General features: G+C 36.2%; 3 protein-coding genes across 3 annotated transcripts; 2 read left to right on the top strand and 1 right to left on the bottom strand.

The window, feature by feature from the left end:
• The first annotated feature begins 43,489 nt into the window (after positions 1–43,489).
• On the top strand, positions 43,490–47,702 carry LOC133310723 (bifunctional riboflavin kinase/FMN phosphatase). Its single transcript, XM_061511697.1, has 11 exons — positions 43,490–43,663; positions 43,744–43,839; positions 43,987–44,173; positions 44,723–44,853; positions 44,962–45,031; positions 45,142–45,207; positions 46,397–46,551; positions 46,641–46,736; positions 46,966–47,117; positions 47,192–47,275; positions 47,376–47,702. Exons 2-11 carry the CDS (start codon positions 43,752–43,754, stop codon positions 47,499–47,501), a joined length of 1,155 nt encoding a protein of 384 aa, XP_061367681.1. The 5' UTR covers positions 43,490–43,663; positions 43,744–43,751; the 3' UTR covers positions 47,502–47,702.
• Positions 47,703–51,223: 3,521 nt separating this feature from the next.
• On the top strand, positions 51,224–56,142 carry LOC133310727 (uncharacterized). The gene is made up of 14 exons (XM_061511703.1): positions 51,224–51,525; positions 51,634–51,696; positions 51,782–51,828; positions 51,909–51,989; positions 52,124–52,197; positions 52,530–52,612; positions 53,019–53,125; positions 53,257–53,396; positions 53,474–53,521; positions 53,718–53,770; positions 54,420–54,504; positions 54,609–54,675; positions 55,477–55,587; positions 55,841–56,142. Exons 1-14 carry the CDS (start codon positions 51,347–51,349, stop codon positions 55,951–55,953), a joined length of 1,251 nt encoding a protein of 416 aa, XP_061367687.1. The 5' UTR covers positions 51,224–51,346; the 3' UTR covers positions 55,954–56,142.
• A 6,939-nt stretch (positions 56,143–63,081) lies between these two features.
• Positions 63,082–63,419, bottom strand: LOC133310729 (defensin-like protein 19). Its single transcript, XM_061511705.1, has 2 exons — positions 63,344–63,419; positions 63,082–63,248 (listed from the first exon to the last, which is right to left on the bottom strand). The coding sequence occupies exons 1-2, from the start codon at positions 63,417–63,419 to the stop codon at positions 63,082–63,084; spliced, it is 243 nt and encodes an 80-aa protein (XP_061367689.1).
• Between the last annotated feature and the right edge of the window lie 8,670 nt (positions 63,420–72,089).

Below are 72,089 nucleotides of genomic sequence, written 5' to 3'. Positions count from 1 at the left end.
TAATTTTCGCAGCACTTTGTCGGTATGCGTTTTTACGTAGCCGGTATAAGTCCTGACGTCAGTCCTCATTATTTCGACTCCAAACTTCCTATACTAGTTATAAATATTATTTTAGAAATATTCATTCACTTATTATAATTTTTTAAAATACTTCATGGGTACGCAATTATACCGTGAAACAGAATCGGTATTTGCACTTTTCGTCAGAAAAGCGACTTTCAGCGTTATTAAACCCTTATATTAATTATTTAAGTCCTCTCATAATTATTCAAGGTTAATTATGGAATTATTCCTTAAACTCAATATTAAATTATTTAAATTCCTAATTTAACGGTGCGGGTTCTTACATTCACCCCACCTTTTAAGAATTATGTCCGCAAAATTAGAGACATACATGTCCCTAAACTCGGGTTATTGTCGGAAAAGCTCGTCCTCCCGCTCCCAAGTACACTCCTCTGGAGTTCTTCCTTCCCATTGCACTTTGACCATGGAAATAACCTTACTTCTCAGTTTCTTCTCGCCACGATCAAGTATCTTGAGTGGTCCGACGGGAGTCTTTAAGTTCTCCCGAACTTTCACATCATCAGGTTGCACCATGTGCGAAGGATCCCCTATGTACCTCTAAAGCTGTGACACGTGAAACACGTCATGGATGTTTGCCAAGTTCGGAGGCAAGGCAAGCCGGTAGGCAACATGTCCTACCTTACCAAGTATCTGGTATGGACCAATGAATCTTGGGCTAAGCTTCCTCACTCCGAGGGCCCGACCAATACCGGTGACAGGTGAAAGTCTCACAAACGCGTGCTCACCCTCACTGAACTCCAACGGCCGATGCTTGTTATCATAGTAGCTCTTCTGACGATTTTGCGTTTGCTTCAGCTTCTCTCTGATCATCTGGATCTGCTGAGTGGTCTCTTAAACAAAGTCCAAGCCAAATAACTCTCTATCTCCAACCTCAGACCAACAGGTAGGAGTTCGACACCTCCTACCATACAGTGCCTTGTAGGGTGCCATGCCCAGGCTAACATGAAAGTTGTTGTTATACGAAGACTCCACCAACGATAGGTACCGATCCCATGCTGAGCCCTGCTCCAAAGTGCAAGGCCTCAACATGTCCTCCAATGTCTGGATGGTCCAATCAGTCTGAGGGTGATAGGTTGTACTCAATCTCAACCGAGTACCAAAAGCTCCCTACAGCGCCTCCCTAAATCGAGGATTGAACTTCGGGTCCCTATCACTAATGATACTCTCGGGCACCCCGTGAAGCCTCATAATTTCACGAACATATAGTTTGGCCAACTACTTTGTAATGAAGCTCACCTTTACCGGAAGAAAATGGACAGACTTACCCAATCTGTCCACAATGACCCAAATAGAGTCATATCCATCCTGAGTCTTAGGCAGTCCCACCACGAAGTCCATGGAATTGCTCTCCCACTTCCACTGCGGTATCTCAAGAGGTTGAAGCTTACCAGACGGTTTCTGGTGTTCAATCTTCACCTTCTGACAAATCAAACACTTTGACACATAGACTGTTATGTCCTTCTTCTTGCCCGGATACCAGAAATTCCTCTTCAATTCTTGGTACATTTTTGTAGCCTCAGGATGGACAGTAAATTGGCTTTTATGAGCCTTTGTCATCACCTCCTTAGTTAATGGACCTCTAGGAATTTCAATCCTTTTCTGGAACATCAACAAACCATCTTCATTCCAAGACACACCATCTTCGTTCTTCACATAATCAAGGCACTCTCTTTGCACTTGCGCCTCTTTGATCTTCTCTATCAGCTCATTTTCAACTCTCACAGTTTTCATCTCGAGAAGTGCTCCCATAAACAAAGAGGTCACTGTCAAATCTCGAAACTTCTCAATCACATCAAAGTCACCCATCATCAAACTGGATATACTCACGGATTTATGACTCAAAGCATCAGCTTCCACATTGGCCTTTCCAAGATGGTACTTCAACTCAAAGTCGTAGTCCTTCAGAAATTCTATCCATCTTCTCTGTCTTATGTTCAGCTCCTTCTGATCAAGCAGGTACTTTAGACTCTTGTGATCGCTGAACATGACAAACTTCATGCCATAAAGGTAATGCCTCCAAATCTTAAAGGCAAAAACAATCGCAGCCAACTCAAAATCATGAGGCGGGTAGTTTTCCTCATGAGGCTTCAACTGCCTCGAAGCATACACAATCACTCTACCAGTCTACATCAACATACAACTCAGCCTCTTCCCGGAGGCGTCACGATAAAGCTCAATCTGCTCCGCAGGATCAGGAAGGACCAACACTGGTGCAGTGGTCAGTCTCTCCTTTAACTCCTGAAAGCATTCCTCACATTCGTGAGTCTACACAAATGGAGTCTCCTTCCGGGTAAGGCAAGTCAATGGTAAAACCATCTTGGAGAACCCCTCGATGAACCTCCTATAGTAACCTGCCAAACCCAATAAGCTCCTCACTTCAGTAACTGTTTTGGGTCTATCCCAATCCAACACAGCCTCAATCTTGTTCGGATCTATTGCAACTCCTTCTGCAGAAATCACATGCCAAAGGAATTTCACCGACTTTAGCCAAAACTCACACTTCGAAGGCTTTACATAAAGATTATTCTCCGCATGTTCCTCTTCACTCTTGGAGTAGATCAAGATATCATCAATGAAGACTATCACAAAACGATCCAAGTATCGCTGGAAGATACGGTTCATGTAATCCATGAAAACCGCCGGTGCATTGGTGAGTTCGAACGGAATCACCAAATACTCATAATGACCGTATCTCGAACGAAACACGATTTTTGGGACATCTTCCGACTTAACCCGGATCTGATGGTATCTGTAAGAACCTGCACCGTTAATTAAGGAATTTAATTAATAAATTATGAGAAAATAGAAAATGATTCCATAATTGACCCTAATAATTATTATGAGGCTTTAATAATTATAGTAAGTGATTAAGAATGCTGAAAGTTGCTTTTCGGAAGAAAAGTGCAGATACCGGTTCTGCTAGTCGGTATAAATGCGTACCAAAAAAGTATCCCGGAAAATTATAATAAGTGCATGAAAATTACTAGAATAATATGTAGGACTTGTAAAACGAGTTTCAAGTCCAAATAATGAGAACTGGTGCTAGAAACCGGTACTGGCTTTGAAAAGCGCGTACCAGAAAGGTGCTCTGAAAATTATAAGAAAAATATGATAATTCTTGTAAAATTGAGTAGGTTAATAATCTAGAGTTTGGGATTAAAATGCTAAGCGTAGAAATTAAAGTTAATACTGTATGTTTTAATTGAAAGTGGCTATATATATACTCTAATCATTGGGCACCAAACCCTAGACCAGATTTCCTACGTGCCTCCATTTTTTGAAACACCTCCAGCCACCCTTTGCCACCTTCTCCTCCATTGTGGTGAGCCAAGGAGCTTCCTTTCTCCTTGGTTTCTTCTCCAAATACCATGGGGCTTGTGAGAGCTTGCTTGGTGTGGGAGTGTGAGGGCTTTTCTGAGTTCTTTTCACTGTGAGTGAGGTGGAGAGGTTCTGAGTTTGTGAGTTGAGTGTTGTGAGCCTTGGTTATGGCACTTTGAGGTCCAAGTGGTGACCTTTGGTGAGAAAGAACCAACCTTTGTGAAGTCATTTTCGTGTGCCTTGAAGGTCAGACCTGTAGAGGCAGATTTGAGAGCTCCAAGAGCCTTTCTTCCTCTGTTTTGAGCTTTGGTGAGTTGTACCAACCTTGATCATGTGTTTTTGTTGAATAAAAGAAGTGTCTTTGCATGTTTAAAGAGTTAAACAAGTAACCAACAGTGGTATGACCCTTAAACAGTATAAAGATGCATGCTTTAACGTTTGAAAGTGTTAAAAATGGAACCTTGAAAGGATATCTTCAAGAAATGCAGTTTCTGCATTCTGTCGTGAAATATCCAGATATGTGCCCGAGAAATATCCGGATATGTGATATCCGTATATGAGATTTGGATATCCGGATATTGCATATCCGGATATGCCCCGTGGAATATCCGGATATTCTGGGATTTCGTAGAACAGTAGCTGTGCTGTGTGTACAGTAGGCTATTGGGGGTTTGTGGACCCTAGATTGATGAAGTTGAACTTCTGTAATTAATGAACTAAGTCAGAATCAAGTGATTAAGGGCTTATGGCTTGGTATGGAGCCTTAAGACGTAAAACGTAATGGAAATGCGTTGTCTTAATATTGTATGCTTGCGGTGCATGTTATTGATATATTGTTGGTCCATAACAGATTGTGAATCTACTGTGTTTGGACTTTGAGCTGTGGACTCTTGGCCTTGGGTGTTAGCTTGCAAGGTAAGCTTTCGTGTCCTCGGTTTAGCCATGTTGTGGTTCCACCATGTCCCATGGGGGTGTGGTTATATGCATGCTGTGTTACATGCTTTGAATATTTAAAATGCTGTTGAGCTTTATGTGTAATGGATTTTAATATGCATGTGTTGTTTCATCTTGACGGTAAGCCTGAGTATGTGGCGTCATATGATATGGTGATCCGGGATGAATGCAAGTGGCGTCTTGCACTATGTGTGGGTATTTATTTGGCGTATATAAATCCTGCATTTCTCTGGCCAGTAGAATAGAATCGACACACATGACATGATTATCTGCTGCATTGCACTGTTTTAGAAATGATATTGATGAACTGCTTTTAAACTTATATTGCACATGTAAGTGAGCTTGGGGTGGAAGATCCTTGAGGATCCCTTGTCTTACTGAGATTTCTTGTTTAGAGATCTCACCCTGCGTTTAGGGAATGCTTATTTCAGGTTCAGGTAGTATGGTGACTGATGCCTTTGGCGGCAGGAGGCCAGAGCTTAGCTGATTATGATATTATGCTGTATTGCTGCCATGACTGGATTTGGATGCTGTTTATGTTTCCCGCTATTTATGATTATGTTGTTGCTGAGACTGATGTTGGGCTTGTTGCCTTATTTGAGTGAGCATGGGGATTGTCCATGACACTTTATGTTAGTACTTTTAGATTGGAGTTGTATAACCAGCTAGTTGGTCCGGCCTACTTGTGGTAGTTCCATCATTTCTAGAGACACACTTTTATTATCTATGTTATGAGGTATTTCAGTTAGCTGTTTTATTGCAATTACATACAGGCGATGTTTTATTAATTGATTAATAAGCAAGTTGGTAATGATAATGACATCATAATTGAAAAGAAAAAGATATTCTGCATTTTTAATTAAGCGCTGCTTAATACGATAATATGATAACATTACCGGATATATACGGGGTGTTACAGTATCTGGACCGAAGATCAATCTTGGAATATACACAAGCACCCCTAAGTTGATCTAACGGATCATCAAAACGAGGGAGGAGATACTTGTTTTTGATTGTCACCTTTTTCAACTGTCTGTAATCGGTGCACAATCGCATCGTCCTATCTTTCTTCTTAACAAAGATGACCGATGCTCCCCATGGAGACACACTCGGTCGAATGAAATTCTTCGCAGACAGATCCTCAATATGCTTCTTTAATTCCGCTAACTCCGGTGGAGACATCCGGTATGGAGCTAATGAAATGGGCCCCACACTAGGCAATAGATCAATGGAGAACTCTTTCTCCCGCTGTAGCAAAAACTCAGGAATCTTCTCAGGAAACACCTCGAGGAATTCCCTCACCACAGGAATGCCGGTAATATCCTCCTGTGTCCCACCCACCAAACCTCCCAACAGGACATAACCAAATGCCCCTGCTCTCAAGGCTCTCCTAACCTGCAGCACTGAAATATAAGGAGAAGAACTGGCAGTGGAATCACACAGAGACATCACCACTTTCTTAGCATAACGTCAATCATCACACAATTCTTGGACAACCAGTCCATGCCAATGATGATCTCCAAATTAGCCATTGACAATCCAATCAGATCTACCGAGTACTCACGGCCATCCTACTGAAAAACGACATCACGATGTACAGAGGAAGTATCTCAATCCCACTGAAAAATGACATCACGATGTACAGAGGAAGTATCTCACTTTTCTCCGGTGGCGGTAGTAACCCGTAACGGTGGAGAAAGCACATAAATAGGCAACTCAAGCCCCACAACAATCGGGGTCGCGATAAAAGAATGCGTAGCCCCAGAGTCAAACAGTACATCTACAGCACGACTACCAATAGAAACGGTACCTCTCATAAGGTTCGGAGCTCCGTCCGATTGCTGCCGATCCAAGGTGTAAACTCGGCCAGTGGCTGGTGACACAACAGGTGTCGCTGTAGGTGGAGTAAGAATCATCTGAAGAGGAACCGCCTGAACTGCCGCAGCCCTAGCAGCTGACGAAGGACAATCTCTGGCATAATGGCCCTCCTTGCCACAATGAAAACAAATAATATGCACAGCCCAACATGTGATCTCCCACATCTGGTACACCATGGAGTACTAGGAGGTCGAGCTGCACTCCCCTGAGTCGAAGTCCTCTTAAACTGGTTCGACGTCTGTCTAGCAGATAACTGCTTCCCTTTTCCTTTTCCTCCAAACTTCTTGTCTCTCCAAGAAGTGTAACTACCAGCTCCCTTCACCTCAGATACTTTGGCCTTTTTGGCCTTGCTCACCACACAAACATCCTCAATATCACGACATTGCTGAACTAAGATGCCAAAGTCTCGGGATGCCGCTCCCGCTATCCTGTCTGCTATGTCCTCATTAAGTCCCATACAGAACTTAGAAGCCAAAAATGCTGGTGTAGGCATAGCAATCCTGAAGTGTGCAAATTTGGCCAGTTCATTGAACTTAGCCAAGTATTCATCAACCGACATCGAGCCCTGCATCATACCCAACTGACTTAGTATTTTCTCATAATTAATTTGTCTATATATTCATCTTAGTTGGAATACTTAGTGCCTGTTTGGATCCTCTTTTTTTTAAGCTACAAGCTACTTATAAGCATAAGCTAGGCCAAACAGGTTTTGGAAAAAGCTCTTATAACGAAAAGCTCTTTTTTTTATAATGAAGAAAAAAGCTGAAAATTAAAAGCTCCTAGGAGGAGCTTTTTTTTAAGCTCTTATCTGTTTTTCTTGAATTGTGTGCTTTTTTTTAAAATAAAGAGTGATAAAGATAGAAAGAGATAATTTTCTTGAAATATGTGCTTTTAAGTAATTTTTAAGCTAAAACTTTTATGTAATTTCCAAACAGCTTTTAGCTTATTTTTTTAAGCTCTTTTTTTTAGCTTTAGCTTATAAGTAGCTTCTAGCTTAAAAATAAGAGGATCCAAACAGGCAGACTGTATAATAATAATCCGGCTTATCTAAATTGAGGGATGGTCAACCTTATATAATCTGTCTTTGTCTCCCTAGAGTTTGTTGTGTATAAAACACAAAAACAATTTTGTGACTTATAAATAAATAGATCTTAATATTCCATCTTAGTTGTAATACTTAGATGCGCAATTTTGTAATTTACATGAAGTAGACTCCTATACAGTTAGCTTCTTGTATAATATACTAACACAAGGTTACAAGAGGGGAGGGAAGAGGCATCAACGTATGGTATTTAGATACGATCGGTAAAGAAAATGCACAAAGACCCCACCAATGGCAAAATTATATCCAATTATTATAGGGAAAAATAAATCTTATGTTATAGGAAAATCTTAATCTCATGTCATAGACACATCAAGTGTGGGATCCACCTATTTAAAAAAAAAAAAAAAAGAGTGACACACCTTTTCATGGTATGTGTAGGAAATGTTTATTTTATCATATAACATGAGAAAAACAAGCCCTATTACTATATGCTGACTATATAGAGAATTAAGGTGTAGCCGGCTTCCATTTTAACAAATGACATACCTCGAAAACTAGTTGTCTCTATGCACATTGGCTTTCCCCTATATAAACTACAACCACAATGTCTAAAACCACAACATTAACATCAGAGAGCAATAATTAAAAAGGAAATTAGAAGAGGAAGAATGGCGAAGTCTTCTAACATCCGCTTTGCTTTCATTTTCTCATGTCTTGTCGTGATGATTTTTATTGCCGAAAGTCGACCAAATGCTGGTAAATCTGCAATTGCCTTTTTAAATCAGAAATATATATTTTGAGTGCTACTTGCAACTCTGGTTTATAGCTTTTAATTTAGTGGATTTTATTGGGGGCAATATATAGTTATGATTACAGACACATTTTAGTCATAACTATGGTGTATTAGTTGTGACTCATCCGAATAATTTAGAATAAATGTAAACAATTTATAATTGTTATCTTGTGATTGGGAAAGGTTGTCTGGAGAAGTGTGAGTTTAAAATGTAATGGGTGATATGAATATAAATTCTAAATGATAATAATAAACCACTGTCTAACATTTATATATATTTTGCAGTGGGAGTTGCAATTGCAGATACAATATGTAAAGTAGTTCATAATGTGGATGAAGGTGAAACTTGCTTCAGCATTAGTGAAACGTTTAATCTACATGAGGATCACTTCCTTGAAATCAATCCCAATATCAACTGTGTCGATCTCTTTGTGGGTCAATGGGTTTGTATTGATGGACAAGTGGTTTGAGTTGTGCCAATGATCCAACTTAGATAAACGTCCAACAGAATAAATTTACAATAAGGAGAAACTAAGTTTTTCTCCATACTTGTATTATCCCATCATAATCCAAAGTGATTTGTTGTAATGTATGAAAGGAATGAAATAATTATGTCACTCTTCTCATCATTAAGTATTGTTTCACATTACGCATTTGGCATATCAACATCCCAATACTAGGACTAGTAAAAGTAAAATACTTCAATATCCCGGCCGGATGTCAAAGTTATACGTGATACATAATATTATATTTAACCATATAATATACGTAAATTTCAAGACCTACATTTCTAGATATCCCATTAAAATATTAAATATGTTTTAGCTAATTATATATATAAATATAAAACAAGGATGCGTACTTTAATGTGGAAGATTAATTAGTTACGCTTATATTTTTTAGTTTTTTTATGTAATAATATCATAATGATTATATAAATCAAAGTTACAATCAATGGCATTCATAAATATTGAATATATGGATGCCTTTTTTATATTTTAAAAATACATTATGCTCTAATTGGAGCTAGTGACATACCTAATTTTTGAATATTAAGAGATAATTTATTTTTCCGTAATCTTTGAATTATCCTAAGATACATAATTTAATCAGGAGTCTGGTCTATTTTGTACAAAATTTTTAATCTAACGATTGCTTGCGGTTATGTTAATTAAAATTGTGTTCATGGTTTGTTTGATATCATCAAAGGACATGAAAAGAAAAAACTGTGATTTTGTGGCTACTAAAAAATCTTCCCTTCCCGTATTTGACAAAAATACTTTTTTTGTATTCGATTTTAACTAAAAAATGGAAATATATTTAAATAAATTTTAAATTACTTTGTTACATTATATAACAAAGTTTTTTGTTTAGAAAAATTATATAATTAGTATGTAAAACAGACCAAAAAAAAAAAGATATGTATCTAGCTCGCTCAAATAATTTTTTTCCCTCGATCCTAACCATCCCTACAAGATGCAAAATATGTAAATTCCATAAAATATGCATCTATACTAATCTCTTCCTCCTTATATATCAAATAAATGTCGAAGGAAAAACATTTTTTTTCTTTTTCTTTTATGGAAAAAAATACCACATAAAACAGACTTTCACATTAACCAGAGCCGAGCTGATGGAATGGCAAAAAAAAAAAAAGAAGAGCATGTCAAGTTTAACGGCTTTTTCATCCTTTTGCCCCTCATTAATTATTTAATAACTATTTTTCCCCTTATTGCAAACGATCTACTAATCTGCCCCTCTTTAATCGATTAAATTGAATATTTAATCGATTAAATGGTCAAATGAAGATTTAATCGATTAAATCTTCAACTTAATCGATTAAATCTCCCTCTTTATCAGAAGAACAATCTTATGCATGGGAGATTTAATCGATTAAATAGGGAGATTTAATCGACTAAATCTTCAAGTCAACGATTTTTGTCTATTTTGACTGTTTAATCGATTAAATTTTTGGCTTAATCGATTAAAGAGGGGCAGATTGGTAGATAGTTCTGAATAAGGGGCAAAATGATTATTATATAATTAATGAGGGGCAAAAGGGTGAAAAAGTCCAAGTTTAACGCTAAACTTAATGTATTGAGTTACCAGTTACATAAAAGATATGTACTATCTTTCACAAATATATTTAAGGGTTCAGTGGGTGTCATTTAAAAGGACACAAATTGTGTCTTTTTAGTGACTTATGTAACACCCCGTGTATACCCACCCGGTTTGTTAACATTACATCGTATTAAGCTGCGCTTAATAAAAATTGCGGAATATCTTTTTCTTTTCCAATTATGACGTCATATACTTAGCCAAGTTGATTACTTAATCAATTTCATAGAATATTGCCTGTATGTAAATTGCAATAAGACGTCTACTGAAATACCTCAATATATAAATAAAGTGTGTATCTAAAATCACGGATCTACAACTCGTAGTCCGGACCATAATCCTGATACATTATTACAACTCCAAATAAATCAAGACATAAACAAGACTATGTGTCATGGACAATCCCTATGCTCACCAAATCAACAACGTCTCAACAAGATGATATACAATCATAAACTGAAGCTAAAAACATAAAGCAGCATGCATAACAGCATCCAACAAGTCAGCATAAAATAACAACAACTCTAACTCAGCTCCGGCCTCCTACAGCCTGAGGTCTCAACCCCAACATTTACCTGAACCTGAAATAAGCGCCCCAAACGTGGGGTGAGATCTCTAACAGAAATCTCAGTAAGACAAGGGGTCCTCAAGGATCTTCCACCCCAAGCTCACTTACATGTGCAATATAAGTTCAAAAGCAATTTAACAATATAATTTCCAAAATAGTGCAATGCAGCAGATAATCATGTCATGTGGGTTATAACTATTCTACTGATCAGAGAAATGCAGGAATACGTCTATTACCCACACAGTACCGTTCCATGTTGTATCAGCCCATGCTGTACCCACCCCCAAAGGGCCACCCCATGGTTTCCCTTTAAGGCAAACACCACATAAATATCATACAACAATTGCACTTATCAGCTCCATAGCATTTCAATAAAACAGTACATGAAGACAACATCATGCATATAACCATACCCCCATGGGACATGGTGGAACCAACAATGGCTAAACCGAGAACACGAAAGCTTACCTCTAAGCTAGCTATCCAAAGCCACAAGCTCAAAGTCCAACACACAGCTGATCACAATCTGATTTAGGACCAGCAAGTATATCAACATTCATAGCTCAAAAGCGTAAACATAAAGACTACGTTTTCATATTACGAATTATGTCTTAAGGCTTCTCACAAGCCATAAGCCCTTAATCACATGATTCAGACTTAGTTCAATTAAAACAGAAGTTCAACTTTATCAATCTAGGGTCCATAAACCCCCAATAACCTACTGTACACACAGCACAGCTACTGTTCTACGAAATCCCAGAATATTTGGATATTCCACGGGTACATCCGGATATCTCACTGTCCATATCCGGATATGCAATATCCGGATATCCAAATCGCCATATCCGGATATCCAATATTCGGATATTTCACGGGCAGATATCCGGATATTTCACGACAGAATGCAGAAACTGCATTTCGTGAAGATATCCTTCCAAGGTTGGGTTTTTACCGATTAAAGACACATAAACATGCATTTCTAGGTGTGTTTGACCAACCCCAACGTTAAGTTATCATCTTAAAGCCTTTACATGCATCAAAGTTCCATTTTTAAGCAAAAGAACTCAAGTTCAAGGTTCAACCACTTACCCTTAGCACCAAAACAGAAGGGGTGATGCTCTTGGAGCTCTCAATGAAGCTCCTAGGTTCAGACTAGAAAGGTACACGAAAATGCCACACCAAGAAGGGTCATTTCTTCACAAAGAAGGCTTCTTGAAGCCTATAGTGCCAAGACCAAGGCCTCACCCAAACACAAACCCCAAACTCAGCTTAAAACTCAACAAAACAGAAGCTTGCCTTCTCAAGATAAGGTCTTCCTCACACTCCCAAGGTTAATCTCAAGTGTCTAGAGGCTTAGAGGTGAAGAATCCCTCATAAAAATGGTAGCTTGAGTGGTGTCTATGAAAGAAAGGCAATGGAATAGAGCAAGGAAGGGTGGCAGTCGCTCAAAAGGTCAGAACTCACGTATAGGCAGAAGGTTTATGACCTAGGGCATTGTGCCCAAGGCTATTTATAGCCAAAACAAACTTAAACACACAATATTAACTTTAATTGCTACGCTTAGCATTTTAATCCCAAATTTTGGATTCTTAACCTACTCAATTTTATAAGAATTATCATATTTTTATAATATTTTTTCGAGCACCTTTTCGGTACGCGCTTTTCATAGCCAATACCAGTTTCCGGCACCAGTTCTCATCATTTGGACTTGAAACTCGTTTTACAAGTCCTACATATTATTCTAGTAATTATCATGCACTTACTTTAATTTTTGGGGATACTTTTTCGATACGCATTTATACCGACTAGTAGAACCGGTATCTGCACTTTTCTTCCGAAAAGCGACTTTCAGCATTCTTAATCACTTACCATAATTATTCAAGCCTCATAATAATTATTAGGGTCAATTATAGAATTATCCCATAATTATCTAATTAATTTCCTTAATTAGCGGTGCGGGTTCTTACATTCACCCCACCTTTTTAGGATTTTTGTCCTCAAAATCAGACATACCTGTCCCGAGGCGCGGGATACTCTCGGAGAAGCTTGTCCTCTCGCTTCCAGAATTACCCTTTAGGAATTCCTCCCGTTCAACGTACTCTGACCATCGAAATGATCTTATTCCTCAGCTGTTTCTCGCCACGATCGAGAAACTTGAGTGGTCCGACGGGAGTTTTCAAGTTCTCCTGAACCTCCACAACATCCGGTTGCACCACGTGCGAAGGATCCGCTACAAACTTGTAAAGTCAAGACATGTAATACACGTCGTGGGTGTTGGTCAAGTTCAGAGACAAGGCAAACCGATAGGCAACAGGTCCTACTCTACCACGTAACTGGTATGGCCCAATGAATCGCAGACTCAGTTTCCTTGCTCTGAGTTCCTGAACAACACCGGTGACAGTGAAAGTTTCACAAACACGTGCTCACCCTTACTGAAAGAAAGTGGGCAGACTTTGACAATCTGTCCACAAAGACCCAAAAAGAGTCACAGCCAGTCTGAGTCTTCGGCAAACCCACAACGAAGTCCATGGAAATACTTTTCCACTTCCACAACGGTACCTCAAGAGGTTGAAGCTTACCAACGACTTCTGGTGTTCAATCTCTACCTTCAGGAAAATCAAACACTTGGACACATATACCGCTATGTCCTTCTTCAATCCACGACACACCATCTTGGTTATTCTCCAAAAGCTCATTCTTGACTCTCAAAGTCTCAAATTCGAGAAGTGCATCCTCAAACAAAGAGGTCACTGTCAGAACTCGAAGTTTCACAATGACGTCACGACGTCATCCAATTCTCTGGGATCATCAGTCATTCCCTCAATAGGGGTGACCTAACCCCACAAACTCTAATCTACACAACACTCGAGTGAGTTGGGTCCTATTCCATGACTCTAACTTCAACAAGACTAGCAATTTATAATCCATATCCTCAAAATAAATTCATATTCATTTCAAAGTACTAAATCATAATCATGTTCAATTCCACCAATACATGTTAGTTAACCAACTCATTTACATAGTAACGTACCTTAGTTCATGTACATAATAGTACCTTAATTTTTAATAACATAATAGCTAAAAACTGTATGTAACGGTATACCTCACTCTCCATGGTATCTGCAAAATTGAGAGTTAGTCAAAGGTGAAATAACATTGATATATATTACCACAGTTCATTGTACTTATTTCATGCTTAACACTATCCATGGTGTTAACATGCCAACTACTCATGACGCATATCAATGATCAACATAAAAACCTAGAGTCATGGAGACCACTCAACTCACAAACTACTAGTACATGCACTGCCTCGCATATACAAGACACACGTGGCCCTTGCCACCAATTCCAAGTGTTACACACTCAGTTTCCCTGAAGAGAATTTCACACTCTCAAACAGAGCACCATCATGATTAAGTAATGGCGTAAGGCATCTGGCCTCATTAATAAAATGACCGGTGCTTCCCATGAAGACACGCTCGGTCGGAAGAAGTCTTTCGCCGAAAGACCCTCAGAACACTACTTCAACTCAGCCAACTCTGGTGGCGACATCTGGTATGGAGCTAATAACAAGGCCCCACACCAGGCAATAATTCAATGGAGAACTCTATCTCCCGCTATGGTGGAAACTCAGGAAACACCTCAAGGAATTCCTTCACCACAGGAAAGCTAGTGAGATCCTCCCGTGTCCCACTCACCAAACCTCCCGACCATGAAATAACTGAATGCCCTTGCACTCAGGGCCCCCCATAGCCAGCAATAATGATATAGGTAAGGCGAGGAAATGGCTGTGGAATCACGCGGAGACATCACCACTTGCTAGGCACAATAGTCAACAATCAATTAATCAATCGTCACACAACTATTGGACAAACCATCCATGCCAAGTATGATTTCCAAATTAGCCATCGGCAATCCAATCAGATCTACCGAGTAAACACGGTCATCCCACTGAAACACAACATCTCGATGTACAGTGGAGGTAACACACTTTTCTCCGGTGGCGGGAGTCACCCGCAATGGTGGAGAAGCACAAACATGGGCAACTCAAGCCCCAAAGCAATCGGGGTTGCCACAAACGAATGCGTAGCCCCGGAATCAAACAAAACAACAACCACAATTCCACCAATGGAAACAGTACCTCTAACAAGGTTTGGAGCTCGGTCCTACAACTGACGATCCACAGTGTAAACTCGCCCCGTGGCAGGTGGCACATCTGGTGCCGCTGTAGATGCCATAGGAATCATCTGAAGTGGAACTACCTTAACTGCTGCAGCTCTTGCCGTCGACGACGAACAATCTCCGGAGTAGTGACCCTCCTGGCCACAGCAAAACAGATTAACTGACCGGTTGCACATCGTCCAGCATGCTCCTTTCCGCACCCCGTACATCTCGGAGTAGAAGGAGGCCTAGCAAAGCTCCCCTGCTGTGAAGCAGTCCTCTTGAACTGACCAGGCGCCTGCCTAGTCACCAACGGTTTACCTTTTCCCTTCCCAGCAAACCTCCTGTCTCTCCAAGAAGTGGAACAACCTGTTCCCTTGGCCTCATCAATCTTGACCCTCTTAGCCTTGCTCGTAACACAGACATCCTTTATGTCCTTACACTGCTGAACTAGTGTACCAAAATCCCTCGAAGCAGCTCCAGCAATGTGCTCTGCAATCACCTCACTAAGTCCCCTGCGGAACTTAGCAGCCAAAAACATCGGAGTAGGCACCGCCATCCGAAAGTGTGCGAACTTCGCAAGCTCATTGAACTTGGCCAGGTACTCGTCAACAGACATCGAGCCCTGAACCGATCTATCAAATTCCCCTTGCTTCCTCTCCTGCGCGTCATAAGGGAAATACTTGCCCAAAAAGCAGTCCTCGAAGAATGGCCACATCATAACATGACCCTGCATCTCAAAAGCACGAGAGGTGTTCGTCCACCACTTATGGGCATCGCCCTCTTGCAAGTAAGTCGAGAACATCAGCTTCTGCGGGTCTGTACACTGCATGACCCGGAAGATCTTGTCCAGCGATTGCAACCATCTCGCTGCAGCAATAGGGTCCAAAGACCCATCAAAAGAAGGTGTCTTATGCTTTCTGAAAGCGTTCAACCGTCGGTCAATCACGTCACGGTCCTCAGCAAGCTCCAGATAGGGTTCCATCACCCCAGTGACATGAGTAGCACTACCAATGTGACTCAGGGTATCACCCTGAACACTAGATGGAGGCGGCGGCGGTGGTGGCGGTGGAGGTGGTGACAGAGGATACTGGCCAACAGCAGGACCAGCCCTCATCTCCTCCAACATAACCCTCATCAAGGTCATGTTCGCCAGCCGATTTGCCTCAAGAGCATCCTTCGTGGCCTTCTGGTTCGCCTCTCTTGCGGCGTCCATCATTGCCACGTTGGCCAATCTAGTGGCCTCCTGCATCTTAGCCAATGCAGTCAGGATCGGGTCGGGTTGACCCTCAATAGTCTAGCGGGTTCTCCCGGGTATTACCATGACTTTGCACAAGTTACACACCTTATGAGTTGATCAGACCCACGCAATGTGATCACATCTGCATCATCATAATAACACTCAACGGAGCAAACACACAAGACAGACATAACCAAGCATCCTAATTATTGCAATACATACAGGCTTTTCCCTCGAACCATTGCTCTGATACCATAAAATGTAACACCCCGTGTATACCCGGTTTGTTAACATTACATCGTATTAAGCTGCGCTTAATAAAAATTGCAGAATATCTTTTTTTTTTTCCAATTATGACGTCATATACTTAACCAAGTTGATTACTTAATCAATTTCATAAAATATCGCCTGTATGTAAATTGCAATAAGAAGTCTACTGAAATACCTCAATATATAAATAAAGTGTGTATCTAAAATCACAGATCTACAACTCGTAGTCCGGACCATAATCCTGATACATTATTACAACTCCAAATAAATCAAGACATAAACAAGACTATGTGTCATGGACAATCCCCATGCTCACCAAATCAACAGCGTCTCAACAAGAAGATATACAATCATAAACTGAAGCTAAAAACATAAAGCAGCATGCATAACAGCATCCAACAAGTCAACATAAAATAACAGCAATTCTAACTCCGCTCCGGCCTCCTGCCGCCTGAGGTCTCAACCCCAATATTTACCTGAAGCTGAAATAAGCGCCACAAACGTGGGGTGAGATCTCTAACAGAAATCTCAGTAAGACAAAGGGTCCACAAGGATCTTTCACCCCAAGCTCACTTACATGTGCAATATAAGTTCAAAAGAAATTTAACAATATAATTTCCAAAATAGTGCAATGCAGCAGATAATCATGTCATGTGGGTTATAACTATTCTACTGATCAGAGAAATGCAGGAATACGTCTATTACCCACACAGTACCAGCCCATGCTGTACCCCCCCAAAGGGCCACCCCATGGTTTCCCTTTAAGGCAAACACCACATAAATATCATACAACAATTGCACTTATCAGCTCTATAGCATTTCAATAAAACAGTACATGAAGACAACATCATGCATATAACCATACCCCCATGGGACATGGTGGAACCACAACATGGCTAAACCGAGGACACGAGAGCTTACCTTGCAAGCTAACACCCAAGGCCAAGAGTTCACAGCTCAAAGTCCAAACACAACAGATTCACAATCTGTTATGGACCAATACTATATCAATAATAATGCACCACAAGCATATAACTTAAAGACAACGCCTTTCCTTTATGTTTTACGTCTTAAGGCTCCATACCAAGCCATAACTCCTTAATCACTTGATTCTGACTTAGTTCATTAATTATAGAAGTTCAACTTCATCAATCTAGGGTTCACAAATCCCTAATAGCTTACTGTACACACAGCACAACTACTGTTCTACGAAATCCCAGAATATCCGGATATTCCTCGGGACCATATCTGGATATGCAATATCCGGATATTTCACTGTACATATCCGGATATACAATATCCGGATATCCAGATTCCCATATCCGGATATCTAATATCCGGATATCCAAATCCCATATCCGGATATCACATATCCGGATATTTCTCGGTCAGATATCCAGATATTTCACGACAGAATGCAGAAACTGCATTTCGTGAAGATCTTGTCCAGCGATTGCAACCATCTCGCTGCAGTAATAGGGTCCAAAGACCCATCAAAAGAAGGTGTCTTATGCTTTCTGAAAGCGTTCAACCGTCGGTCAATCACGTCACGGTCCTCAGCAGGCTCCAGATAGGGTTCCATCACCCCAGTGACATGAGTAGCACTACCAATGTGACTCAGGGTATCACCCTGAACACTAGGTGGGGGCGGCGGCGGTGGTGGCGGTGACGGAGGATACTGGCCAACAGCAGGACCAGCCATCATCTCCTCCAACATAACCCTCATCAAGGTCATGTTCGCCGGCCGATTTGCCTCAAGAGCATCCTTCGTGGCCTTCTGGTTCGCCTCTCTTGCGGCGTCCATCATTGCCACGTTGGCCAATCTAGTGGCCTCCTGCATCTCAGCCAATGCAGTCAGGATCGGGTCGGGTTGACCCTCAATAGTCTCGCGGGTTCTCCCGGGTATTACCATGACTTTGCACAAGTTACACACCTTATGAGTTGATCAGACCCACGCAATGTGATCACATCTGCATCATCATAATAACACTCAACGGAGCAAACACACAAGACAGACAAAACCAAGCATCCTAATTATTGCAATACATACAGGCTTTTCCCTCGAACCACTGCTCTGATACCATAAAATGTAACACCCCGTGTATACCCGGTTTGTTAACATTACATCGTATTAAGCTGCGCTTAATAAAAATTGCGGAATATCTTTTTTTTTCCCAATTATGACGTCATATACTTAGCCAAGTTGATTACTTAATCAATTTCAAAATATATCGCCTGTATGTAAATTGCAATAAGAAGTCTACTGAAATACCTCAATATATAAATAAAGTGTGTATCTAAAATCACAGATCTACAACTCGTAGTCCGGACCATAATCCTGATACATTATTACAACTCCAAATAAATCAAGACATAAACAAGACTATGTGTCATGGACAATCCCCATGCTCACCAAATCAACAGCGTCTCAACAAGAAGATATACAATCATAAACTGAAGCTAAAAACTTAAAGCAGCATGCATAACAGCATCCAACAAGTCAACATAAAATAACAGCAATTCTAACTCAGCTCTGGCCTCCTGCCGCCTGAGGTCTCAACCCCAACATTTACCTGAAGTTGAAATAAGCGCCCCAAACGTGGGGTGAGATCTCTAACAGAAATCTCAGTAAGACAAAGGGTCCACAAGGATCTTTCACCCCAAGCTCACTTACATGTGCAATATAAGTTCAAAAGAAATTTAACAATATAATTTCCAAAATAGTGCAATGCAGCAGATAATCATGTCATGTGGGTTATAACTATTCTACTGATCAGAGAAATGCAGGAATACGTCTATTACCCACACAGTACCAGCCCATGCTGTACCCCCCCAAAGGGCCACCCCATGGTTTCCCTTTAAGGCAAACACCACATAAATATCATACAACAATTGCACTTATCAGCTCCATAGCATTTCAATAAAACAGTACATGAAGACAACATCATGCATATAACCATACCCCCATGGGACATGGTGGAACCAACAATGGCTAAACCGAGGACACGAAAGCTTACCTCTAAGCTAGCTATCCAAAGCCACAAGCTCAAAGTCCAACACACAGTTGATCACAATCTGATTTAGGACCAGCAAGTATATCAACATTCATAGCTCAAAAGCGTAAACATAAAGACTACGTTTTCATATTACGAATTATGTCTTAAGGCTTCTCACAAGCCATAAGCCCTTAATCACATGATTCAGACTTAGTTCAATTAAAACAGAGGTTCAACTTTATCAATCTAGGGTCCATAAACCCCCAATAACCTAAGGTACACACAGCACAACTACTGTTCTACGAAATCCCAGAATATCCGGATATTCCACGGGTACATATCCGGATATGCAATATCCGAATATCTCACTGTCCATATCCGGATATGCAATATCCGGATATACAGATTCCCATATCCGGATATCCAATATCCGGATATCCAAATCACCATATCCGGATATTTTACGGGCAGATATCCGGATATTTCACGACAGAATGCAGAAACTGCATTTCGTGAAGATATCCTTCCAAGGTTGGTTTTTACCGATTAAAGACACTTAAACATGCATTTCTAGGTGTGTTTGACCAACCCCAACGTTAAGTTATCATCTTAAAGCCTTTACATGCATCAAGGTTCCATTTTTAAGCAAAAGAACTCAAGTTCAAGGTTCAACCACTTACCCTTAGCACCAAAACAGATGGGGTGATGCTCTTGGAGCTCACAATGAAGCTCCTAGGTTCAGACTAGAAAGGTACACGAAAATGTCACACCAAGAAGGGTCATTTCTTCACAAAGAAGGCTTCTTGAAGCCTATAATGCCAAGACCAAGGCCTCACCCAAACACAAACCCCAAACTCAGCTTAAAACTCAACAAAACAGAAGCTTTCCTTCTCAAGATACGGTCTTCCTCACACCCCCAAGGTTAATCTCAAGTGTCTAGAGGCTTAGAGGTGAAGAATCCTTCATAAAAATGGTAGCTTGAGTGGTTTCTATGAAAGAAAGGCAATGGAATAGAGCAAGGAAGGGTGGCAGCCGCTCAAAGGGTCAGAACTCACGTAGAGGCTGAAGGTTTATGACCTTGGGCATTGTGCCCAAGGCTATTTATAGTCAAAACACACTTAAACACACAATATTAACTTTAATTGCTACGCTTAGCATTTTAATCCCAAATTTTGGATTGTTAGCCTACTCAATTTTACAAGAATTATCATATTTTTATAATATTTTTCCGAGCACCTTTCCGGTACGCGCTTTTCATAGCCAGTACCAGTTTCCGGCACCAATTTTCATCATTTGGACTTGAAACTCGTTTTACAAGTCTTACATATTATTCTAGTAATTATCATGTACTTACTTTAATTTTCTGGGATACTTTTTCGGTACGCATTTATACCGACTAGCAGAACCGGTATCTGCACTTTTCTTCTGAAAAGCGACTTTCAGCATTCTTAATCACTTACCATAATTATTAAAGCCTCATCATAATTATTAGGGTCAATGATGGAATTATCTCATAATTATCTAATTAATTTCCTTAATTAGCGGTGCGGGTTCTTACAACTTACATAAAGTCTTACCAGTCATACTTTGTGTAAATCTGAAAAGTTAATTTTTTTTTTTTCACTTTACACGTCAGCGATGTGACTGGAGAGAAAAAAAAAAGTTAAGACTTGATATAAGAGAAACTATCTAATTCAATTTCTATTATTAAAATAACAAAATATTTACTTTTTTTTTTTTTTGGTAATCAATATTTACTTATTTTTAATAATGACCTTAAACACTTTTTTATAATGGTAAGCACCTTAAACACCTTTTTATTGGCCAAATACTAAACAATTAAATTTAATTAAACCTAAAATAGAAAATGCAAGTTTAAATATAGTTTACTACACTCCAATTAGCATTAAACACATATAAAAAAATAAATAATTAAAATAAAAAACCCTAATGGTTAAAAAATATTATTTGTAAATATAAACTTTTGAATCATTGAAGCTCAAAATTAATACGATCCAAGTTGTAACTCTCAAAACATGTCAACTTCCTTAAACACCTGAGTCATGGTTGATGAGCCATAAATATGATTGAAACAGCGTTTCTTGAATTAACCCATTGAGTGTTTGGGTAATACTTAACGGGACAAATCTAATGTTTCTCCTTTGGTATCAAATAATATCAGCACGTGCCCTGCCTTATTTACAAAAAATAAAAGTCTGGTTTAGTTTGTTTTAAAAAAAATAAGACAACAAAAATTTATCCAAACGGAATATAAAATCAACAGCACTAGTAATTCCATAAATATTCATAAATTCAATGTACATCTAAATAGCATAATATAGAACAAAATCATTCAAAAAGTCTATTTAGCCAATAAAATAGGGTGAAATGGATTGAGGAGAGAAAGAGAGGGTTACTAAAAGTAATATAAAAATATAAAATAAAAATAAAAATTAATATACTAGGCCAGCCTGTGAGGCTCTAAGGCCGAGTTTTTGAATTGGAACCTGAGACCTTTTTATTAAACGAGCTTTTATACAAGTACAAGCTTGATTCCAACAACTAATTTTAGACATATCAGTTCAGACCTTCACGAGCCGAGCCAAAGGCCTTGATTCGTTTACCACCCTTATGTTGTGTATAAAACAGAAAAACAATTTAGTAACTTATAGTATATAAATACATCTTAGTATTCCATCTTAGTTGAAATAATTAGATCCGAACTTTTGTTTTGTATAATGATAATCTAGCTTATCTAAATTCAGGGGGCGTTGACCTTATAATCCGTCTTAATTTGTCTACTAGAGTTTGTTGTGTACAAAACACAGAGTCAATTTTATAACTTAAAGGAAGTAGACTCCAATACAGTTCTGGTATAATATACTAACACAAGGTTACAAGAGGGGAGGGAAGAGGCATCAACATATGATAGTTAGATGAGATCGGTACCATAAAATAAAAAGAGACCCACAAATGCCAAAAATATATACAATTATTATATGCTGACTACAGAGAATTAAGGTATAGCCGGCTTCCATCTTCAAAACAAATGACATACCTCGAAAACCAGTTGTCTCTATGCGCATCGGCTTTCTCCTATATAAACTTCAACCACAATGTCTAAAACCACAACATTAACATCAGAGAGCAATAACTAAAAAGGGAATTAAAAGAGGAAGAATGGCGAAGTCTTCGAACATCAGCTTTGCTTTTATTTTTTCATGTCTTCTCGTGATGATGGTTATAGCTGAAAGTCGACCAACACCAAATGCTGGTAAGTCTGTCTGCAATTACCTTTTTAAATCAGTAATATATATTTCGAGTCCTACATGCAACATTGGTTGATAGCTTTTAGTATAGAGTACTTTATTGGGGGCAATATATAGTTATGGCAACAACATGATTTAGTCATAACTAGCATATGAGGTGTGACTCATCTGAATAGTTTAGAATAAATGTAATTAGTTTATAATTGTTATCTAGTGATTGCGAGAGATAGTCTGAGAGAAGTGTGAATTTAAAATGTAATGGGTGGTATGAATATAAATTATAAAACGATAAGAATAATAATAAACCAATATCTAACATTTGTATACATTTTGCAGTGGGGGTTGCAATTGCAGATACAATATGTCACGTAGTTCATAGCGTGGATGAAGGTGAAGATTGCTTCAGCATCAGTCAAACGTTTAGTCTGGATGAGGGTCACTTCCTTGAAATCAATCCCAATATCAACTGTATCGATCTCTTTGTGGGCCAATGGGTGTGTATTGAAGGACAAGTGGTTTGAGTTGTGCCTATCATCCTATTTAGAAAAACTTCCAATAGAGTAATTTACAATAAGGAGAAACTAAGTTTTTCTCCATACTCATATTATCACATCATAATGTAAAGTGACATGTGTTTGAATTTGTGAAAGGAATGAAATAATTATGTCACTCGTCTCAGTCATTAAGTATTGCATCAGCTTAAGCATTTCGCATATCAACATCCCAATACTAGAACTAGTGACAGTAAAATATTTAAATATCCCGGAAGTCAAAGTTATACATGATACATATATAATATTATATTTAACCACATAGTATACGTAAAATTCAAGACCTACATTTCCAAATGTCCCATTAAAATATTAAATACATTTTTTCTAATAATTAAATATATATAATAAAGACGCATATTTTTTTTTCATGTAACTAATAATATCAAACTGATTAAGAAAATCAAAGTTACAATCAATTGCATTCGTAAAAAGTGAATATTAGGATGCCGTTTTTATATTTTAAAAATGCAGTATGCTTTAATTAGTTCTAGTCACATACCTAATTTAGGAATATTAAGAGATAATTCACCAAATACATCTTTGGAGAGTGAAGAGTTTTCATTGTAATTAAATCCCAACTCGAAATTAGTTTCATAGCCAATTCAAAGAATTGAAGTGTAACATCTCATATGGAGCTTGATATGGGCCCAAGGTGCATTGAGTCCAATAACCAAAGCCCAAAGACAGTAACAGCAATAACAATCGAAAGAAAGGAGCTACAGTCAGAATCAGCCGAAGGAAAGAAGGTACAGCCAGATCCAGAATGGCATGCAAGTGTAGAAGAGGAGGTGTATCCTAAGGAAGTTGAAGTTGAGAAGTCCATTGCAGAAAGAAGAACTAAGAGAATGAGTAGAAGGCCAGATAGATTCAATGATTAGGATCAACATGCACTTCATGTATTAAGTGATCAAAGCACATTTCTGTTGTAAGTAGTTAGTTAGGATTCGGTTACATCATCAAACGGCCAATAAGTGTTTAGGAGATGGGATGCATGTAATGATGAGTTGTTGTTGTATTTCTGTTGAACCTTGAAGTATAAAAGGGGAAACATGCTTGTAATCAGGGCATTGAATGAAAATAAGAAAACTCTTCTCGTCTGTTCTTACTTCTCTCCCTCCTTTTTCTCCTCGATAGACCCTGTTTCTATCAATTTGGTGCTTTCGTCTTCCTGAACTATGGCGAATGCAACACGATCTAAATCGAGTGATGATCGTTGGGAGCAAACACAATCTGATGTTGATGTTCTCAAGGAGCAGATGCAAAAGCAGTACATGGAAATCACATGCAAATTAGATGCGATTTTCGATAACTACAGAGAACATGAGTCTTCTCATTCTGCATCGTCTTCACAGCATCATTCTTCTGGTTCTAGAGAGCTTCAAGCAGCTAAGAATTTATGCATCAAGGTTCCTCGTTATAATGGATCCCATGATTCTCAGGACTAGATTTTCAAGGTAAATCAATTCTTTGATTTTTATGACATTGTTGAAGAACAAAGATTACGTGTGGCTCCATTTTATTTTAATGGGAAAGCTTTGGCTTGGTATAAATGGTTACATAAGAATACTTCAATAACATCCTGGGAAGGGTTTCTGCAATCCCTTCAAATTCGTTTTGGACCTATGGAGCTTGAAGATTATCAAGGCAAATTGGCCAAACTGATGCAAAAAGGTTCAGTGATGGAGTACCAAACTGAATTTGAAACCTTGTCAAACAAGGTAAATGGACTTTCTGAATCCTTTCTTCTCAGTTGCTTTATTTCAGGTCTGTTACCACACATTCAACATGAGGTTTCCGCCTTTCAACCTTCTTCCTTAACTAAAGCCATAGCACTGGCCAAAATCCAGCAATTGAAATTCCAAACCAAAACCACATACCCCAAGCTTCACTCTTCCTATCCACCCTTGTTGCCTACTCCAACTACTCAACCAGTAATTCCTACACCTGTTAAATCTGCTACATCCAATTTTCAATCCAATAAACTCACCCATCGCTTAAGTCAAAGTGAGATTCAGGAACGGAGAGAAAAGAAACTCTGTTTCTATTGTGGAGACAAATATTTTGTAGGACATAAATGCAAAGCTTCAGTTCATCTCCTTATTGCACCAGATGATGAATTACTTGAGCATGAACCACCACCCTTAGACACCATAGACCAACCACTACTTGAGACAGAAACCATTTCTAGTGATTCACCCCATATCAGTTTCCATGCTTTATCTGGGTTCATTGTTCCACAAACGCTAGGCTTCACTTGTTACATTGGGAAGTCTGAGTTAACCTTGCTTGTAGATGGGGAAGCACCCATAATTTTTTACAACAAAGGTGGTCTCCACTCTCAAATTACCCATGATCACAGAAAAGCAATTTGATGTAATGGTGGGCAATGGTCAAGTCTTGAAATGTGAAGGACTATGTTCTGTTGTGCCAGTCCAGATTCAGCAGCATATATTCTTGGTAGATTTCTATGTTCTGCCTATCCAAGGGACTGATATGGTATTGGGAGTGCAATGGATGCAAGGTTTAGGTCCTATCATGTTGGATTATCAATAGTTGACTATGGAATTCACATGGGACTGTACCAGAATCCAATTACAAGGGGATAAGCACCCCCAACCCGATTTCCATAAATCAATTCAGAAGAATTCAACAGAATGATCAGGTAGCTTCATTGTATCAACTTACCTTGTTGGATAACCAAGTTACTGCTCCAATACCAGACTTGGTTCCAGATGCAGTCCTTGCTGCTGCAATTTGATGACATTTTTCAAGAACCAAAGGAGTTGCCACCACATAGGCAACTAGATCACGACATCCATTTACAACCAAATGTTCCACCTATCAATGTAAGGCCTTATAGATACCCTCATTTCCAAAAGAGTGAAATTGAGAAACAAGTGCTTCAGATGCTCGAATATGGGTTCATCCGCAATAGTACAAGCCATTTTTCTTCACCTGTTCTTCTAGTTAAGAACAAAGATGGAACATGGCATTTTTGTATTGATTATAGAGCTCTCAACTCTATCACTATCAAGGATAGATTTCCTATTCCTACAGCAGTCGAGTTGATGGACGAACTAGGAGGATCCTAAGTCTTTTCTAAGCTGGACTTGCGCGTAGGCTATCATCAAATTCGGGTATGTGCTTCTGACATTCATAAAACTGCTTTTAGAACCCATCAAGGCCATTATGAATTTCTTGTTATGCCTTTTGGGTTGACAAATGCCCCATCTACATTTCAAGCTACAATGAACTTGATATTACAGCCATATCTTCGCAAGTTTGTTGCTATTTTTTTTGATGATATATTGATTTATAGCTCATCCATGGATAGTCACTTGCATCATTTGAGATTGGTACTCACTACACTGCAACATCATCAGTTTTATGTCAAGAGAAGCAAATGTTCCTTTGCACAGCATCAGGTAGAGTATCTTGGTCATGTAGTGTCTGTTGCAGGAGTCCATATGGATGACAACAAAGTTAAGGACATGCTGAATTGGCCTACACCAAAGAACCTCAAACATTTAAGAAGGTTTTTGGGCCTCACGGGTTATTACAGACGATTTGTGTGCAATTATGCTGCTATAGCTGCGCCCCTCACTGACTTACTCAAGAAGGATTCCTTCTACTAGACAGAGACTGCTCAATTTTCCTTTGAGCCCTTGAAAACAGCCATGTCCTCAGCACCAGTACTTGCTCTTCCAAATTTCGAGCAAGATTTTGTGATTGAAACTGATGCTTCGGATCTTGGGATAGGAGCTGTTCTACTACAAGCTGAACATCCTATTTCTTATTTCAACAAGAAACTCACACTAAGAATGCAGAAAGCTTCAGCCTATGTGCGAGAGCTTTACGCCATTACTGAATCCGTCAAGAAGTGGAGACAATATCTTCTAGGCAGGAAGTTTTTAATTCGTACTGACCAAAAGAGCTTGAGGGCATTGCTAGATCAAGTCATTCAGACCCCGGAACAGCAATACTACCTTGCTAAGCTCCTTGGATTTCAATATTCTATAGTATATAAACCTGGAAAGGACAATAGAGTGGCTGATGCCCTTTCTTGTTATCCTTCTATGCTAGCACTTCAAACAGTGGTTGTGATCAATTTTACCATATTGGAGGAGTTAAAAAAAGAGAACCAGTGTAATGAATTTTTTCACCAAAAATATCAGCAGCTGACTGCAGATCCTACTGCTCACCCTGAATTGGAGGTTCGAGAGGGACTGTTATTGTGTAATGGGAAGTTACTATTGGATCCAAATTCACCACTGGTACATCAAGTTCTCCAGGAAACTCATTCTTCTTTGACTAGTGGACATGTTGGAATTCAGAAGACTTTGGCTAAAACTTCTACCAGTTTTACTTGGCCTGGATTAAGAAAGGTTGTTAAGGAATTTGTTAATTCCTGCTTGGTGTGTCAACAGATGAAGTATTCCACCCAAGCCTCTACCGGCTTATTACAGCCTATTCCCATTCCTACACAAATTTGGGAGGATTTATCATTATATTTTATAATCGGTCTTCCAATGTCCTATGGTTACACCACTATCCTAGTGGTAGTTGACAGGCTTTCCAAACAAGCTCACTTTGGATCATTACCTAGGAAATTTACTGCTAGCAAGGTTGCTAACTTGTTTTCTCAAATGGTATGTAAACTCCATGGTATTCCTCGGTCTCTTATTTCAGATAGAGATCCTTTATTTCTTAGCAAGTTCTGGACTGAACTATTTGAACTCAGTGGCACCCAGTTGAAGCACACAACTGCATACCACCCCCAATCAGATGGTCAATCTGAGGTGGTTAACCGAGTCTTGGAACAGTATCTTCGATGCTTTGTTGCTGATACTCCAAAGAAGTGGTCCAAGATTCTACATTGGGCAGAATATTGCTACAACACTACTTACCATAGTTCAGCTGGTATGTCTCTTTTTATGGCTGTATTTGGCCGTGAACCTCCATCTATTTTGAATTATGTATCTTCTACTGCTACACTGGATGAGATTGATCACATATTGGGTGATAGGCAAGCTATTTTACAACAACTGAAGGCCAATTTATTGCATTCCCAGGAGCTTATGAAACAGAATGCAGATAAACATAGGAGAGATGTCCTTTATAAGGTGGGAGACTTAGTATGGGTTAGACTTCAACCCTATCGACAGTCTTCAGTGGCTAATAGGCTGTCTCACAAGCTAGCCAAAAGATATTTTGGTCCCTTTGAGATTCTTAAACGTGTAGGTAAAGTTGCCTATAAATTGGCTTTACCTCCACATGCCAAAATTCATCATACGTTTCATGTTTCCTTGTTGAAGCCTTTCAAAGGAGATCATACTATTCCTCCATGTTCACTTCCTGACTGTTTTCAAGGAGGATTGCCTATTTTGGAACCCCATAAAATACTGGATACACGCATAGTCTCTATGGATGATGTTCCAGTTCAACAAATACACATTTTGTGGCATGGCATAACAGATGAGAATGCCACATGGTAATCTCTTGCTGAGTTTTCTACACAATATCCTACTTTCAACCTTGAGGACAAGGTTGATTTTAATGGAGGAGGTATTGATATGGGCCCAAGGTGCATTGAGTTCAATAACCAAAGCCCAAAGGCAGTAACAGCAATAACAATCGAAAGAAAGGAGCTACAGTCAGAATCAGCCGAAGGAAAGAAGGTACAGCCAGATCCAGAATAGCATGCAAGTTTAGAAGAGGAGGTGTATCCTAAGGAAGTTGAAGTTGAGAAGTCCATTGCAGAAAGAAGAACTAAGAGAATGAGTAGAAGGCCAGATATATTCAATGATTAGGATCAACATGCACTTCATGTATTAAGTGATCAAAGCACATTTCTGTTGTAAGTAGTTAGTTAGGATTCGGTTACATCATCAAACGACCAATAAGTGTTTAGGAGATGGGATGCATGTAATGATGAGTTGTTGTTGTATTTTTGTTGAACCTTGAAGTATAAAATGGGAAACATGCTTGTAGTCAGGGCATTGAATGAAAATAAGAAAACTCTTCTCGTCTGTTCTTACTTCTCTCCCTCCTTTTTCTCCTCGATAGACCCTGTTTCTATCAGAGCTAATTTGTTAACATGCAATAATGTAATAAAAGCACAACATACTTAACTTTTTAAGCGGAAGACTTTAAACATAATATCAATGTTACCCTATGTAACTATATGACTTAACTATATGTAAAGCGTCAATCAGAATTAAATCCATGTAATTTAATAAAGGAATCAAATCTCTTAATTTTAAAAAATAAATATAACTATTTTTAATATTTTGTCATCTATAGTTGACTAATAAATTATTAGTTTTCTTTCTTATATATTTTGTAATCTCATCTTGTAAGGAAACTAAATATATGGAATACCTTTTTTTATGTGGTGTCAAAGATTATCGACCATTTATCCAAAAAAAAAAAAGATTATCGACCATAAGACCTAAATCCACACTAGTTGATTATGTTGTAACGATTCCTTACCACATCAGTGAGTTTTCCTTGACTACGGTAATTCCCAATTATAAGTGCTAAACTCTCTCAGGTATAGGGAGACCGCTTTGATAGCCAATGATCAAGATCTCTTGTTAATACCTAACTCTTCCATTAGCAATGAGACCACTACTAAATGATACAAATAGGGATGAAAATGAGATTGGTCAAACTACGATTTAGTCTAAACAGGCCAAGCCTATGTAATATATTTTGAGACTGACCTAGCCTAGCCTGTTAATCTAGTGTAAGCTACATTAGAGGTCTGAATCTTGAAACCAATGCACTCAAAATGAAGAATATAAAGATATAAGGATTTTGATGATAACAAATAAGTATGAAAAGAAGACTTCAAGCATTATAACTTACAACAATAAAAAAAAGTCTAAAAGATCAACCAACTAATGTGAAGTCCATCAAGAAAATGGACAAAGCTTAAAGAAGATCAAGACTCAAGCTACAAGAGAAGAACCTAAGTCCAAAGAGTCCACAAGTAATATATTTTAGGACTTATAATTAAATGTTAAGGTAATTGACAACTTGCACGAAAAACTCAAAGGATTTTTCAAAACACATACATTAAATCATCATTTGATGTTGAGAATCATTCCTAGCGTCTCATGTTCATAAAAATATATTTCCAACTGTTTTTCAAATTATTGAAAATGATTAAAATACAATTGAAATAAAAAAACATTTTCGGACGAATTTCCTACCTTTCAACAGGTTGGTAATAGATTACACTTTGAGGTAATCGATTACCCACTGTAGCAGAAGAAAAAAATAACGGCTATTAACAGCCGATTTTCAAAAAATGGCTAAAAACACTCATGTGTTATGCTTCTAAATATAAGGAATCACGGTTGCATTGAATAAAGAACTCCTCTTGATCATCATTCTTGACTTGAAACATATTATTTGCTTATTCTCATTCGTCTTGATTAAATACACTCTTTGAGCTTTATTATTGTGAAAGTCTCAACAGTCATAGCTCTTCAACTTGTGTAATTTGTACGTTGGGTGTAAGAACCTGCACCGTTAAATTAGAAATTTAATTAATTTAATTATGAGTAAGAGATAAATTCCATAATTGACCTTGAATAATTATGAGAGAGCTTAAATAATTATAGTAAGTGATTAATAATGTTGAAAGTCGCTTTTCTGACGAAAAGGCAGATACCGTTTCTGCTTCACAGTATAAATGTGTACCGATGAAGTATCCCGAAAAATTATAATAAGTACATGAATATTCCTAGAATAATATTTAGGACTGGTATAACAAGTTTGGAGTCCAAGTAATGAGAACTGGCGTCAGGATTGATACCGGCTACATAAAAGCGCGTACCGGTAAAGTATTGCAAAAATTATAATAAAAATATGATAAACCCTAGAAAAATGGCTAGGTCCATAATCCAAAGTTTGGGATTAAAATGATAAGCGAAGCTATTATCGCTAATACTGACGCTTAAAACTTAATGAGGCTATAAATACACATTTACACAGAACCGTAGGCCATATTTTAGCCTCTACGTGGTGACTCCTTGGCTGTTTTGTTTCTGAACCTTCCCCTCTCCTTGAAGCTTGGACTCTTATGCATAATAGTGAGCCAAAAAGCTATCTTTTACATTGATTTCTCCCATTAAACCTTGTAAACACTTAGTGAAGTGCATTTGGAGGGGGTAGTCAGCCTTTTCTGAGTGGAGGTTGCTGTTTAGTGAGAATTTAGGGGCTGAGTTCTTGAGTTTTGTTGAGGGAGCCATTGTCTTGGCTCTTAGAGCTTCAAGAAGCCATTTTTATTGTGAAAAGACCTTGCTTGATAGCCATTTTGTGGACCTTTGAAGTCAGAACCTTGGGGCTGGTTTGAGAGCTCCAAGAGCACTTGTGGTTTATGTTTTGAGCCTTTGGGGTATGTTCCTCACCTTTGATCATGAGTTTCCTTGTTAAAGATCAAGTCTTGACATGTAAAATGGTAGGATTAAGTAGCTAACATGACCACTGGTCTAAATGGGCTTAAAGATGCATGTTTTAACGTGTATATATGTTAAAAGATGAACCTTTGAGTGATATCTTTGCGAAATGCAGAAACTGCATTCTGTCGCGAAATATCCGGATATGGCCCCGTGATATATTCGAATATTCTGGGAATTTCGAGTTGGGCACTGTTCTATTCATACATAATTGTACATTAGGTTTATGGACCTTAGATTGGTTGATGTGGACCTCTGTAATAATTGAACTAAGTCAGAATCACTTAGATTAAGGACTTATGGCTTTGGGAGAAGCCTAAAGAGCACTAAATGAAAAAGGAAATGTTGTCATAACGAAATGAACCTTTAGAGTATGAATATTGATAATGTTTCGGTTATAAACAGACTGTGAATGTGCTGTTTGTGTACCTTGGGCTAGTGTGGACTTTGGCTTGGATTGTTAGCTTGCAAGGTAAGCTTTCGTGTCCTCGATTTTTCCCATTGTTGGTTGATATGCATCCAGAATATGGGTAAATCTAAGTCAAAAAGAGAAAGAATGTTGATTAATCTTAACCAAAAAGGCAATAATTACTGTTGATCTGTTAAAATCTCAATCAGAGATTGCACAACTGATTTTATGTTGATTTCGTAGGAAAAACAAGACAAACTGGAGCTAAAAAGGAAAATGTTAAACTGAAGGCCCACGCTGAGAGCGTGAGTATGGCGCTGGAAGCGTGGAAGGAACTTTTCACACAGAGACATCCACGCTACTAGCATTGAACTCACGCTAGTAGCGTCAGAGATCAAAATCAAGCAGAAACTTCCACGCTACTAGCGTGGTACTGACGCTAGTGGCGCCAGACTCTCAATAAATCCACGCTTGCAACGTGGTAACCACGCTAGTTGCGTGGTGCTCCAGGATTCTAAACAAACTCCCACGCTTATAGCGTGGGAACCACGCTAGTGGCATGGGAGGTGCGGACAAATTAACATCAAATCCTGTTTTAAATGAGAGACATATCACACTGAGATTACGACAAGGATTAAATCAAGATTCTACACAAGGTCAAAGACTCTATAAATAGAGACTCAGGCCTCAAGAGAACAGAACTTCACGGGAGAAATTGCGAATAACAGGAATCGGAGCAAGCTCTTGATGACTGAAGATTCAAGATTTCTTCTCCAAATTTTCTGGTTATTGTTTTTATTTTATGAATTCTTTTCAATACTTTAAATTGTCAGACATGAATATGTCTGGCCAGTCTTTTATTATTGTGGTAAGGGTCACAACCCTTGATGTGAATCCCTTGTAGTTTGGTTAATTTTTATATTTAATTATTTCAATTGTATTTATTTTATCCTGCTCTTCATCTATAATTCTTCTAGAATTGATCACTCTTTTGGGATTGCGAGGGTTAGGGTTTTCAATAGGAATATTGAAATTCTAATTCCTGACATAGGGTAAAATAACTATTCATGTACGCACTAGGGATAGGCTACATGAATTGCAAACGTGGAAAATTCACTGGTTTAAAGGCTTAACTTGAAAAAAGATTTTTAAGGGATTAGATTTCTAATAGGGTTAATAAGGTTAAGATCACTAAGGAATTAGGGCTTAACCAATCAATTAATAGATGGTGAATTGTTTGATCAATGGGTAATTAAATGTAAACATTAATTAATATTGCAAGGTGAGGATCAGAAAGGTGTTGGCGTCCTTTACCGCAATATTCTTTTAAATATTTTCTCAATCTTAATCTTTTATTCTCAAATTCTCAAAATCATCTTTGAATTATTCACAAGTTTTGAATTATTCTCAATTTTCACAATCACAAATATTCTCAAAACCACTTTTATTCATCCAACAAGAAAGGAATAGTTAAAATAATTTCGGTGCCTCAATCCTCGTGGAGACGATCTCTACTTACCTTTTTATTACTTGGTACGATCGGTGCACTTGCCGATTTTATGCAACATTGGTTCCACCATACCTCATGGAGGGATGGTTTATATGCATGATGTGTTTTCATGAAATGATCATTATTGAAATGCTATTGAGTTGTTAAGTGCAAGTGCCTTATGATATGTATGTGGTGTTCCACCTAGACGGTAAGCCTGGGTATGTAGCGTCATACAAGATGGTGATTCTGTGGGTGAGATACCAACAGTGTTCCTTGTACTGTAGGTTGTAGACGTATGTAATTCCTACATGTTTATTCTCTGGCCAGTAGGATTCTGACAAACATGACATGATTATATGCTGCATTGCACAGATTTTGAAACTTATACTGTTTTACTATTTTAGAACTTATATTGCACATGTAAGTGAGCTTAGGGTGGAGAGATCCTTGAGGACCCATTGTCTTACTGAGATTTCTTTTTAGAGATCTCACCCCGTGTTGGGGAACATTTTCAGGTTCAGGTACCTCGGGGGTTGATACCTCTAGCAGCAGGAGGTCTGAGCTGAGTTGATTATGCATGTTATCTGTTGTTATGCATGCTTAGTGATTATGCTTTATTTTCATTATCATGTTATCTGGGTTGAGACTGTTTTGGCTTTGTTGCCTTATTTGATGAGCATGGGTGTAACACCCCGTGTATACCCGGTTTGTTAACATGTCATCGTATTAAGCCACGCTTAATAAAAATGCGAAATATTCTTTTGCTTTTAAATTATGACGTCATTATACTTAGCCAAGTTGATTACTTAATCATTTTCATAAAAACATCGCCTGTATGTAAATTGCAAAAGACAGCTAACTGAAAAACCTCATAGATAAATAAGTGAGTATCTAAGTCACGGATCTACGACACGTAGTCCGGACAATATCCTGATACATTAATACAACTCATAACTAAAAACATAAAGTCAAGTAAAGTCAATATGACATGGACAATCCCTATGCTCACCAAATGACAACATAAACATCAGAGTCTCTACAATAACATCAAATGAAGTTATAAGCATGATAATAGAAAATCATCAACACTAAGCAGGTGCATCAGCATAATCATGTCAATTAACTAAGCTCCGGCCTTCTGCCGCTAGAGGTTTCAACCCCTGGGTTACCTGAACCTGAAATAAGCGCCCCAAACGTGGGGTGAGATCTCTGAACAGAATTCTCAGTAAGACAAAGGGTCCTCAAGGATCTTCCACCCCAAGTTCACTTACATGTGCAATATAAGTTCCGAAAACAGTTAAACAATATAAGTTCCAAAATAGTGCAATGCAACAGATAATCTTGTCATGTGTGTTATAACTAATCTACTGGCCAGAGCGATGCAGGAATACGTCTATTACCCACACTAATGCAAGATGCCACTTGCACCCACCCACAGTGTCACCGTCTTGTATGACGCCACATACTCAGGCTAACCGTCTAAGTGGAACAACACATACATATTAAAAGTCCTTGCACATAAAGCTCAACAGCATTTTCAATTATCAAAGTATGCAAACACATCATGCATATAAACCATTCCCCCATGGGGTATGGTGGAACTACACAATGGCTAAACCGAGGAAATGAAAGCTTACCTTGCAAGCTAATAATCCAAGCCAAGGGTCCACACAAGCTCAAGGTCCACACACAGCAGAATCACAATCTGTTTTGGACCAGCAATCATATCAATATTCAAGCATACAAGTATATAGACATAAAGACAACGTCTTTCCTTTACGTTTCGTGTCTTAAGGCTTCTCACAAAGCCACAAGCCCTTAATCACTTGATTCTGACTTAGATTAATTATTACAGAAGTCCTATTTCATCAAACTAGGGTCCACAAACCCATAACATCATTCTGTATGAACAGTGCAGCTACTGTTCTTCGAAAACCCAGAATATCCGGATATTTGTCGGGGTAATTTTCGGATATCAATATCCGGATATGCATATCCGGATATCATATCCAGATATCCATATTCGGATATCACAAGACCCCATATCCGGATATCAATATCCGGATATTTCACGACAGAATGCAGATTCTGCATTTCACGATATATCACTTCCAAGGTTCCATTTTTAACACTTTTAAACGTTAAAGCATGCATCTTTAAGTCCATTTAGGTTCATATACTGGTTGGTTACTTGTTTAACTCATTAAACATACCAAGACTCCACTTTTACTCATTAAAACTCATGCTCAAGGTTGATGACACTTACCCAAGCTCAAAACAGAGCAAGAAGGTGCTCTTGGAGCTCACCAACAGCTCCTCAAGTCTGACTTCACAAGGTGCATGAAAATGGCATAAACTCAATTATAACAAGTTGGGAGGCCTTAAATACAATATAAAACCTTAATAAATTAGTGTGGGCTTGTCCCATAAGTGTTCAGATGATAAAAGTGAAATAACCCATTATTAAGGCTTTGGGAGAAGCCTGTAGCCATAAATAAAAAAGGAAATGTTGTGCTTATACAATGAAATTCTAGACTGTGAATAATAATGATATTTCTGGTATAAACAGACTGTGACCTTACTGTTTGGTGACCTGGGGATTTTGTGTGGACTTTTAGCTTTATATTGCTAGCTTGACAGGTAAATTTTTGTGTCCTCGGTTTTATCCATTGATGGTTCCATTATACCTCATGGAGGGGTGATTTATATGCATGATGTGTTTTTTGAAAATATGTGAAGAATGTTTGATATGTTGTTGAGTTGTTTTATGAGTGCAAATGCCATATGTTATGTATGTGGGGTGTTCTACCCTAGACAGTAATCCCTGAGTATGTGAGGCATGTACAAGATGGTAACTCTGTGGGTGAGGTACAGGGGAGGAGCCTTGTACTATGGGTTGCAGACGTGCGTAATCCCTACCTTTTATTCTCTGGACAGTAGGATGCATACACACATGACATAGACATATGCTGCATTGCATGGATATTTGCCATTATGCTATTATTATCTTTTTGGAACTTATATTGCACAAGCAAGTGAGCTTGGGGTGGAGAGATCCTTGAGGACCCCATGTCTTACTGAGATTTCTTGTTAGAGATCTCACCCCGTGTAGGGCACATTTTCAGGTACAGGTACCTCTGAGGTTGGGACCTCTGGTGGCAGGAAGCCGGAGTTGAGCTGATATTGTGCATGCTTCTTTATTGCCATATTTTCATATGATTATGCTTGATTATTATTACATGGCTATCGTACTTGAGACATGATCTTACTATGTTATTTTATTTGATGAGCATAGGGGTTGTCCATGCCACATTGGTATAAGCTATGTTTATTTCATTATTGTATCAGGACATGTCTGGTCTACCTGTTGTAGTTCCATGACTTGATACTTATTTATATCATGAGGTTATTCAGTGTAGTATTTATTGCAATTTACATACAGGCGGTCTTTGAAAAAAAAGAAAAGTAAATCCACTTGGTTAATATAATAAGGTTCATAATTGGAAAAGTTTAGCTTCTACATTTATTAAGCTGCACTTATTACCATTTATATGTCTAATACACTGGGTGCACACGGGATGTTACAGGCATGTTAACATACTTAAACCTACGAAGCCTTCAATGTACATATCAACAATTAGAAAAAACAAGTGAAATAATATTATTTATTTAATAAAAGTTATTTCAATATTTATTTATTTTGATTAAAATAAATAATATGATATAGGTCAGTATACAATGTTATAGGACATGCCTTTAAAAGTTGGTATGTGATCTGTTTTTTAAACAAATTTTTTTTAAGGTTGACCCTATTTTATTTTACTAAAAATATTAGGCCAAATTTGGTCTTACATTAACCTAACTTTAGGCTTCGAATAGACCGCCTAATTTATTTACACCTCGAGTTGTTGCAAATGAGTCTTTTCTATATCTTCCTATATAGAGGAAAATAATGGCTAGATAATTGCCCGGGGAGCCAAGTATCATATCATGTTTGACTCCTATGATATTGTTAGTTAGACCACCCCGTGACGTAACCATGTTGTGAATATTAATGGCCATAACTCTGCAGTAATTGGAGCCATGTTTCTCTCACAGATCCTCCCTCTGTTAAAAATTTAAGACTTGATATAAGAGAAACTATCTAATTCAATTTTTATTATTAAAATAACAAAATATTTATTTATTTTTAATAATGACCTTAAACACTTTTTTTAATGGTAAGCACCTTAAATATGGGTGTGCGTCCGGTCATATTTTTGTGTCGACTAGACCCAACTTGATTTTTATAGGTCAGGTATTTTGACCCTACCTGCTTTAATTTGATCCAAGTCAGGTCTTACTTGGATTGGATTTTTTTGAACTAGTTCAGAACTGGGTCGGATCTGACTTGGCTTTGTTTCTGAAGTGGGTCTGACTTAGTTTCTGAAGTGGGTCAAATCTGACCTGACCCGTTTTTGACTTGGTTTCGTCACAAAATTACTTTTTCGTCGGAATACTTTTTGTCGAAAAGCGACGAAATTTGTTCTCTAATGAAAATTTTTACAAAAATAAATTTTCTATCGAAATTTAGTTTCCGTCAAAAGCTTTGACAAAAATGATTTCCTCCATCAAATGTTTTAAATGAAAAAAGAATTCCGTCAAAGATTTTGACAGAATATTTTTCGTTCAAAATTTCGATAGGAATGTGTTCTGACGGAAATTTCGACGGAAATTGTTTTGAGGAAAATGTTTCATTCGAAACTTTCGACGAAATTTAGATTCTCTAAAGAATTTTGACAGAATATTTTTACCGTCAAAATTTTTTATCGAAATATTTTTTATCAAAATTTTTTGCAGAAATGTGTTCCGTTGAAAATTTTGATGGAAATGTTTTTTATCAAAAAACTTGACGAAAATATTTAGTCAAAATTTTTTTATGAAAATTTGTTTCGCTAAAGATTTAGACGACTTTTTTTTTTGTTAAAAAGTTTAACGAAAATGTTTATGTCGAAACCTTTCGCCAAAATTTGAATTCTGTAAAGAATTTTGATGAAATTTTTTTCCGTCAAAAAAATTCGATGGAAATGTGTTTTGTCGAAAATTTTGATGAATATGTTTTTTTGTGAAATATTTTGACGAAATTTAGATTCTGTAAAAAAATTTGACAAAAAAAATTTTCCGTCAAATTTTTTTACCGAAATATTTTTTGTCACAAATTTTGATGACAATATATTTCGTCAATAAATTTTGTGAAAAATTTTGATGGAAATATTTTCCATAAAAAATTTTGACGTAATTGTTTTACGTTAAAACTTTTCTTTTAATGTAATTGTGATTTTTTTTTTCTTTTTTTTTTCACATAATGGGTATGAGTCAAGTTTTGGGTCAATGGGTCATTATTAAAACAAGTCAGGTCTAAAACTGACCCAAATAAAAATGGGTCAGTATTTAAACTCAGTTAAAAAAATAGGTATTTCTGGGCAGGGCAAGTGAATCAGTTTTTTTGCACATCTCTAACCTTAAACACCTTTTTATTGGCCAAATACAAAACAATTAAAATTAATTAAACCTAAAATAGAAAATGAAAGTTTAAATATAGTTTACTACACTCCAATTAGCATTAAACACATATAAAAAATAAATAATTGAAATAAAAAACCCTAATGGTTAAAAAATATTATTTGTAAATATAAACTTTTGAATCATTGAAGCTCAAAATACGATCCAAGTTGTAACTCTCAAAACATGTCAACTTCCTTAAACACCTGGGTCATGGTTGATGAGCCATAAATATGATTGAAGCTGTGTTTCTTGAATCAACCCATTAAGTCTTAGGGTAATACTTAACGGGACAAATCTAATGTTTCTGTTTTGGTATCAAATAATGTCAAATTCAAAAGCTAAGCTAAACAAAATATTAGAATTGAATTGAGAAACTGTTTGTTCTTAATATCACTATAAAAAATGGGTAACTAACTGCATAAACAGAAAAATCTAACATCTATACCCAACTGAATTAGTATTTTCATATAGATAATTTGTCTATATATATATATACATCTTAATTAATTTGAATAATTAGATCTGCCCATTTTTTGTATAATAACGATCGGGCTTATCTGAATTCAGGGATGGTCGACCTTAGAATCTGTCTTGCTTCACTAGAGTTTGTTGTGTATAAAACAGAAAGACAATTTTGTAACTTACCCTATATAAATACATCTTAGTATTCCATCTTAGTTGAAATACTTAGATCCGAACTTTTGTTTTGTATAATAATAATAATCTAGCTTATCTAAATTCAGGGATTGTTGACCTTATAATCCGTCTTAATTTGTCTACTAGAGTTTGTTGTGTACAAAACATAAAGTCAATTTTATAACTTAAAGGAAGTAGACTCCAATGCAGTTCTGGTATAATATAACACGTACAAGGTTACAAGAGGGGAGGGAAGAGACATCAACATATGATGGTTAGATGCGATCGGTACCATAAAATGAAAAGAGACCCACAAATGCCAAAATTATGTCCAATTATTATATGCTGACTACAGAGAATTAAGGTATAGCCGGCTTCCATCTTCAAAACAAATGATATACCTCGCAAACTAGTTGTCTCTATGCGCATTGGCTTTCTCCTATATAAACTTCAACCACAATGTCTAAAACCACAACGTTAACATCAGAGAGCAATAACTAAAAAGGGAATTGAAAGAGGAAGAATGGCGAAGTCTTCGAACATCAGCTTTGCTTTGATTTTTTCATGTCTTCTCGTGATGATGCTCATAGCTGAAAGTCGACCAACCCCAAATGCTGGTAAGTCTGCCTGCAATTAATTACGTTTTTAAATCAGTAATATATATTTTGAGTCCAACATGCAACATTGGTTTATAGCTTTTAATATAGAGTACTTTGTTGGGGGCAATATATAGTTATGACAAATGACATGATTTAGTCATAACTAGCATATGAGGTGTGGCTCATCTGAATAGTTTAGAATAAATGTAATTAGTTTATAATTGTTATCTAGTGATTGGGAGAGATAGTCTGAGAGAAGTGTTAATTTCAAATGTAATGGGTGGTATGAATATAAATTATAAAACGATAATAATAATAAACCAATATATCTAACATTTATATACATTTTGCAGTGGGGGTTGCAAATGCAGATACAATATGTCATGTAGTTCATAGCGTGGATGAAGGTGAAGATTGCTTCAGCATCAGTCAAACGTTTAGTCTGGATGAGGGTCACTTCCTTGAAATCAATCCCAATATCAACTGTATCGATCTCTTTGTTGGCCAATGGGTGTGTATTGAAGGACAAGTGGTTTGAGTTGTGCCTATCATCCTATTTAGAAAAACTTCCAATAGAGTAATTTACAATAAGAAGAAACTAAGTTTTTCTCCTTACTCGTATTATCACATCAAAATGTAAAGTGACATGTTTGAATTTATGAAAGGAATGAAATAATTATGTTACTCGTCTCAGTCATTAAGTATTGCATCAGCTTAAGCATTTGACATATCAACATCCCAATACTAGAACTACTAATAGTAAAAAAGTCCATAATAATTAATTATTTTTATTTAAGAGAATGAGAACCGCAACCACATAGAGTGTGCATGACAACCGCTCTGTTCTTTGGCGCTGTTTCTGAAAAGAAACAATTCTTTTATATTTCTGTGCCTTGGAATAGTTTCTGAGAAAAAAATGTGTTTGATAACATGTTCTATTTTTATTCTGAGAATGAGAATTGTGTTTGATAACACAACAAATAATATAATAAAAAATAATTTCAATTAAACATAAAAAAATTTCAGATCGTCACTTTCCTTTCTATACGGTGGTGGTGGCAGCGTGGTGGTGGTGACGGCAATGGTGATAATAGTGGCTTTGGTGGTGGGGGTGACGGAAGTGGCTGTGGCGGCGATAATGTTAATGGTGGCGACATAGTGGTGGTGGCAGTGGCGATAGTGGTAGTGGTGACAGCAGTGACTGCGATGATGGTGGTGGTGGTGGTGGTGTGGTAGTGGTGGTGGTGATGGCGGCGTGGTAGAAATGGTGGTAGTGTGGTGATAGTAGTGGTGGTGATGGTGACAGCAATGGTTGCAGTGGCCGTGGTGGTAATGGTGGCGATGATGGATGCATAACGGTGGTGGCGATGGCGGTGGTAGTGGTGGCGATGGCGGTGGTAGTGATGGCGATGGTGGTGGTGGTGACAGCAGTAACTGCGACAGTGGTGGTGGTGGCGACAATAGTGGCGGTGGCATGGTGGTGGTGGTGGTGATGGCAGTGGTTGTGCCGATGGTACGTGGTGATGGTGCGGTGATGGTGGCAGTGGTGATGTCAGTGGCTGCGGCGGTGGTGATGATAATGACAGCAACGGATGTGGCGATGGTGGTGGTGGTGACGGCAGTGGCTACAAGAATGGTAATGGTGGTGGTGGGGGTGATGGTTATGGTGATTGGTGATGGTGGTGATGATGATGGTGGTGACGATGATAGTAATGGAGGTGGCGGTGACAGTGGTGATGGTGGTACAAAGGCGGCGGCGACGATGGTGGAGGTAGTCGTGTCGAGATGATGGTGGTGGTGGTGATGATGGTATAGGTAGAGAGTGATTGAGAGAGACAAGTGTTTTTTATTTTTTGTCCGAGAACAAAAAAGTAGAATTTTTTTTGTTCTTTAATCTGTTCCTCAGCACAAAAATTAAACTGTTCATTCTGGGAACAAAAAAAAAAACCGCTTTTACCAAATAAGTTTTCTATCCATTTCTGTTTCTGTGAATAAAAATTAAAAAAAAAAAAATTGATTCCAAAAAGATTGTCATGCACACCTATTATCATGGAAGCTCTGATACCATATAAATAACCAATTTAACTCAAAAGTCTAAGCTGTTGGTGAGGCTACATTAATGATTATATATTTCTCTAACATTATATAATAAAATTGGTTATTTAAAAAATTACATAATAAGCAAAATTAACAAAAAAAGATATAAAGCTCGCATAAATAATTTATTTCCCCTTTTAATCCTCCTTTCAAGGAGAGCATTTTTTGTACTACTGTCACACTGAGTGTTCAGTGCGACGGTCATATTTGCACTATGTATTCTCTGGAATATAAAGTGTAAATATTAAAGTTATTATTTTTCTCTTTCCACGATAATTTATGAGAAGAGAAAAAAAAATAATTTTAATATTTACATTATTTATTTCTAAAAATACATAGTATAATTGACTGTCATGCTGAACACTCAGCGTCAACTGTCAAGATAGTATACTAAATTTTTTCCCCTTCAAAACGCAAAATATGTGAATTCCGCAAACTATATGTGTTTCTTCTCCCTATCAAATAAATGTTGAAGGAAAAACTTTTTTCTTTTTTTCTTTTTTTCTTTTTTCTTTTATGTAAAAAATACCATACCAAACAGACTTTCAGAGTAATCTGTATTGATTAGAATATCTTTTATCTTATAATTATAAATATAATCTCCTGAATTTAATATATTGAGTTACATCAAAGATATCAACTATCTTCGATAAAATATAAAAATAACAAAAATATCAACTATCTTACACAAATATATTTCAAGTGAAAATAAAAGTGATTTTAAATTCTGAAAGATTCTAGATGTGTGTATCCATATTATTATTGTTATTATAACCGAAAACAGCCGGCTGCCCAACCCAATTGTACCTACCGTTAAGTTTTGGTATATATTAAAAGAGATTATCATTTCTGATAAAAAAAATTTATCATTGAGACATAAAAAAATATATATATATATATGGGTCCCATTGTTATTTTCTTTCTCATTCCTTGACGTTCTCTCTTTTATTGTTTTATGTCTGAGTGGCAGAAAAAAATTTTCTATCACTAAAACAGAAATGATAATTCCATATTAAAAAAACAAAAAAGAAAAAGGTGCTCTACTTCAATCGTGTTCTTTATGGGTGTTTCGTGAACTCAGAAGGTGCTGTCCTCTCTGAAACGCGAAACGAAGCTTGCTGCGAATAGGGTTTGAACTCGAACGAAGCTCTCCCAACGCTTTCTGCTGTACGTCCCCGTCGCTCTCTCCATATTTTGTTTCATTCAAAGAACAATTGCCTGAATTTTTTATTTTAATTATTTTTCAGATGTTGGAATGAGTGAGAAAATGTCGATTGCAACGCCTTTCAGCAAGTTGATTAGATGTGTTATCCTTGATCTGGATGGCACGCTGCTCAACACAGGTCAGTGCTCTCTGCTCTTGATTTTGTGTTTTCCTTCGCTCAATTGAAGATACATATGCGTGCCTTTTTTTATTTTTTTTTATTTTGTGGTTGGGGTTTTGTTTCTGTTACTTGTTTAATACCACTCAAGTTGTGCTTTGGTAACAGATGGCATTGTAGGCAACGTTTTGAAGGTTTTGTTAGGTAAGTATGGAAAGGAATGGGATGGAAGGGAAACTCATAAAATTATAGGAACGACACCGTTTGAAGCTGCTGCTACAGTTGTAAAAGATTACGGACTTTCATGCTCGACCACTGAGTTTTTTTCTGAGATTTCGCCATTGTTCAATAATCAGTAATTATCTGTTATATCATTCTTATTAGTTACTGTTTGGATCCTCTTATTTTTAGCTTTTTTTTCTCGTTACAAGCAGAACTTAGGCCAAACAAGTTTTGAGATAAGCTCTTATAATGAAAAGTTTTTTTTTGGATAATGAAGAAAAAAGCCAAAAGCTCTTAGGCCATAGAGAGAGGTTTTTCTTAAAATGTGTGTTTTTAAGTTCAAAATTTTATGTTATCACCAAACACTTTTAGTTTTTTTTCTAAGCTTTGTTTATCTTTAGCTTAAAAGTAAGTTCTAGCTTAAAAAAAAGAGGATTCAAACATGCTCTGAAAAAAATTAGTTTATGGAGATAATTTTATCTCATATGAGGAACTTTAAATTGAAAAACTTTATTGTCCGAAATCTTTGTTCAATTGAAAAACTTTTGAGTTGTATTGGAGATACAACTAATTGCTTTTTCTTTATCTTCAATAGAGTTAGTTACTTGGTTGATCAATTGAACTTGTAGTTTCATCTTCTGAGGGAATTTTTCTCTTAATATTTACTCTATTCTCATTTTAGGTGGGGCAACATTAAAGCACTTCCTGGTGCCAATCGGTTGATTAAACATTTGAAGAGTCATGGAGTTCCGATGGCCTTGGCATCAAACTCTCCGAGGGAAAACATTGAAGCCAAAATATCCTATCATGATGGTTGATTTATATCTGGAACTTTAAGCTTTCTCATGTTCCTTTTGTCTTTGTTTGTGCGTGTTGATGTAAGTAGGGACGTGTTTGTTCTTTTGTTGTTTTCGAATGCAGGATGGAAAAATTGCTTCTCGGTCATAATTGGTGGAGATGAAGTCAAAACCGGGAAACCTTCCCCTGAAATGTGAGATGCAATGATGTATTGTTTAGCTTTGATTACTAAGAGTTACTTGTCTACTATATTAGAAAGAACTTTTTCTTCCAAAAATTTTATGTTGTGCTTTATCATGTTAGATTCCATGAAGCTGCTAGGAGGTTAAGCGTGGAGCCTTCCAGCTGTCTTGTCATTGAAGATTCTCTGTGAGTTCCTTGATTACTGTCCTTCGCCTGGTATTTATCTGTTTCGTATATGATTTCTTGTCCCAGCTCCAAGTCTTCTTTGATGATTACACTTTCTGCTGGATTATTATTTGCTTTTATCTCCACTACACCCCAGAAAAGAAACTTGTTTAAATTATTGGATGTCCCATTAATTATATTTGCAAAATACAAAGATAAACTCTTTTGCTTCTGCACCTCTTCATGTAAAATAAAACGATTCTAAATATTTCTATAGAATCTCTAAACATCCTCCCCCCCCCACACACACACACACACACACACACACACACAACAACAACAAAAAACAAAAGAGAGTCTGTAGCCTAGTGCTCACAACATTAAGTTCGTACATAGATGTTTGGCTTTGAAATAAATCACCTATTGACTGAGGAAGAATGTTATGTTGATAGCTCGGCCAGCCAAAATTACTTGCTTTTACCTTGTAAGGATGGTGGCTAGTCTTTGAAGAAGTGAAGCACTTTTTATTTTTATTTTCTGTAATTGCTGAATGCTTAGTCGGGTGCAATGTATGTGTGGTTGACAGAGAGAAAGAGAGTAGTTGGGTGCATTGGGACTTGGGGCTTGTGATAGAAATTTGAGAGAACCCTTATAATACTTTTTATTCTCTTGACAAAATTCCTTAATAATATTCTCTTGTGTATGTGTGCTTAGGTTGAATTACCATTTGTTCTTATGATTTAAACTTTCTTTTTCCTACATCTCCTTGCTTGACAACTGATTTAAGTCTTGGCCTATTACAACTTGCTGGAAAGAACTGTATGTCTGTAACCCATGAATTTTCCCTTTGATACTTTGAAATGGAGCTTTGGAATTTTAGTTTAAAATCTTTCTTAATTTGAAAGGATTTTTCTAGCACTCTCAAGTTGTGTGCATCTATTCTTTTGACATTATAGACAAAATAATCACTGTTCAATTCTTATTACATTTTGGTCAAACACTCCCCTTCCATTATGATCTACAGTGATTGCTATTTTGTAAATATCTTAGACAGCTTACTTCAAAATAGCCAAAGACTGTTTGCTTCTTTTCTGCAAGGTTGCTATTAAAAAATGGTGATTTTTTATCCTAGATTCTTTTCTTTACACCTTACGGATGCTTCCTTTCCTCCTTATCTTCTTTCTAAACACATGTATACTTGGCTATTCAGACCTGGTGTCACTGCAGGTAAGACTGCTGAAATGGAAGTGATTGCTGTACCATCACTTCCAAAACAGCCACATCTCTATACTGCAGCAGATGAGGTGATCAATTCCCTACTTGATTTGCAACTTGAAAAGTGGGGTCTACCTCCATTTGAAGATTGTAAACCCCAAATACCTTAATTCGTGTGTATTGTGTTTCTTTTATCCGCATGTCATTTATATTTGAGCTAGTATTCTAAATTATTGCAGGGGTGGAGGGAACTTTGCCTATAGATCCTTGGTATATTGGTGGTCCTGTCATCAAGGGTTTTGGTCGGGGCTCGAAGATGCTCGGGATCCCCACAGGTTTGTTTCAACTTATTGCTCGTGTGATATGTCATGAAGCTGAATAGTAGATATGCAAAAGATGGGTGATTCAGAATGATACTATGAACTTTTATGTTTTGTGGTTCCTTGTGTTATAAGCTTGAGACCTTGATTTTGTAATTTGCCCCTGAATATATTAGGATTATACTGTCTGAAACAATTTTTGGCCTATTATACTATCAGTAATTGGTGCACTATTTTCTTCCAGCTAATTTGTCAGCAAAGGGCTATTCAGATCTCCTCACAGAGCATCCTGCAGGAGTTTATTTTGGTTGGGCTGGATTATCAGCAAGAGGTGTTTTTAAAATGGTGATGAGCATTGGTTGGAATCCATATTTCAACAACAAAGAAAAGACTATTGTAAGTGTTTTATTATTCACCTCTAGCTATAATTATTTGCCTCAGAATTTTCGTATAATCTTTTTTTAATGTAGGAACCATGGCTACTTCATGACTTTAATGAGGATTTTTATGGGGAAGAACTGCGACTTGTTATAGTTGGTTACATACGTCCGGAGGTATAGCTGAATAAATTTTTCTCCTACCTTTTTTTCTGTCATGCTTCCGCCCTCCATACACTTTCCGAGTTCCACTAAAATTGGGCATTCTGCACAACAGGTCAATTTTCCATCCCTTGAAAGCTTGATAGCTAAGATTCATGAAGACCGCAAAGTTGCTGAGAGGGCTCTTGATCTTCCCTTGTATTCAAGTTATAAGAATGATTCATATGTGAGAAGCTCGTAGTACTGATTTTATGAATCCTATAGCTTCTTGTTGATGAAACCCCTGCATTTGGACTGGTATTATTGTTTTGGGTGCAAAATCCACTTCTTCCACACAAAAACTGTTTGTCATATTATACTTTATGATTCTTAATCATCACAATGCAATGTGATTTGAAACATGCATAAAGTAGTAATACAAAAATAGCCGTTATTTTCCTTTCAATAATTAACGTGCCTATTGGGGATTTGGATCCTTAATTGAGCTTCCTAACATACCTGTAGGAGATACCCAAGATGCTCTCATATTTCCTACATGGATTCTATGTTCCTCCAAATGAAACCAACTGTAGTGTCCTCGCTATCTTAACATGGGAAGCTACAGAATCCAAATCCTTCAAAATTGTATCCATGTGGTTTTTAGCTTAAACTGTAAGATTTTGATATTGGTTTTTGGTAGAATGTGTGTGATGAAAGAAAAAAAGAGATAGAGGGTTAAACCGCTAAATGATGTTTATAGCAGCCATAAATTTATATTCGAACTTGTCTTTATGTTAAAAATATGGTTTTAGCATAAAATTAGAAGAGAAATAATACTGTACGATATTGACTGGATGATCGTTGAAATAACTATTAGTGAAATATTTATCAATAAAAACTACATAAAATTGTATACAAAAATTAAAAAAGAAAATATTATCAAATTGAGAGATTGATTGAAGTTATTACATTACATTTTACGTGTGCAAGTTATAAAGGCTATTTTATTAAGGGTTTATTGTTTATTATGTCATTGGATGGTCAAGTCAGTATTAAACTACGTCGTTTTGTTTATTTACTTTCATATATTTATTGATTCATCTTTGAATGATTATGATTTCTTTTTTCTCTTTCTTCCTTTATCACCTTTGATTCACTTTTGTACGGTTATGATTTAGTGACTGGACAAATACTTATATCCAGTGACTTGACACTCATCAAACCTTTTTATTAATTGTATTTTTTACTTTATATCAAGATCCAAAATATATGAAGAATTAAGAAAAGAATTTATCTAATTTAAATGTGGTCATTTTCATTCTCAATTTCAATCTCAATCTATAAACGATTGTTCATTCTCTTTTTAAATAGCACCTCTTGAAGAGGCCGGAAGAAAGTGAACTCGGTGAAATAAGTACGGCTACCAATTGCAATAATATCAAGAACACGGAACAATATGAATGTCGTGGAAAACGACAAATATTTGGTTGATGTTGACGCAAAAGCAATAATAAACTACATTGACATGTGAGAAAAACATGATAAAATTATAATTGTCGTCAACGAATTTGTGCTGCTCAATAACTCTTGTTGTTTCATGAGATAATTTAAATTCAGAACCCAAAATCATTCAAGAATGCCAAATGCATTCAGACTGCAATGAATGGGAGGAGACAATTAAGGAAGAACAAGGATTTTCACAAAGACATAACATCAATTATGATGCTTCTTATTCTTGTGTAATGGATTGTATTATATTTTGATACTTGATCAATATGGCAACTAGGATGCATCTTGAGATGTATTTAATGAATATCGTGACTGTGGGGTCACTTGGCAATAAAATTTATGTGAAAATCCTAGAAGGATTCCCCATATCCCATATTAGAAAGAATGAAAATCTCAACATGTTTAATATTAAGATGCAAATATCACTGTATGATCTCAAACAAATTATTGTCTAACCTGGATATTGAGAATCTTCCAAAAAAGGGTTTTTTTATTGCACCAATATAACTATATAATTACACAAATGATGGTCCATTCATTAGAAGTTAATAAAGATCCATTTACATCTAAAGAAGCTAATGAGAAGGGACTAGAACCTGGAATTCCTTATCTCAAGTGAGCTCTATTATATCCTGCAAATTGCAATAGGCCTGATAATGCATTTGTAGTAAATGTTGAAGCTAGACATAGTGTTGCTCTTACCCGAAATCATTGGAATGACATTAAACACATTTTCATTATCTTCAAGGTTTTATCCACAGGATAGATCGAGATTTTACGTAGGTAGAATATTTTGATGTTGGCTATATGTTGAAAAAAAAAATTAATTTTTAAATGACTTAAATTTTGCAACTATTGGCACTAATAATGTAATCATTACCCATATATGTTTGATAATCATATATTAGATATGTGTCCCTTCCTGGAGACACTGCGATGTCATGGAATGTCCTAAAAGCAAAGTTTAGTTGTTACTTCCTTATATCACTCGAAGACCATTGCATTATATGAAGCTCCTCCAAAATGTATGTAAAACTACACATTAATGTTTCGTTTACCTACAATTGTTGATACCCCACTGTCCTCTCTCGGGATAATGCAGCTTGCATTGCACAATGAATGAAGGATATGTTAAGAGTGATAGGACTATATATTTCACTAAAATTGTTTTACACACATGAACTATGAGAGAAAGTTGAAATAGGTATCCATCATGTTCACTCAAGTTTAAATCTTACAGATTTATTCACTAAATCCTTACCTACTTCCACACTTGAGAAATTATATTTGCATAAGCTTAAACTTAATAGATTATTTTCATTAAGGGAAGTGAATTAATTTTGACTATCCAAGAAGAATAGAGCCCTTAAGTGTTTTCTTCCCTTTGCTAAGTTTTTTTTCCCAAAGGGATATTTTAGCTAACTATTTTTAATGATACAGTTTGTGTAAGGCTTTGGTAGTGCATGTCTTGTACTCTTTTACTTTCTCTGGTTTTATCGTTTGGATTTTTCTAGCAAAGTTTTAACGAGGTATGAACTTAGCACAAGATGTAAATGGACGTTACTAATCTAATTGGATGGACGTTACTATACTTGATCATAGGAGAAGATTACGAAATAATCTTTACAAAAAATTATAATTGTTGCTCTACTTTCTTAGCTCCAGTAATAACTATATGGCTCAATTCAGGAAGAATTAACCAAGTTCCTTTTATCAAGTTTTATCTTACTGGATTTTTTTTTGAAATGTTTTTAATGGGGAAATATATGTTAACATATCAAATATGGCAAGTTAAACATGAATATTATACTCTTTTTCCTGCTCTAAGTTTTTTTATTCCACCGAAATTTTTTTAGTAAGGTTATAATGAGACGTATCCATAATCTATAGTCATTCAATGAAAAGTGTTGGAAAAAAATTAATTAAATGACTTAAATTTTGTAACCATTGGCATTAATAATGTAATTATCCTCCATTTATAATTTCGTAACCATCACACTAATGAAGTATTAACTCCCTCTCATTCATGATTGCAATCTTATATATGGGAATTGTTTGCTTTGAAAAACTTTGAAGACTAAGAATAAAAAATCTACTCTACTTATCCAAGAATTGTTAGTATGCTAGACCCCAAGATTTGATTTATTCATAAGGTAGTGAGTTCGTTCTTAAGAGTTGCATTTCCTGGGGAGAACCACCCTACTTCCCTTTGATTTATTCTCTTTTATCTCATTTTGTCTTATAACACGATAGTTTCTCATTTATCTCCCTTTATTTCATAACAATTTTCAATTTTTAATCCTATGGTCAATCAACTTGAGATATCATACGTTCTTATTAGATCATCATACAATTAGCTTTGTATGAAATCTTTATCAATAAAAATATGTAAAACCAAGAACTTGTAATTCCCAAATAAATATATATACACACCCACGAAGAAAAAAAAAAAACTTTAATTGATTTATTTAAAACTGTCATAAAGAAAGAAAATTAGAAAACACCATGAGCTGCGAGGGAGAGTGAGTTTTTGGCGCTTGTAGTTAAAGGCTTAAAGCAAAGGTCTCCACTGTCAAGCACCGTGGTTGGGCAGTATCGATGGGAGAAGAAGAAAAAGAGGTGGTTGAATCCGAATCCAATATACCAAACCCGAACCCGAACGAAGAGTACTCGTGGCCTGTACTTCGGTTCGATGTCCCTCCTCATAGAACCTACCACTTCCACCGCCAGTTCATCACTCCCACTAACCCTAACAATTTCCTCAAGGCCGTTAAATGGTACACTCATTCCCCTCACTCCCACTCTTATAACCTTCCGCTACCTTTCTCTCCCTCTCAAATCTCAATTTCAAATTCAACTTTTCGTTTTCTTCTTTTCATTTTCAGGTCACCTGATGGCTCCTGTTTCCTCACCACTTCCGACGATAACACTCTTCGCATCTTCACGCCGTAAACCTTCTCTTTATTATAAGCTTCTATTATTCCAATGTTACTATCTATTCTAAATCTACTAATTCCACACAATTAATTGCAGACCGAGTAGTGAAAGTGACATTCCTCTTGATGCTTCAGATGATGATGGTAATGCTTTTGCCTGCAACTGCTGATTAAAATTTGATTCATATGATAATTGAATGAAAGTTTGTTATTGTTTGCTGCAGATTCCTTTGCTGCAAATTTAGTCATGAGTGAAGGAGAGTCTATTCATGATTTCTGTTGGTATCCTTACATGTCTGCTTCAGGTCTTTCTTTTTATTTGAGAATATTTGTGTGTTTTCCTCTGCTTCTTCAACTTATGTGCGTTTGGTAACTGATTGTGATGTCTATATGTCTATGTTAATGCATATTTGGTGTGTAATTTTTGTTTGCGTTTCAGATCCTGTGACTAATGTTTTCGCGACTACTACTCGCGACCATCCAATACATCTATGGGATGCTACATCAGGCCAGGTGCTTTTGTTATTAAGCCTTTTTTTTTTTTTTTTTTTTTTGGCTTAAAGTGTTCCACCTGCAGAAAAAAGCCAAATAATAAAATGTGTGAAAGTTTGAAATTCAATATTCGTTATTCCGAAATTGAAAGTAGGAGTACTATGTTGAGGTGACATAGATTGGTACAATGTGACTGTTTAAGTTCGGGTTGAACAGGGATATAGCTTCTCTCTTCAAGTGTTTGTTCTTTATAGTTTTAAATGTTACACTTGAGTATTTGAATTTTGAAGACACATTGTGGTTTCTGTACTGCTTTTATAGTTTCTGACCATTGTTTTCAATGAAACTTGCAGTTACGTTGCACATATCGAGCATATGATGCTATGGATGAAATTACTACAGCTTTTTCAATTGCTTTTAATCCTTCCGGGACTAAGTAAGCAACATGTTTCTTTTCAAGGAACAGTAGTTGGTGTATTCTGCATAGTAGATACATAATGCAATGTTTCTATGATAACTTGTATTTCATGCTCACAAGTCCCAAGTTTTTTTTTTCCTTCAAGCTTTCTTTTGGATATTTAAACATACTACCATTCCTTGGGTTATTTGTTATTATGTTCAAAGTTCAAACTGATATTGGAAAATAAATATATGTTAAGTTAGCTGACATCAGTAAAGTTTCAGATGATATGTCATGCTAAGGAGCAATTGTTGGGATTGTTGTCTGTGATTGTCTGAGTCGAAATATGATTCTTCCTTGTTTTTCAAAATGTGGTATGACTTAAATTGTGAATGTTATTAATAGATGATGAAGAACCTTAAACTCTTGCTTTATCTTGTAGGATATTTGCTGGATACAATAAATGTATTAGGATGTTTGATTTACATCGACCTGGTAGAGATTTTGAAATGTATTCAACAGTTAAAGATAAAAAAGAAGGCCAAACAGGTAATTTTTCTAATAGAGGCTACTAACTAGAGTTTTTTTTTTTTTAAGGGGAGTAATAATGGCTATAGAAAAAATGTCTGAGAAAATTCTGACACAAACAGATTCATATAATTCAGTTTATTTTAATGCAGGTATTTTATCTGCAATGGCTTTTTCTCCCTCTAATGGGATGCTAGCTGTGGGTTCTTACAGTCAAACTACTGCTATTTATAAGGAAGATAACATGGAGCTCTTGTACGTTTTGCATGGTCAAGAAGGTGGGATTACACATGTAAGTTAGGGTTACTTCTAGATAATTGATTCCCATTACAAAATTGAGAAGAGAGCCTAAAATTTCCCCTCTTTCAGGTCCAATTTTCCAGAGATGGAAATTATTTATATACTGGAGGCCGGAAGGTAAGATTTTCTCTCTATCTTGAGTATGGACAGCTCTGTATATCATATTCTTATTACATAGCTAATTGGTACTCAAAGTTCAACCATAATATTAATATCTTTGATGCAGCCCCCCTCCCCCCTTTTTTATGGTTGCATTTTAACACTGTTTTCATATATGATATCAACCAATTTCTAACATTCAAATTTCTTGAAGGACCCTTATATACTCTGCTGGGATGTGCGCAAAGCTGTTGATTGTGTGTACAAGTACTATTCTCTCACTTCATTTAACTATGGTTTATCTATGAAAATTTTATGTGAACTGAAGAAAAGTATTAGGCATAGAAGTGTGAAGTGTACTTTCTAACAAACAAAACTGAATCAAGGTTATGATTCAAATGAGGGAATAACAAAATTACAAGCTACACTATAGCACTTCCATGAAAATAAAGGATTGGATTTCCGTATTGAAATTATTATAGACTTGTCCATTTCTTAATATTCTGAGGGAGGCAGGGAGCACATACTATGCCTGTCAAAAGAGTCCAAGTACTTTGGGTAACTGCTACCGAGTGAATTATGGTTTCGTACAATAATTCCCTTCATATGAAACCTTGACTGACTCTAACTACACTGTTTCGCATGTTTAATTTTTTTTTTTTTTTAAATGGAGCTTTTGCACAATGGTTGGTGTTGTCGCCTTGTGATTTGGAAGTCACGGGTTTAAATCATGTAATTAGCCTCTTGCAAATGCAAGGTAAGGCTCTCTACTATAGATTAGACCTTCGCTGGACTCTGCACAAAGCAAGAGCTTTATAGCACCAGGTTTCCCTTTGAAAGAAATTCTTGTACTATTTATTCCATAAGCATACATGCTGAAAGCTGAGATGGCTGCATGTATGCACCTTGTTACTAGGTTATACAGATCATCGGAAAACACCAATCAGCGGATACTGTTTGATATTGACCCTTCTGGACGGCATCTTGGCACAGGCGGCCAGGTATCTTCTTCCTTGACCATTCTTGTTGTCTAGCAATGTCAATGATGGTCAATTAATATTCAGTTTATGTTTCTAATTAATTATTTTTGCATTTTTGGATTTAGGATGGTTTAGTACATATATATGATCTTCAAACTGGGCAGTGGGTGTCAAGTTTCGAGGCTGCATTAGGTACTGAAATCTTATTCTCATAAATGATGCTGGTGGTTATATAATATTTATCTCAATCTTGGCTTTTATCTCAAATTTTTTGAATTTGTCTCCCTTGACAGATCTATTAGTTTTGTTAAAGTATTCTGCCTCGTTTAGAAGAACAACTGCTATGTATTTATTCTCAGTTTGTGTTTCTTTAATATGTCAAATTATGTCTTGCTCCGTCATCCACTCTTGCACTATTGGTTGAAGTTCATAGTCAAACTATCTAAATTTTTTTGGTGCTGCAATCATATCTCTGAAACCATCTCAATTGCCTATTCATTGTGGTTTCTTTCAATTTACCTTTTCCCACCATTTTTTATAATTTCCTCAATTTTGACAATTTTCTTCCTTATTTATTTATCTTCCTCTCTAATTTATTTATTCCCTCTTATTTTTATTTTATTTTTCTTTATTTTCCTTTTTATTTCTTGTTTTTCCCCACAATGTATTCTTGCTTTTTATTTGGGTTCATCGATCCCATTAGTTTGGTATTAAGGTGATATTTATTATGCTTGTGTTAACATGATGTTTTGACAGTTTTGTTAAGCATTCATCCAGTTTTAGACATTAAAAGAGGGGAGGGAGAGACCCTTAAGTTTCTTGAAGTTTCTTTCCTTCCATAAAAATGAATTTATATTTTTGCGAGGAATATACTATTATGAGTTAGTGATCAGCGTGGGCTAGTGATCGGCCAATTGACAGTAAATTTTCTCTGTACATACTTCTCATGCTCGTAACTGTAATAAGCTTTCTTTTATTCTATTTGTTGTACAGACACGGTTAACGGCTTCTCTTTCCATCCATTTCTGCCCTCTGCTGTGTCATCCTCAGGCCACCGAAGATTTGTAATTCCAGATGATGGCAATGAAGATTTGTTTTTGAGTGGTATCTTTGATCTTGACGTGCAGCTAATTTTCTTAGTGATTTTCTATAGTTTCTTTTATTTCATCATTGTTTATGTTTAATATTGGCATGATATTATATTATTACATAAGTTTCATAGTTATTACCTAATGTTATATTATCAATAAAACTATAGATTTTAGAAGTTCTGAGAAACAGTATATCCTGTGGTGCATAAAGCGACTTCACAAGTTTTACTGGTTTTCATTAATTATTTTCATTGTGTTTAATATAGGTCGTGAAAACTGTGTTGCGCTGTGGAGTTTCTTTTATGATTCATTGATGGAGAAAGATTTGAAGGACGATGGGAGTTTCAATAATCAATCTGAAAGTGGATACTTGGACTAAAATTTGAGGCCACCTTGTACCAATCAATTAAAACAAGTTTCTTTTGTACCCATTGATCAAAATGGTTCCTTTTGTCTAATCGTTCTGTGACAAAAGACTGATCAAAGTTTTGCATATATAGTTTATGGGATTAATGTTTCTGATGTGTATAAAATAATTTTATTTTCTACACACACATAAAAATATAAGTCCATGTTATTATTTCTCTCTCTTCTCTTCGTATAGTCTCATATAAGTCTTATACACTTTAATGTATGTAGAAGATAAAATTATCTCCCTATAATATGAGAAATATTTTATTTTTTTTTGAATAAAATACAGGTATTCTTCATGGGCAGCAATCCTATTCGGAACTAGTCCAGGATAAGGTTTTAAATCTCTCTCAAAAATAATATTGGAGATAATCGAACATATGCTTATTATTATCATTTGGTTAACATGAGAAACAATAATCTTATAGTTTATACATGTAAACTTCTAGGTGGAATAAGGATTACTTTTTGCTCTTCATTTTGTTGGTGAGATATTGCTACTGTATTTTTTTTTTTTTTTTTTTTTTCTAAATAAAGAGGGGCTAAGCTCCAGAAACAGAAAGAAATTACAAATCAGAAACTAACAAGCTAGACATATTTCTAGCATCAGCAACTATAAGTTCCATCAATTGAGGAGGAGGATCTTTAAAAATCTTGAAATGGAGATTATTAGTCTGTCCAGCTTTAGCTAATGAGCACATTTGTTGTTTTCTCTCTTGGTATGAACAAGATGAATAGTCCAATCTGCTTTTAACCATAATCTCAATCTGCTAGTGACTTGAGAGTCCCTAGGATCTTCATGCTGCTCCTTTAACATCTGGATTGCTACTGTATTTTAGTTTACAAGTTTCAAGTTTCAACTCTCATTTGTGTATCGTTCTTTCTTTAACAGCCACGTGAAAATTGTGTTTATATTCGGGAATTAAGTGATCTTCGATTGTAATATACAACATCAGAGAACCCTGGCGGACTATGCCAAAGAAAAAAAAATGGAGTTGATTGTTTAGATATCAACGACGATCTGAAAGTACCGGTGAGGATCCTCTCGACGATAACTAGGATTGCTTTGAAAGCTAATATCAACAGTAGACTTGGACAACAGAGTAAAGTGGTTAAAGGAATTGAAATTGGGAGGATTATTAGTAAGTAGCTTAATATCTGTATACTGTACGATAATATTTTTATACTAAATATTTGATCTAGTAATTTATTGTTGCCTATATGTATAACTCATTAATTTTTTTTTCCTTCCAGTTCTTCGATCATCCGAATAGTTTGATACGGGTTCGAATTTGAAATCACATACTAAGTTGGAGAAACTCCAAGTTATTCCACGGCTTGGTGGTATTAAAATTTGTTTGCTAGCAATTACTCTTGCACACTCATTATTAATTAATGATTTTCCAAATTTCTTATAAATATAAATTCCTTTCATATCTTGATTTATATTTCACATATCTGAAATATACCATATAAAAATTTTGATGTTACAAAATTCAAATCAAACAATAATACATGAAACTATACACTAAATTTTAAATTTAAATTTTTTGTCAAATCCATGATTCCTTTATCCTTCTCATTTACTTTTTTTTTGGTATAACCTAAAACTATCTGCATTCAGTCTCTCCTTTGTTTATTTTATTTTCGAAGTACGGACCCGAAGGCTACCCTTTATTATTGCCCCTCGTTGCCCCAAAGATTTTTTAAAAATTTACTTGAGGCAAGATTTAAACCCTTGACTCAAACAAATCCTTGGAAGCTCAGTTGTCAACTGAATTACCCTTGTATTTTGGGAACAAAGATTGATAGTTTGCCTTGTAGTAGATTTAGAGGTGGCAATATGGGTTGAGCCCGGCGGGTCAACCCGCCAAAACGCCAAAATCGGGAAATATTTTTTATGCTCCAGGACCACCTAATGATTTGGTGCTCTCTCTCACAACACTAATTTTTTCATTCCCTTTTTACCCCTACTATTTTTCTTCTTTTCCAATTTTACCCTCTCATTTACACTAACCTAAAAAATGGTGGTCTCGGACCACAATAAATTCTCTCCCAAAATGGGGTGGGTTGGGTTGAGGTTTTCAACCCACTTCAACCCGCCTCGCCTAGAAGTAGATCAAAATGAATTCAACCCCCCGGGTTATATTTTTTTTTTACAATTAGATAGTATTTCATTTGCCATCAAATTTTTGTGATATCCATTTTTTTTCTTAGTACTTCCTAGAAAAAATAAAGAATAACAATTTTATTTATGACAAATGTTATCTATATATGGAGACAAATGAGTTCCTAAAGAATGTTTGACAAATATTCTTTAGGGTTCACCCGCCCCGCCTAGAAGTAGATCAAAACAGGTTCAACCCGCCGGGTTATAATTTTTTTTTTTTTTTTACAATTAGGTAGTATTTAATTTCATTTGCCATCAAATTTTTGTGATATCCAATTTTTTTTTATCTTAGTACTTCCTAGAAAAAATAAAGAATAACAATTTTATTTATGAAAAATGTTATCTATATATGGAGACAAATGAATTCCTAAAGAATGTTTGACAAATATTAGTATACATTTAAGAGATTGAGACTAAAAAAAATTAAAAGAAGTGTGAAATAAAATAAAATAATATTAGAAAAATTCATAAAATATAATTTATTTGTGAATTTTAATTATTATTTTTTAATTTGTAGGTTGGTGGGTTGACCCGCCAACCAACCCACCAGAAAACGAGATAAGTTCATTTTTTCAACCCATATTTAATGGCGGGCCAATCCGCCCCGCCCCATTTTTGGAGGGTTGGTAGCGGGTCGGGGCGGACCAACCCAAATTGTCACCCCTGTAGATTGTTATTGTCATCAAAAAAAGGGAAGAAGATAAATATGAGCAAATAATTTTGGTGACATTCCAATATACGAATATTTTTTGTTCACGTTAATTAACAATGGTAGGCTCTTTTGAATTTTTCCTTTGATAACATATAGCATCTCCAATGCATGGTAGATTGGTAAATTGATAAAAATAGAATATGCAGAGGGAATGTATTGCAAAGACTTAAAGTATATACATAATTTTGCAAAAAAAATATTTCTATAGTGACGGCAGATAAGTTATCTGCATTCACTCTCAAAACAACGTCGTTTTGGGATTGAAAAATTATAATGATAAAGACTATTATAATTCTGAAATATATTAAAATGTTTTTAAACACCTTAATTTTCGCTGCAAAACGATATCGTTTTGGGCTCAATGCAGATAACCTATATGCATTGACTAAAGAAAAAATGAACCCAAAATTTTGGGCTCAAAACAACTTATTTGCAATAATTTTGGGCTTACTAGAGATAAGTTATATCCAGTTACTGGAGAAACGCTTAACCTTTTTTTTTTGGTATGCGAAATGTTTAACCCTTAATTTATATGTCATGTATAAAACATTAAGATAAAAGCCTATTTTATGCTATACTTTGTTAAATTTTATTTTAAGTGGTTATATTTTAATCTTTTTAATATGTTGTATGTTTAATATTTAGAATTATATATTGGATATTTGAGCCTATTATATGTGTTTAAAACATTAGGATAGCAACCGATTTAATGCTATATTTAGTTATTGTAAACTTTTAAATATTGTAAAAGAAATTAAATTATAATTATGTAAGTAAGTAATGTAATGAATGTTGGTATTTCAAAAAATTACGATGAAGAAATTTTATAAATTTTTATTAGTTAAATGGTGATCCCAGTCCTAGAGAGTGGGGCGTATTTGATCCTGATGTGTAGCAAATGCAGATCTAACAAGTTGTTTGGAATGACAGACGTTCCAAGATTTTGAAGATGAGGCGAGTCTCATAGGGATCTTTGGGGGATGTGCATGACCCGTATAACATCCCCTTGGACTTGTAGCAGCACCTAATGCGTGCAGGTTTCTGACACACTGCTCACATGAGACAACTACTGATATGTTTTACTTTTGCTTTAATTCTAGTTATTTATTTTTACTTGATACAAATAACATGAGACCCTCATTTTTTCTTTTTCTTTTCAGATTGACCATGCACTTATTATTGCATTGGTAGAGACGTGGAGACTAGAGACTCACACCTTTCATATGCCTGTTGGAGAGTGCACTATCACGCTGCAAGACGTAGTGGCTATTATGGGTTTGCCCACTGACAGACAGGTAGTTTCCGAGCAAATGCACGGGAATTGGCATAACGTAATACACCATTATATGGGACTGACTCTACTCCCAGCAGACTTGGAGGGCAGTAACCTGAAGAGCTAGTTAGTCCGTCATTATGGCCATTGGGACGAGCACTCAGCTACTCATGTAGGTCAAACTATTTACACATGTGCATATCTAATGCGCGTATTTAATGGTTTTTTGCTCTGCAATAAGTCTAGCTCAGTGGTCCTTTGTCGATTCATACAATTACTGGGTAGGGAGTTTGAGGATATTCCTACATACAACTAGAGTTCGGTTGTACTCGCGACACTATTTCGTGAGTTATGTCAGGCCATGTCTTATGCAGCACACAACATTACTAGATGTACGATGTTGTCATAGTCCCGCACTAACATTGTACATGTTCAGTGTTGCATAGGCCTACGTGAACAAAAGCGGCTCAACTTTTTCATGTTGGGACTTGCTTACGTGGCAAAAGTAATGCACCTTTTCCATGCGGGACTTGCCCACGCAGCAAAAGGTAACATACAGGGTCCTGTACTAGTTGACTGTGCATTTGACCTCATTAGTTTAAAAAAAACTTATCCAATCAACATTAGTTAGGAAATTCTTTTTCCCAATAGTATTAGTACAGTGCTCTTGCCGACAAATATGATATGAGTGTGATGTAATGCAAAGGAAAAAAAGTGCAACGGGTACACGAATTTAGAAGAGAAAATAAATGGAATTGACCATAGTGAAAATAGATGGCAATTATTTTTCCCAATAGTATTTTTCACACACACACACACATATGTATGTATGTATGTATTTATAATGATGCATTATGATGATTTACTTTTGTATTTATATATATACCTGAAGTGAACTTAGGGGTAGAGGAATCCTTCAACGATCCCTAGTTTACTGAGATGATTATCTCATCCCGTGTAAGGACATATTTTGGGTACAGAGATTGATGGTGTTAAGGCATCGCATGTCAGGAGGCCAGGTTAGAGACATGATAAGACATGTGGTCTTAGACTAGTTTTTGATATGTACATGACATGATTTATTATTTTTATTATCTTTTGAGATGTATATGTCATGATATTCTTTTGGAGAGCATATAGGATGTCTATGCCATGTTTATAGTCTACGCGTTTGTTAGTGATGTATGTTTAGGTCTATGTTACTTACTTAATTACATACCTTATGTTTAATTGATGTAATCATGTAAGTAACGCTATGGACATTATTTTTAAAACAGGATATGTATGTTATAGCCTATGCAATCGATTGCTAGGCAATATGATTTATGCATGTGTATATCTCTTGACATGATACCATGTATGACAAGGAAATTATGAAAGAAGGTGTTTCTTGATGAAATGCTTGTAATGTTCATAGAGAATGAATAAAGTAAATATGTTAAATCCATCCTAACGAAATTGTGGTGCCTTGAGAAAGATGACAATGGAAGTTATGATATCGAGTAATAGTGAGATTGATATTGGGAATTGCAATACATGAGGAGAAAAAAAAAGTTGTTTTAATTCTAAAGTTAGTAGTGATTTTACAATTGAGCTTCTATGTTTATTTATTTAAACTTGCTGCGCTTAATATCATATGTATGTTAGTACACCGGATGCACATAGGGTGTTACAATAAACATGCATTGAAAAAGATTTATGAAACGAACAATCTTTTGCGAATTTATTGGAATGAATACATGATTATTAGAAAAAGAGAAGGAAACAACACGGAAATTTGGGGATGATGTAGTTGCATTCTCGTTAAACTGGTTCCATATGACCACTCAATGATCCAACTATTGAACCTATTGCTCTTTCTATCAATAAACTAATCATCATTGTTTTCCTTCTAAATTTGCTCCTGTTTGACATCCTTCATTCTTCATCACTCTCAATTTTGCCCTTGCAGGTCGACTTTCTCTCCTTTTTACACGCCCTAATTTTTGGATCAAGGATCTAGACCGAAAAGTTGTGGATGTAGTATCTTCATACTCATATACTGGCAAATCCTTCTACCAAATCGCGAAAGTGATTGCACTTATGAGTTCCTTTTGATGAGATCTTCAAATAGATACATTACTCACTCAAATCTGACACACGAAGCTAATACTTCAAGATTGTTAGAGACTATAGATTTGAGAGAGCAGAATTTAAATGTGCTTGAAGTATTATTCTAAGATGAATGAGATTTGAAATGTTTAACAGTAATACCTCCGGTTTAGAAAAAAAAAATCCCATAGATAATACATGTTATTGGGTTCCAGCTCATATGGCCCAAATGCATTACTTTCACCCATTAAACTTGTATATGAACCTACAATTTGATTATATATATTATTAATAGAGGAAGGATATTCTTACTACCAAATTTTTTTACTACCAACTTACTACCTATCTAATTACCATTGGATTAACATTTTCTCTTTTTTCAAAAACTTTGTAGAATTCTCTCTCTTTGATTCAATAGTGATTAGATAAGTAGTAAGTTAGTAATAGAAAATTTTAGTAGTAAGAATATCTTTTATCTTATTAATATATCCAAGTGCAATAGTGTAGTACCGGTCTACTTGGGTTACTATATAAGGACCCAGGGTTCACAATGCAGAAGCGTGATAAATAACAAGTTACTTTTTTCGTTATGCATTCTGTTATCTGAATAACCAAATTCTGTTACGCGTTAGCGCCACATAACATTAACATTGCTTTAAGAATCACTACAGCAAATAAAATTCATAAAATGTTTCAAGTTTTATTATTGAACAACAGAGAAAGTGACATTTTTTGTCTTTCGCGGTTACTATAAAGTTGCGGTGGGGGAGAGAAAGAAACTAAACATTTTCTCCCATTATTTTATTGGTAAAATTAAAGTTGGACATTGCTTGATCCACAAATTCAATGTTCAACAGAAGTGACAGAAACAAGAAAAACCCGAGTGAAAGTCACAATCTCCAAAATGTGCATGTTCCTCAGTGATGCACTCATTATTACAGTCGTTAGTGTGTAAACAAGGCCCTCTAAATGTTTTGCTCTTCCTTTTACAACCTTGTGCTTCTGCAAGTTGCACCTCTGCATAAGAATGGAAAAGACAGACAAAAAGAAAGTCAATTATGTGTAATAGATGAATGTAATAGATGAATACGTTGCTTAATTATGTGTTGTACCCCATGTTGAAATAAGGAGGAAGGCAAGGCAGATGAACAGAAAGAGGGTGGAGAATTTTCGAATAGAGGAAGCCATGTTCGTTAAATGTAAATATAGCTCTATAAAATACGTAATTGGTGCTGGTTGAGTTAAGAATAGGAGTACTAGCCCTATTTATAAATGTAATTGCGAAATTGAAACAAACAATAATTCGCATATAAGTTTCCGTCTATCTATAAAGAAATCATATTTTGAAGAGCCAAAATTATTATGCATATTGGGATCGGTTCCGGATATGCATGGGTTCCTTCAGAAAAAGATGGATTGGTCAAAGGTTGGTACTAATATTATAATTTTTTTCGATCAATCCGAAAGTAATCGTAAGACCCTAGGTGTGGCGTAGTGCTATGGGGTTCCGTAGTTTGCATGAGGTCAATGATTCACACTATTGTAAGCAAAAAAAAAATCCTAAGGTAAGTTTTTAGGGATGTTAGAAAAATATAAAAATTATTATTGTAGTCTCACCTCGTAACTTGGGTGGTTACGCTGAATCGGTTGTTTTATATGATATCAAGTCCAATTTGACAAAGTGGTTACGAGTTGGATTCTCACTGCTTTCATTATATTAATATAAAAATTAAATATTGAAAAGTTTCTTAACACATGTAAATTATGTAGATTGTTATTCATTCTTAGAATCCAATAGACTCTCGTATGAAGGAATGTATTAAAGAAATATAATATAATCTTACTTAACTGTTTAAGTGTTTAGGTTAAATTAATCTTTTAGCAAGGTATTTAAGTTTATAAAATCCCCTTGGCAAGGGAATTGAAAATTTTTCATGGCATGGGGGAGAATTTGAGTATATACTCCACAGTCCACACTCCTTATTGGTGATGGCTTTGCGTCAATCGATGCTTCTGCCCTTTTTCGTTGATCTTAGAGCCTCAATAGGATTTATTTTATTTTTTGTTTCAATAACCACTTTGTATAACTTTCTTCTTTTGTTTGTTTTCAATATTTGTATTTGGTTTAATTTATTATGCTCTAGTACCAAATAGTAGTTCAGTTGGTAATAATAGAGTTGAGTAAGTAAAAAGGAAATGGTATCGGTTCGATCTTCATAGGCTAACTTTAGGAGGGTTTTAAATATCTTTATCTTTGACTCACTCCGCACTTCAGATTAGTCTCATAGTCGACTCAAAGAGTTAAAATTTATGAAAATACCAGAGAAATCAACTTGCCTCGAAAAAATAATTAGGGTTAGATTACTGTAAAAAAAGAAAGAAAAAAATTATTACGCTCTTCCTTTGGGAATTGGTAATATGCTTCAGGAATTTGTTCTTGTATATTGCTTCATGGTATTTCGTGGAATAGCTAATTCTAATTGATATTCCTAATGCTGAATTATTTTGTTTCTTTTTATTTAGTTGACTTTTGTCCCAATTCTATCGTTAATCTAGTTGAAATATTTCTCTGTCATTGTTCCGCGTAATTGCAACAGTGGAGAATGAATTTTTAATCTTTGTCTATGCCGAAACAAAATAATTTTTTTATCAACCCTGTATAAAATATGGCTTTTCAAATTATATAATCCTTTCGTAATTAAAATCTACTAAGCCACAAACACTCCCATTTCACATGAGAACATATAGAGAGGAGATTTTTTGACAAATCAAACTTGTAAATTTTTTAACTTATTTTTTTACCTTAAATATTTTACTATCCTTAGTTAATTTTTGAGTAAATAATCTTTTTGGTCCTCAGCAAATTTTACGATACCCACTTTGAATTTGTGACGTACTACAATTTTACGATGGCCTCTAAAAAATTCAAAATGGATCCATTTTAGTCTTTTTAGGGACTAATATGAGTCTTTTTTAAATTTGTGACGTACTACAATTTCAACTAAATGGGTCCATTTTGAATTTTTCAGGGATCACAATGGGCCTTTTTATTTGCTAGGGACTAAAATTGGCATCGTAAAATTTACTAAGGACCAAAAAGAGTATTTACTCTTAATTTTTTATGTTTGATTGTTCGATAATTTATCGATCTCATTCTTTTACGATTAGGATATTATAATTTGTACAACTGATATATCTTAATTGTCTCAAAATGGATATATCTGACAGAGGAATACAAAATCATGGAAAACTTCAACAACAAAAAAACCAGTAAATTGTTTACCAAAAAAAAAAAAAACCAGTAAATTTCCTCAGAATATCCCGATCCTAAAAATTTTAATCATTTACACTCTAACTTAAGTTTCTTTATCATTTATCTCCTAATTTAATTTTTCATCCAAAATTAAAGTTAATAGAGTCAAAAAATTTTAAAATACCAAAACTACACTTTAAATATAAAAAAAAAAACATGATTTTAACGTGTATGAGCAATTTTTTTTAAGGGTATGAGCTTTTTTTTTAACATAAAAGTTCAGGTATGAGCATTTACTTTTTAAGGGTATACAGATATGCTCCTTCTATTTTATTTTAAGTGTAGTTAAGGTATTTTACAAAAAAAAAAAATTAACTCTATCAACTTTATTTTTGGATGAAAAATTAAGTTCGAGGGACGTGAAAAAGATAAGTAAGGATGTAAATCATTTAAAATTTTGGAGAGTAAGTGATTCTAGAGGAAATTTATTGGGGTTTTTTGAAGTTTTCTTTAAAATTATTAATGTAGCCTCACCCAAGAGCTTGAACTTTTGAGTTGAATTGATTTTTTTAAATGGTATTAAAGCTAACGTGACAAAGTGGTCATAAGTTAGATCATCTTTGCCCTCCATTCTGTTAATAAAAAATAATAAATATTATAGAATTTCTTAGTACAAATAAGACCCTTTATGCCTAATGGGCTTTTTCTATTAAAGAGCGTGTTACAAATATATAAAAGTATTAATGTAGCCTTACTTAACAATATTAACTTTTGGGTTGAATTAGTTCTTTATAATATTAAAGCTACAATAGATTTTGTTTTCACAACTTCCTATTTTTATCTTGTTTTCAAATGGATATATCAAAGCTACATTAGACTCAGTTTTTCCAATTTTTTTCCAAACTCAATGAATTTGGCGTGGTTACTTATATGATGTTTACATATGTATGTGGGTGGTGTCCGTTGGACTTTAATAGTAACCCATTATATTGGCACTGTTATTTGCTTTGTTTGCCACACAATCAAGAACATGAATGTATAATTTTCAAAATATTGTTGAAAATAAATTTGGTAGCTTTTTAACATGTTGCTACACTTTAAGAAAAATATTATTGTGTAATGAATAGGTTTTAAAAAATAAATTATAATTTTAAAAAAATAGTTAACTATATAGACAAAAGTGTGCTTTAAAAAATTACATACCTTAGAGAAAGTTTCACCGTAAGGTTATTGATCAATTCAATAACTATTGAGTTAGATTACACAGAGTTGAGCTTGCAATATTGTTCATGCATGGACCTTGATTGAGATTGTTGTTGCGAGATGAAACTTTGCGAGATGTGTGTTTGGCTGGCGGGATGATGTGCGAGATGTCCTGGTGGTAGAGAAAGTTGAATTGATTTGAGGAGGTTGGAGGGAGGTATCTGCAAGGTACTCCGACATTCAAGTCAATAGTTATTCAAGGTAGTCAAATATGGATAGATAAATGATCATATATGGTCTTAATGCTTCTGTATATATAGTGTATATAGTAGATAAGTGTCCTGGTTATTTTGCCTTAGTATGGCAGTGTCAATTCTCATTGGTGGATAGAAGTGGTCATGCCAGGTGATCTTGCATGCAGGAAGCCTAATATCAAGCTATACTCTGTAGAGGTAATTGTAAACATGTGTCTGTCTTCTATCCATTGGCTATAAGAGGGGTGGCAGTGTTTTGAGCAACTGATGTCGTGTAGCCACAATTGACTGACCAGTTGATGTCATGTGTAAGGAGGTTGCAGGATTGTCAAGATATGTGAGATATATATCTGTGTTTCCTTGTTCTGGAAGCAATAGTCCTCGGGATTTTGGGCCTTACACTGTTTAGGTCTGTTATCTGGCATGGGTAGGTCCAAATTAGTAGTTCCCCAGTTTGATTCAAGACTTAATGATGATTAATCATTTTTTTTATCATACCATTCATGCAACCACGAATAAATTAGTGGGAGCATATAAGAAGTTAAGAAAAATGGAATTTTATTTATTTTAGTAACTTAGTCTTTTACTTTAACTATTTTACTGTACTTTGAGGGTTTTTTTTACCCTTTTTCCCTTCATCAATTAAAAAATAATCATTTTCCCCCTCACCCAAAACATTCCACCCATCTTTCATCTCGTCCTGCATTGCTTTCTCCCATTTTTTTCTCCTCGGAGCTCGTTATGGCTTCATCATAGCTATAGGTGTAAGAACCCGCACTGTTAATTAAGGAAATTAATTAATTAAATATGCAAAATTAGGAAATGATTCCATAATTGACCCTAATAATTATTATGAGGCTTATATAATTATAGAAAGTGGTTAAGAATGCTGAAAGTCGCTTTTCGGAAGAAAAGTGCAGATACCGGTTCCGCTAGTCGGTATAAATGCGTACCAAAAAAGTATCCCGAAAAATTATAATAAATACATGATAATTCCTAGAATAATATATAGGACTTGTATAACGAGTTTCAAGTTAAAATAATGAGAACTGGTGCCAGAAACTGATACTGGCTATGAAAAGCGCGTACCGGAAAGGTGCTCCGAAAAATATAATAAAAATATGATAATTCTTGTAAATCCTGAGTTTGGGATTAAAATGCTAAGTGTAGCAATTAAAGTTAATACTGTGTGTTTAAGTGTTAAACCGCCTATATATACTCATTTGTGCACAAAACCCTAGACTTATTCAAATGTTGCATGACACTCTTGGAGGTGCTGATCATTTGGCACTGTTCCATTGCCTTCCCTTCCCCATTCTTGAGCTTTAAGGCCATTTCCTTCCATTTCTCTTCTCCTAAACACTTGGTGAGAGTGAGAGTGACCTTGGGGGTGAGTGGTCAGCTTGTTGCTGAGTTATGGACTCTGTTTTGAGGAGTTCCTTAGGCTGAGTTGGTGGGTTGTTGGGTTGGAGCTTTGTTCTTAGTTGTTGAAGCTCCTAGTGGTCATCTTGGTGAAGAAAGGAACCACCTTGTTGTACATTTTCGTGCACCCTTTGTGTCAGCACCTTGAAGCTGACTTGTGAGCTCCAAGAGCACCTTTGGTTGGCTGTTTTGAGCTTTAGGTAAGTTGCCTAACCTTGATCATGAGTTTTAATGGTTTAAAGGTGGTGTCTTTGCATGTAGATGGGTTAAACAAGTAACCAACTGGTATGTGGACGTAAAACATATTAAAGATGCATGCTTTGACGTTTTAAAGTGTTAAAAATGGTACCTTGGAAGGATATCTTCGCGACATGCAGAAACTGCATTCTGTCGCGAAATATCTGGATATGGTATCCGGATATTGATATCCGGATATGGGGATCTGGATATCCGGATATTGATATCCGGATATGCCCCCGACATATATCCAGATATTCTAGGATTTCGAAGAACAGTAGCTGAACTGTTCATACAGTAGGCTATTAGGGGTTTGTGGATCCTAGATTGGTGAAGTTGAACTTCTGTTTTAATTGAACTAAGTCAGAATCAAGTGGTTAAGGACTTATGGCTTTGTGTGAAGCCTTAAGACATAAATCGTAAGAGGAAAACGTAGTCTTTATGTTTATGCTTTTGAGCTTTGTTGTTGATATGCTTGCTGGTCCTAATCAGATTGTGATCTGCTGTGTGTGGGACTTGAGCTGTGTGGACTCTTGGCATTGGATATTGAGCTTGCAAGGTAAGCTTTCGTGTCCTTGGTTTAGCCATGTTGTGGTTCCACCATGTCCCATGGGGGTATGGTTATATGCATGTTGTGTTACATGCTTTTGATGTTTTGGAAATGCTGTTGAGCTGTTATATGCTAGTGCCTTTATGATATGCATGTGGTCTTCCACCTATACGGTAAGCCTGAGTATGTAGTACATACGATATGGTGAGGCTGTGGGTGAGGTGCAAGCGGTGTTCCTTGTACTATCTGTAGGTAATAGACGTATTCCTGCATTTCTCTGGCCAGTAGAATAGTATTAACACACATGGCATGAATATCTGTTGCACTGCATTGAGTTTTGAGAACTTATATTGAATTACTGCTTTTAGAACTTATATTGCACATGTAAGTGAGCTTGGGGTGGAAGATCCTTGAGGACCCCTTGTCTTACTGAGATTTCTGGTTTAGAGATCTCACCCCACGTTTGGGGAATGCTTATTTCAGGTTCAGGTAATGTGGAGGTTGAGACCTCCAGTGGCAGGAGGCCAGAGCTTAGCTGATAGATGTTACATGTTTATGTTGATATGCTGTTATGATTGGACGTTGGATCCTATTTACTGTCTTATGCATTTAGATTCAGTTTATGGATTTCTCTGTTGAGACTTTGTTGGTTATGCTGTTGATTTGGTGAGCATGGGGATTGTCCATGCCACTTAGACTTGATTATGTCTTGTTTTATTTGGAGTTGTAATAATGTATCAGGATATTGTCCGGATTACGTGTTGTAATGCCATGACTTAGATACTCACTTTATATATATTTTGAGGTATTTCAGTTAGATGTCTATTTGTATTTACATACAGGCGATGTATTTTATAAAATTGATTAAGTAATCAACTTAGCTAAGTATAATGACGTCATAATTGAAAAGAAAAAGATATTCCGCAATTTTTAATTAAGCGCAGCTTAATACAATGATATGTTAACAAACCGGGTATACACGGGTGTTACAATAGGGTTCTCCATCTTCAGCAATGACAGTGTATTCTTCATATGGGTATCTTGTAGAAGGTCATCTCACTCGTGTAGAGTACCTAGGTTGAATTTCAGGTTGAGAGTCCGGCTCTTCATTCTCATCTCAGAGCTCTGGATGACCTGCATCAATTTGTCTTTCTTCATCACCGTCAGCAGGTGGTTCTTCTTGTTGCTAGTCATTTTCATAAATGTTTTCTTGATTTTTTACTCCCCTTACTTCATCTCGAACATGAGGGACATGTTCTTCACTTTGGATAACAACCTGAACTTTGCGCTTTAAGATGTCTTTGATAGTCTTGTCCCCATAGAAGACTACATCCCGACTTCTCACCACTTTTCGGTTGATGGAATTCCAAAGTCTACTACATCTGAACTCACATCGCAATGAACCGAGGTATATGCACTTTTTTGTCTTAGAGTCAAGCTTCACCCTCTCATCTTTGAGTATATGCACAAAGCTCAGCATCCAAACATTTTCAAGTAGTCATAGGTGGATTTCCTACCTGACCATACTTCTTCAGGGACTTCTCCTTCTAGTGGTCGTGATGGTGATAAATTGATTAAATCAACCCAGAATAATTTCAACAATCCGACATGAGATAAAATATTCGAACCTTTTCTTCAATAGTCTACTTCATTCTCACCAACTCCATTCAGCCGCGAAGTCTTTAGGGGCGTCATCTCAAGTCTTATCCCAGCCACTCTACAATAGATATCAAAAGGGCCACAATATTCACCACAGTTGTCAAAATGGACAACCTTCAACTTTTTTCCAGTCTTCATTTACACCAGAGCATGTAATTCTTTGGAGGCTTGGAGAACTTGGTCTATGGATTTCAACAAATATACCTATACCTTGCGGGAATGGTCATCAATAATGAAAATAAAATATTGAGTCCCTCAGAGTGATTTCTCCGACATGGAGCAAACGTTGGTGTGGACAAGATCAAGAATATACCTGTGTCGTCTGGCCTGATTCGGTCTCACGAAAGAAACCCGGTGTTTCTTTTCAGCTAGACAGTGCATGCAACTCTCTAGCACTTGCCCCTTCAACTCGGTCAAGAGTCCCTTCTTGTTCAGAATTTTGAGTCCTTTTTTGCTCATGTGGCCAAGGCGTTTGTGCCACAACTCCATGCTAGGTTCATCTCGAATAGAGTTGGCTTCTCTACCATTTATTCTTCCTTACATCATGTATAAGGGGCCTTCCTTCTTGCCTCGGGCAACCACTAAGTTTCCCTTGGCCAATTTTTATCTTACACCTCCAAAATAATTCACTAACCCGACATCAAGTTTTCCTACCGATATTAGGTCCAGCCGCATGTTTGGAACATACCTTACTTCCTTTAATATGAGTCAACAGCCAACGTCTGTGGTCAGGGTTACATCACTAACATCAATAATCTTGCTAGTGACTTGATTTTTCATTTTCACAACTCTGAAATCACTGTTTCTATAAGAAGAGAAGAAGCCCTTGTGTGGGGTGATGTCGAAGGAGGCACCTAAATCAACAATCCAGGCATAATCATAACCAACATTCAGAAAACTATCCTCACATAAGAGCAAGACCTCGACATCCGTAGTAGCGGCCACCGCAGTGGTTCTCTTGTCTTCTTTCTTCTTGTGCTCTATCTAATCCAATGTCACGTTGTCTTTTTTCTGGTCTTTCTTCAAAGTCTGGCAGCCAGTCATCTTATGGCTGGGCTTCCCACAGTAGAAACATGTCAATTCATGTTTCAGCCTTGACCGGCCTTTGGACTTATCGAAGCTTCCTTTACTCTCAGCAACATTTGCATCAAACATGCTGGATACATCTCGCATTGAATCAGCCTATGGACAAGAACACACATATTCAATAATTTTTCCCATTCCCCCAATATATGGTTTTCACTTTATGCTGATTTTATTTTCGCTTGTGGGACTCGTCA

The sequence above is a fragment of the Gastrolobium bilobum genome, unplaced genomic scaffold (assembly GCF_033153095.1).
Source record: "Gastrolobium bilobum isolate Gb01-03AN ecotype WA unplaced genomic scaffold, APGP_CSIRO_Gbil_v1 utg10862, whole genome shotgun sequence".
Classification (NCBI taxonomy): Eukaryota; Viridiplantae; Streptophyta; class Magnoliopsida; order Fabales; family Fabaceae; genus Gastrolobium; species Gastrolobium bilobum.
This window is presented reverse-complemented; position numbering and strand designations above follow the sequence as displayed.

Excerpts from the sequence above, each read along its gene's own strand:
- LOC133310727 (XM_061511703.1), top strand. The coding sequence starts at position 51,347 with ATGGGAGAAGAAGAAAAAGAGGTGGTTGAATCCGAATCCAATATACCA. Across the intron at positions 52,198-52,529 it reads GGGATGCTACATCAGGCCAG|TTACGTTGCACATATCGAGC; the intron begins GTGCTTTTGTTA and ends TGAAACTTGCAG. Across the intron at positions 53,771-54,419 it reads GCTGTTGATTGTGTGTACAA|GTTATACAGATCATCGGAAA; the intron begins GTACTATTCTCT and ends CCTTGTTACTAG.
- LOC133310723 (XM_061511697.1), top strand. The coding sequence starts at position 43,752 with ATGAGTGAGAAAATGTCGATTGCAACGCCTTTCAGCAAGTTGATTAGA. Across the intron at positions 44,854-44,961 it reads CAAAATATCCTATCATGATG|GATGGAAAAATTGCTTCTCG; the intron begins GTTGATTTATAT and ends TTTCGAATGCAG. Across the intron at positions 46,552-46,640 it reads TCTACCTCCATTTGAAGATT|GGGTGGAGGGAACTTTGCCT; the intron begins GTAAACCCCAAA and ends AAATTATTGCAG.
- LOC133310729 (XM_061511705.1), bottom strand. The coding sequence starts at position 63,419 with ATGGCTTCCTCTATTCGAAAATTCTCCACCCTCTTTCTGTTCATCTGC. Across the intron at positions 63,249-63,343 it reads CCTCCTTATTTCAACATGGG|AGGTGCAACTTGCAGAAGCA; the intron begins GTACAACACATA and ends ATTCTTATGCAG.